Source organism: Leptinotarsa decemlineata, unplaced genomic scaffold (assembly GCF_025532065.1).
Source record: "Leptinotarsa decemlineata unplaced genomic scaffold, Ldec_3_MD MMD2_tig00004307_RagTag_RagTag, whole genome shotgun sequence".
Taxonomy (NCBI): domain Eukaryota; kingdom Metazoa; phylum Arthropoda; class Insecta; order Coleoptera; family Chrysomelidae; genus Leptinotarsa; species Leptinotarsa decemlineata.
This window is the reverse complement of record NW_027412606.1, coordinates 19,989,741-20,061,829: the sequence shown is the minus strand read 5'-3', so window position 1 is coordinate 20,061,829 and position 72,089 is coordinate 19,989,741. Positions and strand designations below refer to the sequence as shown.

The window sequence follows — 72,089 nt, the reverse complement described above, 5'->3', positions numbered from 1 at the left end:
CAGCCAAGCCCATCTCCCAATTTGATGCGATAACAGTTGCCGGCACGAGCAAGCAGTGATCGTTGCGCTCTCGGAGAGGGCAGACGTTTGCACAGTCCTCGCCCGCCTGCGTGTCACCATCAATAGCGAGGGTAGGGTGATGCGTTACGTCACATCATTCACTGCTTCGAGAGCGATAGCCGAACAAGCAATTGTCGTTGCGCTCTCGGAGAAGACAGACGTTAGCACAGTCCTCGCCCGCCTGCGTGTCACCATTGATGGCGAGTCTGGGGCGTTACGTCACATCCTTCACTACATCGAGGGAGGTGAGAGCAGACCGATGAATACGCATTACTCTGCCACACGTCGTGGAGTGAACATGTCGCTCTCTAGCCGTTGAACGGTTATTGCTGTGACGTCACTCCACTACTAACTTGGTGCCCTCACACCGATGGAGCATTCATTACTTGGAGGATCTTCGAAGTATGCAGACGTATGTTTGTACATAGACAAACAAGCACATGATGAAACCCTGTACCGTGCATTCTCTAACACACACACACACATACACACACAAAATCTCATATGGAAAAAAAAATCTGAACGATCCATGTACCAGACACTTCAAGGTCACAACGCCTTGACTTCACTGCACAACAAAAAAAAGCAAATAACACGTCATATTGGTGGGGGGAGGATTAGAACCGGGAAAAAATTTCTGAACGATCCATACACCACACCCTTCAAGGTCACATCACAGTGACTTCACCAAACAACAACCAATAAAAAAGCAATTAATACGTCATAGTGGTGGGGGGAGGCTTAGAACCGGCTCAAATCTCCTACTGCTATGTAACACAAATGGTGAATAAATATTATCATTATCATTATATATACATATATATTGTTATGATAAGTTTTTTATAAGATTATTCTGTTTGCAAAGTTGAAGATTTTCATATTTTATTTAGTTAAAAGTTTACATTTATTTTAGTAGTTAAAAGTTAAAAGTTTGTATTTATTTTGATAGTTCGATGTTAAAAGTTCACATATTTTGTTAGTTCAGTGTTGAAAGTTTGTGAAAATCAAAGTTATTCTTAGATGTTTAATTTTATTAGAAAGCCAGATACTTTACCTTTATTCAAATTCTTATCTGTATAATTTGGAGTAATGTTCATGCCCAGATCAGGCAAAGTTGTGACTTATCAGTATTAGAGTATTTCAGATCATTTCCAAACAGCACAACTAACCAGAAACCATCAATCATCGGGATAAATACACTGAAAACAGTAAAGACATTAATACAACATAATAACATACAATAAAACAGATTTACACTACAAATTAATAACAAAAATTCAATTAACACTGACATTAGGAATTTTATCTGAAAAATGGTAAGAACACTCAGTACATGATTTGGATGCAACTAAAGAGTAGCCAATCAGATTGATAAATTGAAAAGGAGGTGTTAACTTCTGAAAAATGATGAATTTTGGATTCAAAATTAGAAAAATTCAAAACAAAATGTGATGAAATGTAATCAAAATTAATCATTATTAGTATTAGTGAAAATTGGGTAACAGAAATCGTGAATATAATATGTGTGAACAGTGAAAAGTGTCAAAATTGAAGAAATTTCAAAATTATTGTGAGGAAGAGTAGCAGGCAGGAAAATTTTGTCTGGTTGCCAGGGGTGAATCAATAATCAAGAAGAGAGAAGCTTTTGAATTGTCCAGACGCGAATTTTTTTGAAGAGCTGTTAGAAATAAAAAGGGAAAAGAAAGAGAAAAGGCCGTTTTGCATGTTCTCATCAATATAAAACCATCAATAGGAGCCAGAGTATAAATAACAATAACGAGAAAGGATACTTAATGGAGATTTTAGAGTGTCTGGAAGAATTCAAAATTCCAATCAGGGGAAAACCAATCCAGGGAAGCTGTACCAGTTTTGAGGTATTACAATATCATTTATAATTCCCAATCCATGAGAAGAATACATTTTTTGAAAATCTTGAACAATTCATAACCTCCAAATCGAATCAAAAGTTTTCCAGTCACACGGAACTTCCAGTGTGAAAATCACAACTTCTGAACTTTTATTTATCAACGAACTTCATCATTTTATTTACAAGAACTATTATTGGATTTAATATTAGGAAAATTTGAAAAATTCACTGACATTTAGCACAGATATTTTTAGAATCGTTTCCCACGCACGAATCACAGACATCTTAAGTTTTCAAGTGACTAATTTGCCGTTACACGTAAATTTAACTGTACGGAACACAATTCTAAAAATATTTTTGTTTCAAATTTAACATTTACTGGAACATTTCTTAGCATAAGGTATTTTGGCGCAGTTTTAGGGTAATTTAAGTTTGGTTTGACAAAACATTTACAAAATTTTACATTCATTATATTTTTTTTTAACTTTGACACAAAGTTTTATTTTCAAAAACACAGACATACAAAATTTTATTTATAACACATTTCCAAGAACTCTACTCTGAGAAAAAGAGCTGCATGAGCTTCGATTGAGCTGAGCGATATATATATATATATATATATATATATATATATATATATATATATATATATATATGGATCCACCTATTGGTGTGACACTGTGGTTTGACCAATCAACCGACAACTGCGGTAGCAGGAATTTGGGAAGCTAACCTGAAATGCCATCGGAAAACGAATCCACATGTTTCTAGAAATGATATGAAATTTAGAAAGGTTAATGCAGTCAAGCTGCTGGAAAAAAAATCCATGAAAATAAAAAAATAAATAGATAAGTACTCTTTAATCATTTCCATATTGATTTCAATTTAAGAGCCACCGGTATACAGCTGTTTCAGCCTATTGGGCATCGTCAGTACCGGGCAGGCGGTCCTCGATTGAAGACAAAATGAGAAAAAATTAAGAAAGTACTTGATTGAAATAGCTGCGTAAACGCAAGCGAAACATAAGTGGAACCACCTATTGGTGTGACACCCAAGTCAACTTGCTAAGTTTTTTTTCAAGTCGTCTTTCATATATACACATATATACATACACATGCGATAAACATATAACTATATCACTTCAAACATATCCTCCATACAAACAAGCGAATAACAAATAAAAAAAAACTAGAAATCGGCGAAATATTTACTAATGTCACAAAAGCTAGACTCCACTAAATATATCTTCAAACTTGTTTTGGATTTATTAATATTTTTTTCGTTTCTGATATCACTTGGGAGATGGTTGAAAAATCGTAGTCCATTATATTCAGGACTGCTTTCGTAAAGTGATGTACGGTGCTTTATACTTCTAAATAAGTCACCATACCTCGTAGCATGGTCATGAGAGTCAGAATATTTTTGAGAAGCTCTTGATGTTGAGTTTAACATATGTTACAGTTTTATAAATGTAGATCGATGGTACTGTCAGTAATTTAAACTTTTTAAAATGATTCCTACGAGTCATTCGGTAATCTAAGCCAAAGATTAGACGAATTAGTCTTTTTTGACTGATGAAAACTCTGCGAGCATTGGCCGTACTTCCCCATAGGACAATATTATAAGAAATATGTGAATATGAGAGAACATAGTACACATTCAATAATTGCTCCAGTGTGAATATATTTTTCAGCTGAAACTTGCATAATAACTACTATTGAGCCTCTCACACACCTGATCAACGTGTGATTTCCACTTTAAATTTACATCTAAATATGTGCCCAGAAATTTTATTGAATCCGAAAAATATATATTTTTGTTGTTTACGCGAACAAAATATTCATTTGAAATTTTTGTACGAGAATAAAACTGTAGACACACTGTTTTGTCAGGATTGACAATTAAGGAATTGTCACTACACCAATCAGTAAATTCTCTCGACAAATTATTCATTTTCTGCACAAGTTCTTCTGGGGTTTCAGCATCAGTGGCGATTGTTGTATCATCTACGTACAAAAAAATGTGTTCAGTGCTCAAATAATTTGGTAAATCATTGACGTAGAAAAATCAAGGGACCCAAAACTGATCCTTGAGAAACTCCTAAATCAACATCAAAAAGTTGAGATCTACAATCATCCACTTTTACGCAAACTCTCCGATACTCAAGATAAGATGCGAGCCACCACAAAAAAAAAACGCGAAATCCCAGTCCAGATAATTTGCCCAGAGCAACATTAATATTGATAGAATCAAATGCCTTAGAAAAGTTGAAGGAGAGTACCCCCAGAAACCTTCCCCGGTCCAATGCAGTATGGACGTAATCGAGAAAAGCCACCGAGGCACTCTCCGTCGATCTTCCATGGCGAAATCCATGTTGATGTCTGCTCATAACATTATGTTTATCAAGAAAACCAAGCATCCTGGAATGTATGCATCTCTCAGAAGTCTTACATATGACAGTTGGTACGGTAATCGACCTAAAGTTTTCTAACAATGTTCGTCTGCCTTTTTTATATAATGGAGTGATAATACCAGTCTTTAATTCCCTAGGAAATTTACCATATTCGATACTCATGTTAATCAAATCTGAAAGACGACTTGCAATAATGAGTCCTATAGTTTCTATAATTTTTGTTGAGAGACAGTCAATGCCTACAGATGTAATGTTCTTTGAAAAACGAATCACATCTGACACTTTATGCTCATCCACAGGGGCAAAGTAAAATGTATTATCAATGTTCATAGAAGTGAAGTTATTGAAATAAGTGCTGTTAAAATGCGAGATTACGGCATTTTTTGCTGCTGATGAAAAAAATTCACCAAATGCGTCAGTTATATTCTGCTTATTGTAAGTAATATTTCCTTGAACTTCAATCTTATTTATCGAGCTGATTCTCGTTTTACCTGTTTTTTCTCTGACTTTTCTCCAAATATATTTTTGTTTTTGTCGGAAGTTTTTATTCTCAAGATTATTTTGATAATAAGTTCTTTTCGCTTCAGCTATTCTACCTATATACTTTTTCTTTAAACTTTTATACTTCACGAAAAGTTCATCATGCGATGAATTGTTCATTAACCAGAACAGATTTTTTAGCTCAGCTCCCATCTTGATAATGTCATTACTGATCCATCCAGGGGTGGATACATTATTCAGTTTTTTTTTGTTAGAGGACAAGTCAAGTCTACATAATATATTATCAGATCCTCATCAAGATATGCAACAACATCCTGCTGCCGGTGAAATGGAATGACGAAACAAGTGTGCTGTCGTCAGCAAAGCTTTATATTGGATTCTTGGTTTTTTCCAATCAGTCGTTGATATACAATAAGAAGAGGGTTGGAGACAATATAGATCCCTGGAGAACATCAGTTTTGATGTTGAAAGTATTCGAGAGATATCCATTGAAGGCCACTTGCAGGGAACGTTCTTTGAGGAAACTGAAGAGTCGTACACAAGAACGATTCGACAAGCCATATCATCGAAGTTTGGCCAGCAAACCTCCATGCCGTACATGGTTAAGATGTTGAAGCCTTCCAAATATTTGGGATATGGTGGTTTACGACTCCATACGACTCCATGATTTTTTATATCACTGATAACAAAGCGACTGGTCTGTAGTTACTTGGAAGATTTTTCTTGCCCTTTTTGGGAATAGGCTCTTCGCGAGCAATATCTAAAAAAAAAACTTCCTTTCTCATAAGACAGGTTCAAAAGTCTGCAAAATACTAGTGCGTGTTCATTTGCGCACTTTTTAGGTACGGCGTATTTCAAGTATTAGACTCTCAAATTATTTGGTTATCAAAATTTTGAAACTCATACGTTCACACACATTTCAATCATCTGAACTTGATGTACTGGGGGCATAACAATTGGTTATCTCCGTCAATGCTCACAAAGTATAAATGAGGTGAAGGTTGGGCCACTGTTACAGTTTTATAGAAAATATGTATCCTGTATTCCTTCAACAGATTGAAATTGTGATAAATCGAAACTATTGGAGAAACTTCGTCATCATCAATTTCTGACCCGGTGATAAATGTGTTTGGTACTGAATCATTTTGAAAAATTCCACATTGATCGTAAAATCATCGCTTCAGATTTCAATTCGATTCATACTATCTGAGGAACATGATGTCACTCTTCAATAAACCAAAGGACCCAAAATTTCAACACTATCATTCTACATTTGTATCCATTTTTGAGATACTTAACTCAAACTTCATGTATTCATCCAATGATTGTATCATTCCATACTCATTTTATTATTATTTCCATCATGAAGACAGTTTCATTCGAAATGTTGTGAGATTATACTAGTTATTTGATTGTGTTCCGAAGTTTTCTTGTCAAATATATCTATAAATCATTTCGTCATAATATATGCTTCATTCAAAACTCGATATCAATTAGAATTTTCAATCATAGCCCAAGAGATGGCGTCATAATTTTGTAAGCGATTTCAATAAATCATTGATTCGTAAAAAATTATAATTTTGTTATGATTATCAAGCAAAACGTCATTCGCTAGAATCTTGATGTATCTGGATGTGACAAATTTACATTGTTTCCATACAGAATATAACAATTCCCGAACTGATTCAGAACAATTCTATTGTTCATTCATCAATATTCAACGACTGAAACTTTTAAAAATTAATTATGATGAATTTCAAAAATTAGAGTTGAATTTTTCTTCAGACTTCCTGAAATACCTACTGAATTTCTAATATCATGTCACTGTGAAGGGCCCTATTGTGTGAGAAAAATTGTCTATCCTTATGTAATTCTCAATGCAATGAGTTGATATTTTGTGTTTGTTTGAGCATTTATTCTTTTTGCTTAACTAAAAATAAATTTAAGTTTCGGCAACACCGCTGGGGGTTTTGAATATGTAAATCAACGTAATTGAAATTAGTACCCAGAACATTATAGTTCGGAACGGAATCGTAAAAAAAACACATAGAGATGGTATAGTATCGAATGAATAGTGAATTGTTATTTGAATTCGGAGACTTTTCTTTATCAGAACTGCTTCTTCTAATCCTCCTGGGACGCATCCTGGTTTTTCACCATCATTTTTTCCGGAAGCAGTTTGGATCAAAACAGCCAAAACGAGTAACGGTTAAGTCTCAATCATGGGTTTATTTAACCATCACTGAGGTTCTTATATCCATTACAACACCTTTATCGGTGTTGTCAGATTGAGATTTTTTTTGTAAGAAATCAAAAACCTTTATTTGTGAAATTATAAAACGACAATAAAAATTAATTGGCGCTCTGGGGCGACTTTATTGATTCCAGTGGCGCATTTGCTTTTCCAGCTGCAGGAAAACCCGGAAAAACCTGCAGCACCACATCATCTGAAGATCTTGATCTGCCAACGTCCCCTCTATCATAAAACAAAATGTAGGGTGTCTCCAGAGGCTCCAATGAATTCAATACATCAACAGAACACTTCGTGACATGACTATCGTCAAACTTAAACCAGTCTGTTTTGTCTTTGACCAAGCGTAATAATGACGAAATTCAACGCCAGAACCACAGTGAACAATGACTGCATGAATATTATTATAGTGGTATGCTAGATTTAAGTGTTCATCTATTTCAAACCTTCGAAAGAGTTTGGTGCTTCCGTCAGAGGTTGAGTCTTGTTTGAAGATCATCAGTACTATCATTAGATTGATTGGTGGCTCAGCTATACTGGTTTCCATCAAACAGTCAGTTAGTTTGGCGCATGTTTGGCAATACAGTCGATCATCACCTATTGAAAATTCTATTTTCAGATGATTCAACAATAAGCTTTGCACGGACTGGTTATTAGTCATATTAGGAAACGCTAGATGAAGTTCCAGGAATTCACATACGTTTTTGCTACCTCTTGAACATTTACTACAAAGTAAACAAGTGAGGATTTTTTCATCAAAAGATTTACAAACACAAGACGAGATTGACTGTATGGAATCATTCAATCCAGAGAGGTCAGGAGTATTGATTCTGCTATTGTTTTGCCCACGAAGAGTATTCAACGAGAACAATGAAAATTAATTGGCGCTTAGGACAACTTCATTGAATCCAGTAGCGCATTTGCTTCCCAGCTGCAGGAAAACCCGGAAAAACCTGCAGCACCACATCATCTGAAGATCTTGATCTGCCAATGCCCTCTCTCTCTCATGAAACAAAATGTAGGGTGTCTCCAGAGGCTCCGAGATAGACTGTATGGATTCATTCAATCCAGAGAGGTCAGGAGTATTGATTCTGCTATTGGCAGATTGTTCATTTCATCGGGTAGATTTGAATCTCGGTCAAACGAAAATATTGGAAAAGTTTGTACTGCTTCAATTTCAGAAGGTGAAATTTTCAATTAGACATCGTGCTTTCAGTGGAAATGGGTACGGTAACAGATAGGAAATTTAAAATGTTACCAACAAAAAAAGAGTTCCTTTTCTAGATTTCGCAGAAATTGTATGATGCATCGGAGTCCCAAAAAATTGAAGCTTTCAAAAGATTATTTGACTATAGATACTACAAGAGAACCTTTTTATTTGGTTATAGATCAGATTAATGAAGTGCAATTTGAAATAGATGATGAATTTGAACCATATCAAAAGCTTCTTTCGACTATTAATAAACTTTGTGTTTACATTCATATGGCTGCAAAAGGAAATACATTTCTCCTAACGGTCTAGTCAACCTGGTGATAAAAGCGGCAATATTATAGTAAATGTTAGATTTCCTCCTCTGCCAAAAATTGAAGTACCAGAATTTTTGGGAGAAATACGGCGGTGGGCAACGTTTCATTCGCTTTTCAAGAGTATGATTGACGATAATGCCTCATTGATGAATTTAGATAAAATTCATTATTTGGTGGAAAGTTTACGAGGACTTGTGAAGACAACCAAATCGTTTGTGGTGAATCAACAGAAAAGGGTTGGAATGACATGAGTTTTCTGTCAGAAAACAGATCATTACTTGAATTCAAATTCTTGTCACCGGGACAAAGATATGAAGCTGTTAGAGACAAAGGCTGGACTACATATGAGGTTGTGTTGCTGTTAAGACGTGTACAAGTAGTGCTCTCTAATTTCAAATAAAAAAAATGAGTGGAGGATCGAAGATGAAAACTCGTAGTACCCAAGTAGAAGGTCATGTGGTGGTTAAGTTTTTATTGAGTTTGTTACATTGATCAAACAAATAGTGAAAGAGAAAACAAGTGAGTTCATAGAAAAAGTGAATAGTCTTGAAACGGAAATGAAAACTCTACATGGATTCCATTTATTTTGTGAAACTAGTGGATGAATTACATAGATCTTCAAATACCTATAATAATTTTGAACTAACAGAAAATGACTTCTTGAATAATTCCATTGATAGTACTTTGTTAACTGAAACAATCGTAGAAAAAACAAACAAGAATCAAACAACTGCAAAAAAGTGGAATTATAAACAATCTATTGCTGGAACATCTACACTAGTCGACAAAAATGATGTAGCACTTTTTGAAGGAGAGGAAAGGAAAATATGGATACATGTAGATAGATGAAAAGCAGGCGTGAGGGCTGAAAATGTGAAGAGATATTCAGAACAAAAATTTCCAGGAAAAAATATAATGGTCGAATCACTGAGAAAGTATGGTATCCTGTCGTTTGAAGTGGGAGCACCGCCAGAACTAGAAGATGATCTATATAGAGACTCTTTATGGCCAAAGGTAAACATTTGAATTTTTTCGCTCATTCAAAAGGAGACCAACAAATAACCGGAATTTCGGAGGGCAATTCAGCAATAACCGATTCTTCAATAGGTACTAGGATCATGATTGTTAATTGTCAATCGATAACCAATAAGACGAACCGTATTGAATTGATACTCAAATATAAAAATCCGGACATTTTGTGCTTATCGGAAACTTAGTGTAACGAATACAGTATTGGTGTTCTTTGTTTTGATGGCTATAAAATCACTCCCTGTTTTAATAGATCTTTCAAGATTCATGGAGAAGTGATGTTTCTTGTTAAGAATACCATGGATTTTAAGATTCCATCCTTCGCGAATGAATTGAATGAAGAACTACATTTTGAGTGCTGTTGTATCTCGTTTGTATCACAACAAAATAAATATTGTCTTTTCAATATGTATAGATCACCTGATGGCGATTAGAAGTTATTTAAGAAAGAATTGTTTTCAATAATGAACTATTGCACACATCGCTTTGACTACGTTATTCTTAGTAGCGATTGTTACGGTTTTATTTTCCCTTTCTAGGTATTGAGAATTTTAGACTGAACAGGAAGGAAAGAAGGAGAAAATAAATAGAGGAATCGGATTGTCAACAAATCTATATTACATGTGGTCATGCCCTTACAGATAATCATTATTATTAAATATTATTTTTTTTGTATTGTATGCATCATACAATTTCTGCAAAATCTAGAAAAGAGATTTTTTTTGCTGATAACATTTTAAATTTCCTATCTGTTACCGTACCCATTTCCACTTAATACTTCCCACTGATTGAAAATTTCAACTTCTGAAATTGAAGCAATACAAACCTTTCCAGAATTTTCGTTTGACCGAGATTCAAATCTACCCGATAAGATGAACAATCTGCCAATAGCAGAATCAATACTCGTGACCTCTCTGGATTGAAACATTCCATACAGTCTATCTCGGAGCCTCTGGAGACACCCTACATTTTGTTTCATGAGAGAGAGAGCATTGGCAGATCAAGATCTTCAGATGATGTGGTGCTGCAGGTTTTTCCGGGTTTTCCTGCAGCTGGGAAGCAAATGCGCCACTGGATTCAATGAAGTAGTCCTAAGCGCCAATTAATTTTCATTGTTCTCGTTGAATACTCTTCGTGGGCAAAACAATAGCAGAATCAATACTCCTGACCTCTCTGGATTGAATGATTCCGTACAGTCAATCTCGTCTTGTGTTTGTAAATCTTTTGCTGGAAAAATCCTCACTTGTTTACTTTGTAGTAAATGTTCAAGAGGTAGCAAAAACGTATGTGAATTCCTGGAACTTCATCTAGCGTTTCCTAATATGACTAATAACCAGTCCGTGCAAAGCTTATTGTTAAATCATCTGGAAATAGAATTTTCAATAGGTGATGATCGACTGTATTGCCAAACATGCGCCAAACTAACTGACTGTTTGATGGAAACCAGTATAGCTGAGCCACCAGTCAATCTAATGATAACACTGATGATCTTCAAACAAAACTCGACCTCTGACGGAAGCATCAAACTCTTTCGAAGGTTCGAAATAGATGAACACTTCAATCTAGCATACCACTATTATAATATTCATGCAGTCATTGTTCACTGTGATTCTGGAGTTGAATTTCGTCATTATTACGCCTTGGTCAAAGATGAAACAGACTGGTTTAAGTTTGACAATAGTCATGTCACGAAGTGTTCTGTTGATGTATTGAATTCATTGGAGCCTCTGGAGACACCCTACATTTTGTTTTATGATAGAGGGGACATTGGCAGATCAAGATCTTCAGATAATGTGGTGCTGCAGGTTTTTCCGGGATTTTCTGCAGCTGGAAAAGCAAATGCGCCACTGGAATCAATAAAGTCGCCCCAGAGCGCCATATAATTTTTATTGTTGTTTTATAATTTCACAAATAAAGGTTTTTGATTTCTTACAAAAAAAAAATGTATCTGACAACACCGATAAAGGCCTGACTACTCCAGAGAAAAACAATCCAAGTTTCTCTAACCACCAATCCCGCTCGAAAGACCATAAACTATGTCTCGTAATGGATATAAGAACCTCAGTGATGGTTAAATAAACCCATGATTGAGACCTAACCGTTTCTCGTTTTGGCTGTTTTGATCCAAACTGCTTCCGGAAAAAATGATGTTGAAAAACCAGTTTGCGATCCAGGAGGATTAGAAGAAGCAGTTCTGATAAAGAAAAGTCTCCGAATTTAAATAACAATTCACTATTTATTCGATACTATACCATCTCTATGTGTTTTTTTTTTACGATTCCGTTCCGAACTATAATGTTTCACGTACTACTTTCGATTACGTCGATTTACATATTCAAAACCCCCAGCGGTGTTGCCGAAACTTAAATTAATTTTCACTTAAGCAAAAAGAATGAATGTTCAAACAAACACAAAATATCAACTCATTGCATTGAGAATTACATAAGGATAGACAATTTTTTTCACACAATAGGACAAAGTTTCTCTAATAGTTTCGATTTATCACAATCTTAATCTGTTGAACGAATACAGGATACCTATTTTCTATAAAACTGTAACAGTGGCCCAACCTTCAACTTATTCATACTTTGAGAGCATTGTGATAACCATTTGTTATGCCCTCAGTACAGCAAATTTTGCTAACCAAATAATTTGAGTGTCTAATACTTGAAATACGCCGTACTTAAAAAGTGCGCAAATTAACACGCACTAGTATTTTGCAGACTTTTCAACCTGTCTTGACCGTGTATGGCATGAAGGTTTGCTGGCCAAACTTCGATGATATGGCTTGTCGAATCGTTCTTGTGTACGGCTCTCCAGTTTCCTCAAAGAATGTTCCCTGCAAGTGGCCTACAATGGATATGTCTCGAATATTTCCACCATTAATGGTAATCTCCAGGGATCTATATTGTCTCCAACCCTCTTCTTATTGTATATCAACGACTAATTGGAAAAAGCTAAGAATCCAATATAAAGCTTTGCTGACGACAGCACACTTGTTTCGTCATTCCATTTCACCGGCAGCAGGATGCTGCATGTCTTGATGAGGATCTAGAAGTAATTTCTAATTGGGGTAAAAGTAACTAGGTTCATTTCAATTCCACAAAAACTCTGGCATCAGTTATCTCCACAAAGATACCTCCAAACCGTATATAGTAATGTCAGGTCAGACAATTCCGCTTCCTGCTTCGATAACTTTATTGGGGGTTGAAATGGACAATTAGACAATCATGTCGCTGGAATTGCAACGGCTTCTTCTCAAAAGCTTGGAACACTGTTCCAAATCAGAAAACTGTACACACACCATCAACTTTTGATGCTTTTCAAAGCTCGATCAGACCTTGTTTGGAGTATTGTTCTCATGTATGGAGCTCTGCCCCCAAACATATCTTGAAGTTGCTGGATTCCATCCAGAAAAGAGTCAACCGCCTGCTTTGGGACGCAAACATCACGGGCAACCTTGATAGTCTGATCATCGAAGAAACGTTAGAGATTCGTCTCTCTTTTATAAATATTTTCACGAGAAGTGTTCAAATGACTTGACACATTTGATTACACCCAAAGAGGTACATGTCAGAAAAACACGACAGATTGTGGCTGCTCATCGTTTTGAGCTTCTACTCAGTGCACCTCGAACTTCACTGTTTGAGAACTCTTTCATCTGGAGAACTGCGTTTATGTGGAATAAACTTTCTGAGAACGTTTTTTCAAATGGATATAATCTCCAGCGGTTCGAATCCAATATGAATTGCTACTTTCTCACAGGCACCGCTCTGAGAGGAGCAACTGGAAGATTTTGTTGTAGCACAGCTAATTTAATAATGAAGCAACTTATTGTAATAGTTTTAATAAGAAAAATGTAAAGAGGTTAGTCAACATGAACGACCATCTTTTAGAATACATACACACAGACAGGGAGCGACTACTACTACGCTACTTATACATTTATGACATCTATAAGACAGAACATCTGTAACACAGAGAAGATCTAGAGTTTGTGCAGAATTGTATTCAATTCAACATTCCCCCTCAATTCTGCATTAATACATCAACCTTATATTAAATATACAAACTTACATTTCAATAACATTAAGTCTCTTCCTAAAATATTCAAATTGTTTTAGTGGTAGAGCCTTGGTCATTATATCAGCTAATTGATCATGAGTAGGTATATAATTAATAACAAAGCTTCCGGCATTCACAAGATCTTTAACAAAATGATGCTTAACATCAATATGTTTTGTTCTTCTAGTCTCATAAGTGTGAGCCATTTTAATACATCCCTGATTGTCTTCATAGACATTGACTGGGTATACAGGTTCAAACATTTCTTCTAGTAATTTACTTAAAAAGAGACATTCAGACATACAAGCTGATAGTGCTAAAAATTCAGCTTCACTACTTGACAGTGCTACTACAGATTGTTTTTTGGAACACCAGCCTACTACATTATTATTAATTAAAATAATGAAACCACTGACACTTTTCCTGTCATTAACATCACTTGCGTAATCAGAGTCTACATAAGACAACAACTCTATTTTTGATATATCATACAAATTATTATAGTAAAGACCAAAGTTTTCAGTGTGTCTCAAATAACGTATTACATTTTTCAGGTGTTTCCAATGAATTTCTGAAAAGCAATTTTGAAATCTTCCGAAATACGATACCACAAAACATAAATCAGGTCTTGACCCTAACATAATGTACATCAAGCTCCCTATCAACTCTTTATATGGTACTTTAAAATTATCATTTTCTGAACCTTTTGTAAGATTCAATTTAGGCTGCATTGGGATTTTCGAAATTTTACAATCATCCATTCCAAAATGATTGATAACCTTTTTTATTAAGTGTTTCTGACATATATAAATTTTGTTATTCTGCCTCAAAATTTCAAGACCCAAAAAGGTTATCTTATCACTTGTCAAATCCCTCATATCCATAATTTTCATTAATTCTTGTTTTACCTTGGTAACATCAGAGATACTATTAGAAAATAATATAAAATCATCTACCCATATCAAGATATATGTAACATCATTAAAGTAAAGACATGGATCAACATTAGATCTTTTAAATTTCAAATCAATCAAGTGACTGTTGATATAATCATTCCAACACTTTGGACTTTGGCGTAGGCCATACAACGATTTCACTAATTTACAAACAAGACCTGGAGAACTCACTTTTAAACCGTCAGGTGCCTTCAAGTAAACTGGTGTCTTGAGTTCACTCTTCAGAAATGCAGATTTCACGTCCAGCTGATGGATATGCAAATTTTTTTCAGTGGCAACTGCTAACAAGGTCCTCAATGTCAACATTCTGGCTACTGGTGCATAGACATCTTCCAAAGTCGGTTGCTGATAACCTCTCGCAACCAAACGTGCTTTCTTCTGGATTTCTCCATTCACCTCCTTCTCAGTGAAAACCCATCTGGAATCAATTATGTTGATGTCTGGTGAGGGTATTACCATTTCCCATGTATGATTTTCCTCTAGCGAATGAAGTTCTTTATCTATAGCTTCTTTCCAACCATTATTATTTTCAACGGCTTGTTTATAACTTTTTGGTATTTCTGAAGGTAAATGTCCAGTAGATAAAGCCATCATAAGATCGACATCATATTCATCTAGATATTTAGGCCTTTGCCTATTACGGGAACTTCTACGAATATCATCACTTTCTTTTTTCAGCTTATCATTCTGGTTTTCATGTATAGAGTCATTTTCTTGAATGATACTTTCTGACTTGGAATCATTTTCAGGTGTCAACTGTGTTCGATTACCAATTTCTACAGCAATTCTGTTTTCATTGAGTGTATTGATCATTTCATCAAATACTACAGATCGAGAACTCACTACAATGTTTCGACTTGAATCATATAGTCGATAACCATTTTCACAGTACCCTACCATCACTAATTTCTTAGTATGAGAATCAAGTTTACCAGTACGATCTTCTTTTGCCACATGTGCATACGCTTGACATCCAAATATTCGTATCTTGTTCAGATCAGGCTTGTAACCATACCATAGCTCTGCTGGAGTTATATTGCCAGGCAATACAGAATTTGGAGTTCTGTTATAAAGGTAAACAGCTGTTAGTGCAGCTTCACCCCAAAACTTCTTGTCAAGTTTCGAATCAAAAATCATACATCTAGATTTATCAAGGATAGTACGGCCAAACCTTTCGCTCACTCCATTTTGTTCCGGATTCCGAGCGACAGTGTGAGTAATACGAATTCCTTTGGCAGCACAAAAGTTTTTGAAGGTTGTTGAAGTATATTCTCCCCCATTGTCACATCTTAAGTTTTCAATTTTATGCCCAAACTTAGTTTCAACCATTGATACATATTTGGCAAAAACATCTTTCACTTCTCCTTTCTTTTCGAGAAGGTATATGACTGCAAAATGGCTATAGTGTCAATAAATGACACAAAATAATGTTTTCCATCATGAGTTGGAGGGTTTATTTTGCCACATACATCACTTGATATACACTGAAGAACTCTCTTAGCTTTCCGCTCTTCAGCTACACTTTTCAAAAAGGGTGTACGTGTTTGTTTCCCTTGAAGACAGATCTCACACAAAGAGTTTGTTGGAAATCTTGCAGAGTGTCCCATACGACGGTGCCATAAGTTGGACGATTCTTCATTTGTAACAAGAGCTGCTTTGGTATCCAATTTGAATTTTATTTCATTTTTATTTACAACTCCACAGAAATCTTCTTCGTTTTGTTGAACTACTTGAGATGAAGCCTCGGCTTTGACAGCCTCAGTGACAAACACAATTTCATCTTCTTGTTTTGTGACATTGGCATTATTTCTCTTAGGACACTGGGACTTCATATGACCTCGAGCTTGACAGAAATAACATTTCCCGCGAAAAGGTCCACGCATGTATTTTTCTGGATCCTGTTGACGGACACGGGTACCATAATGGCTGCCTTTGCTATTACTCTGGTTCTTGTTCCTCTGCCTGTAACTACTAAAAGCTACACCTGGTTCAGAATTACCAGAATTTTTCACAATCCGTTCCTCTTCTGATAACAGTTTGTTTTTCACAAAATCAAGCTTGACATTGGATGGATCAGCACTAAATAAGACATCCATTGAGGTCACAACTGCTTGAAATTCTTCAGGCATCGCTGACAGAAGATGAACTATAACTTCTTGATCGTCCATTTTACCTCCAGCATTTTTCAAATCACGATACGTTCTCTCGAACTCGATCAAGAAATCACCAAGAGAGGTTTTTCCATCAAAATGCATGTTCCTCAACTTTTTCTGCAACTGAACTTGACTTGATATCCCTGACTTGACAAATGTAGATTTGAGGGAATTCATCATCGCCATAGCAGTGTCTCTGTCCATGATGGTTTCCAATATATTATCAGCAACACACTGAACTATAATATCACGAGCAATGGCGTCCTTTTTGCAGAAATCTTCATAGTCTGGATCAATTTCTTCCGGAAATTTCTTCTCAATAGCATCTAGCACTAAATTCCGCTGCAATGCTCGAGTAACCCGAAATTCCCAATTTGCAAAATTGCCGGTGCCATCAAATGGTTTCACGTTCACGCTTACTTGTTGAGCCGCCGCCATTATTCACGCCTTCTTTCAGAAATGAATACTTTAAGTCTTCTTGATTCTAACACTTTTCCACTATTATTCTCCAATAAGTTACTGGGCCCATAACCTGTTGTAGCACAGCTAATTTAATAATGAAGCAACTTATTGTAATAGTTTTAATAAGAAAAATGTAAAGAGGTTAGTCAACATGAACGACCATCTTTTAGAATACATACACACAGACAGGGAGCGACTACTACTACGCTACTTATACATTTATGACATCTATAACACAGAACATCTGTAACACAGAGAAGATCTAGAGTTTGTGCAGAATTGTATTCAATTCAACAGATTTTTCTGTAGTGCTTGTGTTTTTCCAAATAAAAAATATTTAATGACATTTTGAGACTCCCTCTTGAAGAATTTTGTCTCAAATTTATTATATAAAAAATAATTTCATCAAAAACAAGATTCTTTCAATCACGAAATTATACGCATTTCGATTGATTGAGTTTGATGTATGGATGGATTTATGTTGGCCTCATTTTCAAAAAAAAATTATGATATGGACTCAAAAAACTCAGTTTCAAAATCCAAATATTAGGATATATATATGGATACTCATCTTTATTTAAATCAAATCATCTAAAGGAACACTTCGTTCAGGCCAGTTTCAACTTTCTACACTATAGGTTAATGGATTGATACCTATCAGAAAACAACTACTCCCCTGGCTAATATCCAAAGGGTGTTGGATTATATCCGACAGGTGTCAGTGCGAGATTCTTCACTGAAGTTATTCATGAACATGCTGTTGGCAATACAAATGCCGCGATGACAAATATGTTGTTTGTTGTCCGCTACAGCCTAGTTTGAGGAATGATACTCAGGAGGAATTCGATTTTCAATTATCGGAAATCATCCACATTATGTTGATGATAGACACTAATGTGCACTGAAGAGTGGCCAATTAGCTTGAAACCGGTCTGCAATAATTGAAAATCTATTGCGGCATTTGTATCGCCAACAGCATTATGCAGGAATAACTCCAGCGAAAAATCCTGCACTGACCCTTTTGGATATAAAACAACGCTCTTCGTTTCATTAGCCAGGGGAGTAGTTGTTTTGTGATAGGTATCAGTCCATTAACCTACAGTGTAGGGAGTTGAGACTGGCCTGAACGGATTGTTTCTTTAGGTGATTTGATTTATAGCCAGTTTTCAAGTATGCCCACTGAATATATGTGAAAAATTCATTTGAATCGGTTAAATAGTTCTTGTGCATTTACTCGCTGTAAAACTCTATAAATACAGCGTAGTCTCCAATTGTTTCATCGTTTTCAAGCATCGGATGATTTATTCAAAAAATTATTTTCATCCTTCATTGATGATAAATGAAAATGAATCAATTTTCGTTCTTCACATTTATCAGTTTTTGTTTCAAACCAATTCACTAATTTTAACATTTCATAGCAGAATCGCAACGCTATTAGACATCTTAAAAAATATTGCCTTGACATGAATTCTTCGTTTCATCTTTTGATAATCGTGGAAAGACCAGAAAGTTTCCTTCAAGTAAAGAGAGCTATACGAACCGAATAACTATTGTTTGTCTGTGTCTTCGATGGAATCGAAATGTCTGAAGGGCATTTTTGTTCTACAGCTCGATTACTACAGGCTAGCGCACAGTTACTTCTTCAACAATTATTTCCGACACATTGTTATAAAATATCGTGACGAAGACAGCGTAGTTGTATTGGTTCGCTTGGCTTATTATTCTACTGGTCGAACAAAAGAGACGAGTCTGACTTCAAGCATGTAATTGATAATTTTGATAAATCTCACTCACTTTTATTGTTTTCGAAAAAGTTTTGAATTATAATATTATTACCTCTCGATTATTACTTATGATATTTGGTTATAATTATCGACTATTATGATAATCCCAAGAATCTACAATACCGATTCAAAATTGTGTTGTAGACGTTTCCACTATATATGAAAAATATTTTCTGTATATTCATATATTATATATATATATATATATATATATATATAACAGATATATAACAGATATATATAACAGATGATAACAGTACTACCAACTGTCGAAAGCGCTCGCAGATAATTAATAGAAGATATAAAGTTTCAAATCCTTTCTGTAGAATTTATTATTGAAATATATATATATATATATATATATATATATATATATATATATATATATATATATATATATATATATATATATATATATATATATATATATATATATATATATATATATATATATATATATAATATATATATATATTTATATATATATATATATATATATATATATATATATATATATATAAATATATATATATATATATATATATATATATATATATATTTTATATATATATATATATATATATATATATATATATATATATATATATATATATATATATATATATATATATATATATATATATATATATATATATATATATATATATAAATATATATATATATATATATATATATATATATATATATTTATATATATATATATATATATATATATATATATATATATATATACGTTTATTTTTATCATAATAAACTTTATTTTGATTATGAATTTTTTCTGCATTCCAAAATGCTATCTTTCTGTTTTTTCCCAGATTTTCTATGTTATTTTCGTTGAGTTCCGAAGGGAAAAAGGATTTATCGATTCCGTTCAAAAGATAATTCGGTGTAAATTTGGTTGTGCTATGTATTGTGTTATTGTAGTTTTCTACACATTGTTCAGCTATGACTGACCACGGCTTGTCTTTATTTTAAAAATTTTTACACCTAATCGAATTAACTAGTGTTTGATTTGTCCGTTCATTTTGTCCGTTTGAAAAGGGGCAATCTACCGCGGTGAAAATGTTTGTTATGTTTTCTACTTTTAGAAAATGTTTAAATTCTTTTGAGTTTATACCAGCATATTGATCAGTCAGAAGTAATTTTATTTTTCCCTTTTTTTGAACTTTTTTTATCAGGTTTATGAAATCTTTTCCAGTCTGTGTTTTTGAAGTCACTACACAGGCGTACTCCGTGAAATGGTCTACAACTAAATGTGAGTATTTTTTTGGTGACTTATTTCCGCTGAATACAATATCAGTGGATACAATAGGAGGGCTATTGTCTATGTCGCATGCTCGACAAATAAGCTTTATATGCTTGTGCATGTTTTTAAAATAGTATTTGGGAGTTAAAGTTAGAGTTAGCTGCTTTACTCCAATATGACTTTCATTGTGAACCTTTTTTATCATTTGAATACCTAAGTTTTCCGAAACCCATATTTTTTCTTTATTATTAAGGATTTTATAACAAATGTTATTTTTTTAACTATTTTATCTTCTTTATTAATGTTCAATTGTTTTTGATCATTTATCAATTCTTCCATTGATAGAAAATTTACTATTTTTATAGCTGTGTCACTGCTTGTATTTTCATCTAGTACTGGGTTTCGAGAAAAGCTATCTGCTTCTGTATTATTTTCGCCTGGGTTATACTTGATTTCAAAATCAAAATTTGAAATGTAGTTTAATAAAGCTAATAGTTCAGTATCTTTACTCTTTTTTACATTGAAATGTTCAAGCGGTTTGTGGTCTGTAAAAATCGTGAATTTATGTCCTATAAGTTTATATTGCCAATATAGAATACACTCTTTTATCGCCAAAACTTCCAAGAAAATAGCGCGTTTACTTTCTTGTGATTTTGTTAATTTTTTAGAGAAGAAAAAAACGGGTTTTATAGAGTTGTCTTTTTGAGGTTGTTCTAAAATTGCCGCTACTCCTTTTTTTGATGCATCTGTGAAAATGTATATAAAAAGTTTTGGGTCAAAGATTGCCAATATCGGATCAGAACTGAGATAGTTTTTTATTTATTTAAAGCTATCTTCACATTCTTCCATTCAAATTTTACATTTTTCTTTTTCTATAAGACTTTCTAACTGATTCATGAGTGACATTAAATTATCAATTGTATTTAAATCTTTTCTATTTATATGCAATTGAATGTTCACTGGTAAACTCTATTTACAATTTGAAATGTGACATAACAATGAGGCACTACCTAAATGCGATGATGCTCGTAACCTGAGAGTAGAGATTTTTTCAAATGATTTTCAGATTGTTGTGCTGGGTATTGAAGCGGTTTGGATAAAAAATAAAAAAAAACATTGAGTTATTGCATAAGTATTTATTGATTACATTATTGCGAAATAGTCATTATTGATAAATAGATGTAATTTTCTTCAGGAGTTCTTTTAGCTAGTGCAAAAGTCCTTCTGCAGGGCATGGAACACCGAATAAATTCCAATTGAATTGTCCAGCTTCACTTATTTTTCGAGTGAATTCATTGTATTTATAATAGGTGTACTTTCTAAAAAAATACATGTTTCCATCAATATATCGAAAAGCACCTGTGATATCTCCTGGAATTCCCGGAAATATATCGGAAATCCGTCCTCTGGTTGTTATTACACCAGGTGTTTCAAAAAATTCAACGTATGATTTATTGTCATACAGTATGTAACTTTTTCCGCTATTAGTTTGAAATATCACATTTATATCGGATGTAACTCGAATTGGATGATTTTCTTCGATTTTCAGGCTAGGAAATACTGCCACATAATATTCACGTCTATTTTTATCGAGTGCAATTATATCGCCTGCTGAATTTTGAAAAATTTGTTCAACAGAAACGTTTTCACTCATATAATCAGCAATTTCATCTGATTTCGCAGGTATCGACATCTCATTCAAATCCAGCTTCCATTAATATTTGTTGTAACCTAGATATAGTCTGTGATTTGGAAATTCTGGAGCTTTTGTCAAAAACATAAAATCGGGGACTTTCACATTGCAAAGGTTTTTTATTTCAGACTCAGGGGTGTTGGATGTTTTCTCCGTTATTTGGGGAGTACTTGTCGTTGATGTTTTCTACGTTATTTGGGGAGTATTTGTCGCTGATGTTTTCTTCGTTATTTAGGGAGTATTCGTCGTTGAAGTTTTTTTACTTGAAGTAGAACGCTGAGTTGTTTTTACTGTAGTGGTATTACGTTGACAATATAAAGATGTAATGGCATATTCGTCATCTCTTCCTAATTGAATTGTTTTTTGTTGGTACCAAGGTAACATAATGGAAGTTTCTTGACTGCTATGCCCCAATCCAAGTACATGCCCAATTTCGTGAGTTAGGGTCATGAGAAAATTCGTACCTCCGTTTCCATCAACATCCCACGATTCGTCCTTGTCTGAATAAATTTCTGAACATGCATCATTTGAAGGTGGGTAGGCATGAGCTAAAATTCTCCCGGGACCATCAAATTCAGATTGACACATTCCATTACCCATGCAGTCTCAGCGGAATGAATGTCTTCTTTTTACCACTGATATAGTTATATCAGGTTTTTCCGTATTCGTCAAACGAATATACTTGAATTTTAAATTAGAAATATCCTCCCATAAACTGAAGGCTTTTTCAGCATCAAGCAACATTTTGGCAGATGCTCGAGGAAAAGACCATTTGATATATGTTTTGTTCCATTTACCTTGAATCGTGAAAGCGTTTTCAGCGATTACACACCTCGGTCTTTGAATCAAACTCAGAGTATCTGAATTCAATGTACCATCTATGGAAAGATTATATTTCTCTTGAAAAGTAATCATAGTCGATTCAAAATCTGTGAGAGAATTATTGTTTTCGACACAACCATATCGAAATAAATACTGCAACATTTCTTCTTTATTTGTCACATTTTCACAAGTAGTGAGGTACGGAAAAAAATGAGTGCCCACCACAACATTTTGAAACAATACTGAATTCCCAAGATTTTTCATTTTTATGTATGGTAGTTGTGAGTATATGTGGGTGAGATGGTAATGACGTCGGCATGTGGTTACAGAAAAAACATGAAGCACTTAGTCGCAACTTAGTTGAAACGTTTCGATATCTTTTGCTTTCGAAATTGTTGGAATCGAATCATAAAAAGGTCAATTCGGCTTTCTCAAACGCATTATCTGTAAAAGATTCAAGTTTTGATTTGAACGATTTCTTGAATGTATTGAGATCACCAAAATATGATATTTTGAGTAAATCGTCAATTTCAGCCTGACAACGTCTCCATACAATACGATTTTTATAAATCAACTATTTTCATGGTTCAAAATGAAAAAATTAGCTGTTTTCACGCACACACACACACACACATACACACAGATTTCTAACGAATTGATTGTATATTTCGAATACATCTACAATCATCTATTCTTATGAAAAAAAGCTCAGTTGACAAAGTGAAAAAGTGTTTCCATTAGTTTGGAAGGCGATCTTTGTGTTGTCTAACGAAAATGAGTCATCCCACAAATCTATACAATTTCATGTAGTTAAGACAACCCTTAACAGGTAAACTTTTCACTAAAAAAAAAGTAACATGTGATAACCTTAGCTTTTATATACCTTCTATCCTTCGAATTTTCATTTTTAAAATCTTGATAAAAATTTTCATTTAATAATGCTACTTTTTCACTAATATTATACGTATATTAACATTGTATTCTTTTTTATTGCAGATTATGGAAAACACAAATAATTCTTCGTAAGTGATTATTTTTTCATTAACTTTCAAATATTGATCAATCATTGCTTTTCAGAAATGACAAGGTGTATTATTCGATGGGGGAAGAAGAAAAATATTATTCAGCTTCGGATGAGGAGGTAGATTTTTCGTGAGTTTTTTTGAAATTCAATTGTAATATCAATTTATAAATGTCAGAATGTTTGCAGATTGAACATCGATAATGCAAGATGCAGTTTTTGCCCCGAGTGGTGGGGATTCTGCACTTGTACGAGGCAAGAAGAATACGTTCCACCGGAGTCTACCTCTTCCCTCAAACTCAAGCCCACCTCTGACGGGAAACAAGAAACAGCTGAGCCGCTACCTCCTGCTGCCTCCTCAAACTTGAGCCAACCTCCAACAACTACCAACACCCACGGTGAAGACAAAAATTAATAAAATATTATAAATTCATTGTGTTATTTGTTTGAGACGTATTTTGAAGCACTGAGCCACTCTGTATACGCGTATTATGAATTGTTTTGGTCACTAATAGGTATTGCCACAAAAGTATTTTCAACGTAATGAACTTCACATAAATTTCTTGCTCTATATGATAAGAACCTTTTTCTCTTAATAGCACGTCCAAAGAAATTCAAGTTCTGTTTCTACTACAAACAGTTTACTACCTTTCTGTTAGACGATATTCCTATTTTTTGAAAATATGTAGCGTTTTTTGAAAGCAATTGATGTGCATTAAATTTTCATTAGCGAAACATCCTAAATAATGCTATGAAAGAAATGATTTCGATATTTCGAATACTAAATTTGCATAGTAATTTTGAAGTGAATTTTATTGGCTGATAGTCTATATTTTCAAACGAAAATTGATTGGAACCGAAAAATCGGTTCTAGTTCATACCATACACGATTTTGATCTTTCTGTCATGCGTTATCTGTTTGGAAAATGTGTGGCAAAAAAAACGTTTTTTTCGAAACGATTGGAGTTCCTGAATTGACTGTTTCAACGCATTGAGATTTTGCGAAATATTTTATACGATAATTGCGACATAAATGTACGTTTTATCGCGCTAAATTTTTGACATTTTTTTGAAGCGATTCTCATCTCATTTCTGCATCATTTTCCGAGACGCATCACAATGCAAATCATATGGGTTTTTAGGAGAAATGAGGCTTTACAAAATGCATTTTTTTCGATGTGATTCAAATGACAAAACTGTCTCATTTAACGCATCGAAATTTTGCAAAATTTTCAATGCGTTTTTCGAGACAAAAATGAATGTTTTATCGCATTATATCCTCCTAGGTCCTCGTTACCACATTTCTTTCTCAAACGACCCCCCTATAAGAATTTTTCTGTTATGTTTACCTTCATCTGGTTAACTCCTGCTGATGATGCTAACTTGGTTAACGAAAATGTGGCTTAGTGCCCTTCTGACCGCAATCTTTGTTTTTTCTCTCTCGATAAATTCTAAATATCTTCTCCTTTCATTTAGCGTGCTGTGCGTGATGATCCGAATATATATATATATATATATATATATATATATTTGTTCATTGCATATTGGTCAGCCCGGTATATGAACGGGGCGTTGGTCCACCCAGCACTTCCCGAATATATTTAGGTATATACTTTTCGGAATACTCTTCAGTGGTATGATTTTATTAATAGGCCCATCAGAGGGGTAGATTTTTTCTGAAAATAAAAATTTTACATATCCTTTAAACCTTTGTCAGCCCCATGCTGTTGGTCAGCCCATAGTTATACAAATCGCTATATGAAGAGCATCTTGGTCAGCCCTACAATGCTGCCACATCGAAGGGCTGACCAGGAACGCGATCCATTTCAGTGTATCATTGGATTTCATCGTGAGGGTATCAAGTGTTTTTAAAATCCTGGCAAATCCAGTTTTTCAGAGGTAAACTATGTGTTAGTTTACGGGAAAAAATATATTAGGAAAAGAAAAAGATGCCGTTACTATTGACTATTTAGGTTTCATATAGTTTCTGTATTATGTATGATTGATTACTTGTTCATTTTGTGGTAATTCATGATCACTTTAATGAAATGAATAAAAACACTTTTGTCTAAGTACCACTAGTTGATTTTATGTATACGACCAGTTTCGGGTTTGACCCCGCATTATTTAGTATTTTTTCAATACTTCAAATCAAATCAAAAATCTTTATTTCCGTACACCTAGGGACGGCATGGAAAAAGTCATAACTCAGTACAATTACAATGAGGTCACAATCATAAAACAACATAATTATATGATATATTACATAACATTCAGACCATAAAAGGGGTACAAAAATTAAAATTTAAAATTCCAAATCAGACTGAAAAAATTCATCAAGCGAATAAAATTCCTTTTCACATAATACTTTCCGAACTTTTTGTTTAGAGAGCTTTACACTAGTCATTTTTTAATGGATATTGGGAGCTTGTTGTACAGTTCTTTTGACATGATATGAGGTCCATTAGTCACCTTGGCTAATTTATGACTAGGAATTGAAATGTTATAGTTTTTTCTCAGGGTGAAGCCCGAAAGAAGACAAGTATCATCTCTGTTCTAAAACTTGGAGCAATTTGATTTAACGTAGATTACGCAATTAAAAATATACATGCAAGTAACAGTTAATATATTCAACTTTGCAAATAGTGGTTTACAGGAATCGAGTTTTTTTTTTTTAAACAAATTGTTCTAATATTTTTTTTCTGGAAAATCAATAATACACTGATTCTATTGCAGTTGCCAAAACAAATAATACAGTAATTGAGGGCAAAGTAAATATATGCATAATAGTAACTTTTAAGAATTTCTATAGACACAAAATTACGCAGATTCCATATAACGAAACAATGTGTCGCTAATTTCTTCAGTATGAAATCAACATGATGATTCCAATTGAGTTGGCAATTAATAAAAACTCCTAAAAATTTTTTATAGTTTACCTGTTCAATATTTTTAATCTCAGACCTAACCAATACACTACAATCAGTTTCCTGAGTTGTAAAGAAAATGGTGTTGGTTTTAAGATTATTTAGAATCAAGCCATTCTTAGAACAATAATTTTGCATGTTGAATACAGTATCATTTGCTCTTACTGACAATGTTTCACATTCCGAACCACTGACAGTAAAAGATGTGTCATCAGCAAATTGTATAGAGCACTGTGGATGATTAATTTTTGAAAGGTCATTAACAAATAAAATAAATAGTGTAGGCCCCAAAACACTACCTTGGGGCACACCTGTAACAACGTTTCGAAATTCAGAGAAAAATGACCCAGTCTGAAGCCTAACTTTAACAACCTGTGTACGACCAGTTGAATAGGTTTCAATCCATTTCAGACTTGGACCACGAACGCCCATGCCAAACAGTTCATCAAGAAGAAGACCATGATGACTGTACATTGGTTTGGCTCTTGTTCAAATTATAAATATCTCTGAGTAATATACCTTCTTCGACGATATCCTTAGTAATCCATGGTTTGTGTCTACTTGAATTTTGATTTTGTTTAATTTTTTGAAACTGTTTAGGAAAGGATATATCAAAAGCTTGAAGAAAAACATCATGAAAACGGGAAAATTTAGTATCGAAGTCAAGTTCAGTGAAGTATAGAAAATTGCACTTTTCATCCGATAATAAATTTATGAAATGGGGGATATTATGATCATCAAAATTTCTCTTCAAAAAATAATGGTATATATCAGCGGCGACGAAATTTATAGGTAAGGTAATACTTGGTAATGGGGTCAAACCCGAAAACGGTCATATAAATAAAATCAAATATAGGTAATTAGACAAAAGTGTTTTTACTCATTTCATTAAAGTTTCAGTATTCCTACGAAATCTGCAATTGTTTGACACGCGTTAACTATTTTGGCGCGAAACTCTTTGAGAACCGTTACGATCTTTGCAATGGTCCTAATGCTATTTTGTTAATTGGCTTGCCAATATTTTGGTATACTTAGAGAATAATTAGAGAATATATAGGTATATGACGATTACAAATAAATATCATAGAATCTACTTAATTTTAAGTAATTCACTGTTTTCCAATTCCTAATTCAAATGAAATATTATTTTCCTGTGTTTTCATTTTTAGTTCGAATGGATGTTCCAAATTTGGTATATCGATTTGATGTGAATGTGTGTAGAAAGTAGCAAGTATTAGAATAAATATGATACTTCACGGAAGCTCATCAATTTTTTTTTATCAAATAGACGTTACAGTTTGTTCAGGACTGTTGTATTAAATATTCATTATGCATGTATTTCTTCAAGCATTACGATATCCATTTATCACTAGTGAATAATGAAATCATTACAGAAAAGCAAGTAGGCAAGTTCGTTGAATATGTCAATTCCATCCACCCGTCAATAAAATTTACCACTGAGAGGAAGGTAAATAATTCATTAAATTACCTTGACTCAACCATTACAAAAAATAACAATGAACATGAATTTGCAATTTTCCACAAACCATCTTACACGGACATTATCATACATAATTCCTCTATGCACTCTTACCAGCATAAAGTTGCTGCATTCAATAATATTCTTCATAGACTATTGAATAATTTCCATAGAGAGCTGAGTTTGATCAAACAAATCAAACAAAAACTACAAAAGCAAGCCATGGACCATATCTACCCAAATTCAAGATGCGATAACGTCAGTTATGAGACATTGTCATTTTTGGCTGAACCAACCAATAATATTTTTTTGAAGAAAGACTGCGTAAACTTAGCTCACAGAAATAGTAATAGTCCGAATAATAGTATAAGTGCATTTATTAAAAACAATAAAGACAAAACTTCGGTATCGGATAGATCAGGAGTATATCAGCTGAGTTGTGGCTCTTGCCCAAAACTGTATAATGGCCAAACAGGGAGATTATATTCCAAAGAATTAAAAGCTTAGATGTAATTTTGTGAATAGAAAGACCAATTTCTCATTTGCAAACCACCTTTTAGCAGAAGTACATGAGTTCAGTCATGAATATGACATGCTATATTTAGAAGAGAAGAGTTTGAAATTCAATCTTCTAAAATGTCAAGCAATCAATAGATTCAAGAATTCGGGTAACTAACTAAATGATCAATTAGAATTGAATAACCGTTACTGAATATTTTTCAAATGTGGGGACTGGGACATAAGCTCAGGTCATTTAATCCATTACAAACTCAAGTAATTGAAATGTAGGTACTTTAAATTTTAAAATTAGGTATACCAAGCATTAAATTTGTAAATTATAGTAGATAAAGATACGCCCGAAGAAGCCATTGTATGGCGAAACACGTGTCGCGTTTTTATAAAACTGTTTAGTGGAACATTTTTGGCTGTGAGTTTTAGAAAGTATTTTGAAGTGTTTTGTGTGAGACACTTTGCCAAAAATCCGACAGATATAATTCAACGCGACAAAAGTTGTTTTCTGTTAGGAACTTGACAATAGAAATAATTGTTGTATACGTTTTTGTGAGAGATTGTATCAATTAATCTAAAAAGTCGTTCACTTATACTTCAAGGTCCTTCTTCACAGTTAATTAGAAATCAACCCTGAAAAATCATCGTTGAATTCCTGATAAAATCACTTATCCAATAGATGGCATATATGGGGTTATTTTGTTTGATATTTTGAATAGGAGTGTGTACGCATCTTAGCGATACCTTATATTATTTCACAAAAATTAGGTGTTTCGGGAAATTTACGTTACTGTCTTATCTATGGAGATATTGAACGTGGCTCCTTTTGAAAAAAATTCCCTATATGCAATCAATTATTTATATTTTGAGCTGTTTTGGAATCATCCGTATCTCTGAGTATAGGTTGGAAATGAGTCAAATCACTTTTCAGTATCGTCCTTCCATTTTTTATTTTTATCATTCATTTTTGGATCCATTTTCAACCCGTTTGATATCTTGATAGAGTTTTTCAACACACTGATCTCATTTCAGATCATCAGACACGCACAGTTTTGAAAACAATAAAACCTTCTCAAAAACAAACTTGGTCTAAGGAGCAAAACGAAATATAGTCAAAAAGTTTTTCGCTCCGAAAAAAAAAAGAAGTGCTAGAATTGGATTAGTTCTTGTTTGTATCTAAAATATAAGGAAAAGAAATATTCATCATTATTAAAAAATAGAAACTGGGCTGCAATAAAAGAATACGTTTACTGTTGTTATAGAAAGAAGAAATAATATTAATAATTTTCATTTGATATTTTTTTACCCAAGTTGTAGTTTCATTTCATTAGAAATTATGTTATTTTTTCATACTACGTGTTTATTAGTTTACCGAACAATTTTTGTCAGCAGTTCTCAAATTGAAGAATAATACTCCACTCAAATAAATGTTCATTCAACCTGATCAAATTTTTTCTGTGCTGAAATATTCCAAGTGTTTTTTATTTTGATTGAAATGTCTGCTGCAGGTTATAATCGATGATATGACGTATTCGTCGTCATGAACAGTCAACATAAAAAAATCTGTTCAAAATCTGTTTTTCCGTTAATCAGCTGTCGCTCCCATACGAACGACAACTCTCAAAAGTTGAGAACTTGTGCGAGCTAAGGACTAACAAGGTCTTACCTTTTAACGTGTGATTCCTAAAACGGTTGCAGAATCATTCCAGCTTCAACCAGATAAATTCTCTCGAGAAAAATATCTGGTCGAGGCGGGAATCGAACCCACGATCTTCCGATCGTGAGTCGGGCGTACTACCAACGCGGGCAATTCCACAACAAAATAAAAAAACATTGGTTTGATCTCCACTTCATTATGTTCAACCTGAACAACATCATACCTCCAAAAACTGAAAGGGAGTTTTCGAAAAAAACTATTGCTAAGAAAAAGAGAATTGAAACTTATTACTAATATCTGTTTCACAAATTATATCTTACCTTATGCTAGTCACTCAGAATTTCGTTTCGTCATAGAAAACATTCTTAGTGCGATTTTTACCTAATTTTTGAACTGAATTATATATCGGAAATCCGTAGTGCTGCTGCGGATTTTTATATAGAATTTATTGAAACTGTAGACATTCTGGATATTCACTATTCATTTCTCAATAAATTCATTACCAGATCATTCATCACATTTTAGATTTTTCGTTTGTGAAAAAAATGTCATTTTTCATCTACTCATTTCTACTCAGCCACACTTCGATTATTTTTGTGCAGTCAGGTTTTCAAATCTACAATTTCAAAGTCAAATCCGAAGTTTCCTGCTCAATGTCTAAAATTGATTTACACAACGCGATTTCTGTTGAGGCATCCATGCCAAATAATTAGAATTTGAAAATCTACATTTGAAAATACAAACAGGAAACGGTTCAAAATATGTCTGTCGCACCCCTACGAACGACAACCCTCAGAAGTATAAACTTGTACTAGCTATAGATTAACGAGGTCTTACATTTTAACGTGTGATTCCGAACACTATATTGATATTTTCACTATAATGGAATAACGCACTGTTAGTAATTATATTATTATTATCCTAACTAGAACGGAAACAGTACATTTCCGTACTCGACACCGTTATCCGAAAAAGCTGATTTCGGGTAAGTAGTCGAATGTGGGAAAGTATGAGTTCAGATCAAGCATTTTTCTACAAGTGAATATGTTACGAAGCTCTGATAAAACTTTTATATGCGAAACAATTCCTGATCTAAATTACTTGTATAGATATAGGGTGATGCACGCACACGAATGCTTGTACAAAAAACATACAAAACAAGAACTTTTTCATAAAATTCTACATCTCTCAAAAAATTTTCCATTTCTATTATCGAATTTCTGCACCACGACAATCTAGTTAGAATCATGAAATGCAAGTGCAGCGTTGCCCGATTGTGGGCTGACCAACATGCTATCCATTGAAAGTGTTCGTATAAACCTGGGCTCACAAAGACACTATTCACATCAGGTGTATACAATTACACAGCCACGCCTCCTGGCGAAGTTTTGTGAAAGTAGGTGGTGTATCAGCTATGTGTATATGGTGTAATGGTCGGCCCAACCGAAAATTTGCTAAACGTCATTTCACATGATAACATGTCCAAAAAACACTATATACAGTGGGAAACGTTGGTGAGCCCGAAACCGGGACGACCGACGTTTCCGAGGGCTGACCAGAGTTCACATCGTATATTCTACGGGCTGACAAATGACCGTTTACATATATATATATATATATATATATATATATATATATATATATATATATATATATATATATATATATATATATTGCATCATATATAATTCTTACACACGTCACATCTACCTTGAGTTGGGTATTCCACAAGATTCCGCTACGAGGTCTTAAAATGACTAAACTTAAGCTCCATGAGAAGAAGCATTGGATTTTGAGCCAGAAACTACGTTTTTTTATTAAATGGCGTATTTTGAGACATCCTGTACACATTAAAGAATCGCATGCTAAAACGATAGAGCCCCGTTAAACTGTAATGTTTTTTCTTGAATGAGACATCCCGTACATATTGAAGAATCGCACGTCAAAACGATAGAGCCCCGTTTAAACTTTCCTGTTCTATAAATGACGTATTTTGGGGACATTCTGTAAAAATTGAAGAATCGCATGCTAAAACGATAGAGCCTCGTTAAACTGTCATGCTTTTTCTTGAATGAGACATCCTGTACATATTGAAGAATCGCACGTCAAAACGATAGAATCCCGTTGAACCGTCATGTTCCTCAAATAATGTATTTTGAGATACTCTGTACACTTTTAAGAATCACACTTTAAAGCGATAGAGCCCCGTTAAACTGTCATGTTTTTCAATGACGCATTTTGGGACATCCTGTACACATTACCATCATGGTTTTTTTTAAACGATGAGACACCCCGTATATCTCGAGGGCAACTATGTTTTTTTCTTTGACGCTGGTAACCATGTTTTTTCTTTAATGCGTTTTTTCATTTATTATTTTTATAATTGAACAACGCCGACGTATTTTGAGACACCCTGTATACATTGACGCCACTAACACAAAAACGAAAAACGCATGTGACGTATTTTGAAATGTATTTGAAAAATACCCTCATTGCGCCCTATTTTCAAACATTTCCATTAGGATCGCACGCTAAAACGATAGAGTCTCATTAATTCGACATGTTTTTTTCTCAATTGAGATACCCCGTACACATTGAAGAATCACACGTCAAAACGATAGAGCCTCGTTATTCTGTCATGTTTTTCTTGAATGAGACCCCCTGTACACATTGCTCTCATGTTTTTTCCTTCAACGCTGCACTGAAAGCCCCGCTGCCATGTTTTTTCTTCAATCCGATTTTTCATTCAATATTATTATTTTACCATTATTTTCCACGCCGACGTATTTTGAGACACCCTGTACATGTTTTTTCCTAAATGATGAGTCGCCCTGTATGGCAGCCATGCTGTTTTCCCCAATCCGATTTTTCGTTCATTATTATTATTATATCATTATTTTCCACGCTGACGTATTTGAGACACAGTGTACATGTTTTTTCTCATACGACGAGACACCCTGTATGACAGCAATGTTTTTTTCTTTAACGCCCGTGGAAATGTTTTTTTTTCTTTAATCCAATTTCTCCATCATTTTTATTATTATATCATTATTTTCCACGCAGACGTATTTGAGACACCCCATACATGTTTTTTTCCTAAACGATGAGACACCCTGTATACCTATTTGTTCTCATTCTAAGCGCGTTCGAATCGTTATCTTTCAAACCGCGATAACGCTGCTCGATTCTCTACCGTACGCGTGACCTTGAAATTGACAATCATGTTTCTTTCTGTAACGCCCGTGGCCATGTTTTTTTCTTTAATCCTAGTTTTCAATCATTATTATTATTATATCATCATTTTCCACGCTGACGTATTTGAGACACCCACATTCATGTTTTTTTCCTGAACGATGAGACACCCTGAATACCTATTTGTTCCTTTCCAAGCGCGCTCGAATCATTATATTTCAAACTGCGATAACGCTGCTCGATTCTCTGGCGTACGCGTGACCTTTGAATTGACAACCTTGTTTTTTTCTTTAACGCCCGTGGTCATGTTATTTTCTTCAATCCAATATTTCAATCAATATTATTATCATATCATCATTTTCCACGCTGACGTATTTGAGACACCTTGTACATGTTTTTTCTTCAATACCCTGTGTACCTATTTGTTTTCATTCCAAGCACGATCGAATCGTTATCTTTCAAACCGAGATAACGCTGCTCGATTCTCTGCCGTACGCGTGACCTTGAAAGGAACCAAAAACGCCAGAATGAATCTTAGCCGTTTTCCCATGTAAATCTCCATAAGAAAAGTTTTAGAACTCCTACAGTTTATTTTCGATGAGCCACCCTGTATGACAGTCATGTTTTTTTCTATTACGTTGACAGTAATGTTTTTTTCTACAATACCCGTGGCCATGTTTTTTTTTCTTTAATCCAATTTTCCGTTCATTATTATAATTATACCATTATTTTCCACGCTGACGTATTTGGGACACCCTGTAAATGTTTTTCCCCAAACGATGAGACACTCTGTATGGCAGCTATGTTTTTTTTTTCTTTAACGCCCGTGGCCATGTTTTTGCTTCAATCCAATTTTTCGTTCATTATTATTATTGTATCATAATTTTCCGCGCTGACGTATTTGAGACGTACATTTTTTTTTCTTGAACGACGAGACACCTTGTATGACAGTCATTTTTTTTTCTTAAACCCCCACTCCTCCCATTTCCCAACTAACACGAGAAGACGCATCTGACGTATTTTGAAATGTCATTGCTGAATACCTCCATTGTCCCCATTTTCAAACGTTTCCCATTGGGATCGCACGCTGAAACGTTAGGCCCCCACCTGGCATGTTTTTTTCCTAAATGAGACACCCTGTACATATTGAAGAATCACACACCAAAACCATAGAACCTAGTTAAACTTTTTTAAAATGACGTATTCTGAGACACCCTGTACATAGTGACGTCATGTTTTTTCTTCAATCCGATTTTTCATTCATTATTATTATTATTATATCATTATTTTTCGCGCAGACGTGAACCCCGTACATGTTTTTTCCTAAACGATGAGACACCCTGTATTGCAGCAGCCATGTTTTTTCTATAACGCCTGTGGCCATGTTTTTTCTTTAATCCAATTTTTCGTTCATTATTATTATTATACTACTATTTTCCACGCTGACATATTTGGGACACCCTGTACATGTTTTCTCTCAAACGATGAGACACCCTGTATGACAGACATGTTTTTTTCTTTAATGTCTGTGGCCATGTTTTATCTTGAATCCGATTTTTCGTTCATTATTATTATTATATCATTTTTTTACGCGCTGACGTATTTGAAACACACCGTACATGTTTTTTCTTAAACGATGAGACACCCTGTATGACACACATGTTATTTTTGTAATTCCACCGCGCTCTTATCTATCAAATGAATTTACTCGATGCTCATTCCATCCTTCTATGCGTCGATCACGTCGCACACGTCTCTTTCCTACTCACTACCGTAAGTACGTCCCCTAGGGAATACGTAATAGAACTCTTGTTGTCACCCAAAATGTCACCTCACAAACCACAAGAGGGGACTAAATCATCTGTCGGTAACAAATAAGACAGATGGGTATCCGCGGCTAAGCTAAACAGTGGAGACGGGAGTGGGTTAAACAACTTAGCAAATTTCAAATAGATCTTAATGGGCGCCAGGTAAATTTAATCCTCCAGATACCCTAAGTAACTCACAATATCAATAACTTACCAATTAATATTGGAAATAAAAGATAAAAATCCCCAATATGATTTATTCAGTAATCCTAACTTACATGGATTAACCAACAACGCTTCTAAGACAACAATGCAATATTCACACTACTACGCGATGTTCAAATGTCCATACAAGAGCGCGGTGTATCTAACCACGAATTCAATCAGCCATAAATTACGGTAGTAACGACGCTAAAAAAAAAAAAACTACAATACGTCGAGTGAAACTACCACGAAAATTGAGTAGGTGAAATCGTAAATACTAGTATCGGATGGTAAGACAAACTCGTTTGCGTCGCGTGAGCTCAGGCGTAGGCGCATCGGTGTCAATCAGCAATCGTGAAAGGAAGAATATACCTCAATTTCCGTTTCACAAATATCTATGTCAATCAGGTATCAATCACAAACTCTTAATCAATAAACGATAAACAAACACTATATCAACAGGTATCAATAAACATAAGGGCAACAATTATTCAAATATCTCAGTATATCACAAATATTCAATTAAATCAATTATAACTTGCGTGCTCCTTTTGGGCCACCCGGTATATGGTGTTAGGCTACCCTGTAGTATGGCGGAGATGGATCACCCTGTAGCACCGGAGATGGATCACCCTGTAGCACCACCAAGATAGATCACCCTGTAGCACCGGTGGATCACCCTGTAGTACGGCAGAGATGGATCACCCTGTAGCACCACCAAGATAGATCACCCTGTAGGGCACGACAAGCTGGACCAGTAATGGATCACCAAATAAGATCCAGAAAGAAAATAAAGGAAAACAGGAACCCTTGACGAAGACAAAAAAAAGCAGGAAGAAAAGCAGGAAGAAAAAGCAGGAAGAAAAAGCAGGAAGAAAAACAGGAAGAAAAACAGGAAGAAAAACAGGAAGAAAAACAGGAAGAAAAACAGGAAGAAAAACAGGAAGAAAAACCCTACGGAAGGAAATTCTCAATCAGAATCAGATGAAACAAGGTGAGATTCAACCCCCATTCAATAGGACTATTTGACTAATCAATACCCCTGGTATATTTTCATCAAGCAAAGTAGCAAGATAACAAGAGTATATTTTTGGGTGCCCTGTATAACCATATGATCCGTAAAAATCAAGAAAATTGAATGAGTGTTGAAACCTCTCTTCAATACTAATATTCAGTTGAGATATAACGATGGAACCAGAAATTACTAAAATCATTTAAAACACATTTAATGGTAAAATTCTTACCCTGGCCAAGGGGTTTTCTATACGATTCTTCGTGTGCGGTGTTCTGCACGGAAGTCCTGCTGGGACTTGATGAGTGACTGAGGGCCTTCTGTTTCTTATGAATCTAGAGACGAGAAACGAAGGTTGTAGAATTGAAGAAGTGATATCATAGCTAAGATCACATGAGAGATGCGACAGTGATTCAGACATACCTAATTTCGGAAATCCTTCCACCTGGCACGAGTTCGGTATCCACCACAAATCCTCAAAAGAGCTTAAGTTTCCGACTGCAAATATCCACACCAAAATGACCAATCAGTCTTCCACTATACAATCCTGACTTGTAGAAATAATCCCCGTGAAGGATGGCACAAATACAACCAAATATATCCTACAATCAGTCTGATGATACCCTTTGAACTCCGAACCAAGCTCACCGAAGGCTAACTTCCAAATACTAAGAGAATGCCACATCTGACAGCTAACCAGTTGTTGCCACAGTGCATCCAATCTACACTACAAGCACCAAGGGGGCGCTGTGCACAACATCATCCATCTATCAATTCCTCCACAGCCACTTGAGACAATATCAACAAGTCCATGACCCATCAAAACTCCTTCTCAAAGCAATGCAACCCTAAAACAACCCTTGACAACTTGAGTAACCGATAAATCCTCCACCCGTGAACAACTGTAGAACTAGTTCGGTGTAAGTCGACGGAACGACACTACGAAAGTTCGGCAGATGTCAACCAACAGCTGTCTCTTAACCTTGTTTACGAATATTTACAAAATATATTGTTCCAACCTATTTTCAACTATTTACCAATCCTTATTCATGCGATGGAATAGAAACATACAAGGTAAGTCGCCACATCCTTCCCTTTCAGTACAAATATTAGAGCATTCGTATTATGCAGAATATTTACCGAAAATATCAAACAGTATTCAGAAACCAGAGCTAACTAATATTGTTTTTCAGGCGATATGGCTCTAATATGTAGTAATCCTTCTGGAAGTGATGAATAACAATCTATGCAAGAAATATTCTCGGAAAGGTATAGGGAATAAGGCAGACAACGGCTGAAAAATGATAGGCGAAGTAAACTGAGAAACAAACAATAACAACTATTTCAACCTAGCGAGGAATTTCGGATCTCCAACGTCGATTGGCAATAGGAGAATGCGTAAGTACTGGTCAAAGCAGTTAGTCAGGGAGCATACATTTATTCTTATACATTTCAGGTATGGTTTTCTATGGAACGGAAGATTCCCATTACTATGATGTTAAATGAATAAAATGAACTTGTAACTGAATTACATTGTTAATATCCTCTGAATAAAGATCTTAAAAGGTAAGGTAGTGGTTTTGAAAGGTCACATAAGAGCAGTTTGATCTAGTGCTAAATTGAAACGTAACAACTTCTTTGAAAATGTAGGTCGGGCACACTGACAAACCAGATGTGTCCCTAGCTGTGACGAAAAGTTCGTCATCAATAAATGACAATTCTGTCGATTCCATAGTAAATAAACGAACAATATCTACAATATTTACAAGTAAATTTAGACCGTTACATTGTATCCCCTCTACTGAGCTATAATAGGAGAAATAGTAGCTCCCATTGGTGTACCAAGGATTTGTTTATAGTATTCACCTTCGAACGAGAAATAACTTGAGTTGAAGATGAAATCAATTATTTCAATAAACTTTCTTTGGGTTATTGATCATTTTTTATTTATATCATTCCATCTTTTGATAATACTTTTCTCCACTAGATGCATCGGTATATTGCTAAAAAGTGAAATCACATCAAGGCTGATCAGAATATAACCTGGAGGTAATGATTTTTCGTTTATAAAATTGGGAAAATCGAAAGAATCCTCAATATAGAATTCATTTTCATTATTATAGGCATCAGTGAGAATTTAAGTGACCATTTGGGCAATTTTGCTATTTGGAGCCTCAACGGGAGAAATAATGGGTCTCAATTCTATATCAGGTTTATGTACTTTAGGAAGTCCATGATATTTGGTTGATACAGAATTATAATTCATATACATTTTTGCTTCATCTTCTGATATCATTTTAGATTTTTTCAAATCTGTAATGATTTTATTTGCTTTTTGTTGTATTGTTGAAACAGGATCTCTATTAAGTTTAACATGAGAATCACTTTCATTAATAATCTCAAGAGATTTCTCAATATAATCCGATTTTTTATATAATATTTTATGAATATTTATATAAAACTTTTTCATGATGAACAAAATATCAAAATATGCCAAAAAAAATATATAATAACTATAAAGAATTTGAATACCAAATTGAAAGATAAAACGGATGCTACCAAAAAGTCAAATCCTTGTAACAATTGTAATTTGGATTATATTGGAACAACATCTAGAATTCTTAGAGATAGAATAACTTCACATAAAAGTGATATAAAGCTTAATAAGAAATCATGTGCATTAACGCAACATTCTATAGAAACAGGACATAAACCAAATTACTCTAATATCACAGTTTCACATACAGAAAAAAAAATTTCCAAACGCCTTTTTCTTGAAATGGTTGAAATTAATAAGTCTTCTAATTGTATGAATAAGTGAACTGATATTGATAATCTCAGCAGTATATACAGTAACTTGCTGGAACTACACCAAAACTCATATGAATAATAATGAAAATTGTATCAATCAACTTTCCCTTTAGAGTCAAAAATTATCAAATCATCATGCCCATTGAAAATTGACATTTATGTGAAGGTATGACATTTGTCAAATCAAAAACTCCATTAATGTTTAACTTTTTTCGTCGATTTATATGTTCAATCAATTGTATTTTACTCATTTTTACTGTTAGTATGATTTGTAATTTTATTCATTGGCAAAAAACCCACAACTCAATAGATTATAGGCCCTGAAGAAGCTTTCCACTAGAAGCGAAAGCTTGGCAAAGTAAAGCAGAGTTTTTGATTTTTGATTTTTTGACTGAGAGACCCCGTTATTCCATTTTACTGTACATTTCTCCAGTCGCTAAATTTTCTCAACTTCAAATAACAATGGGGTTCTTCGAAGAGATCGAACTCAACTACGGATTCCAGGTCAGCAGAGCAATGAAGGAATGGAGTAAAACAAACAAGAAACTAGCATCGTACCGCAACAGAAGAATTTTTCTCCTTCAATGCAGAAAGAACAATGTGGTACCTTCACATATAGAAAATAATACGAAAAATGTAAATATCCTTTTCAATTCTACAAATGGTAAAAATTCTTATGACATTCATAATTTCAATGACAACTTGAAGAAAAAAGTATTGAATCTTGAAATTTAAGTCACACATAATGATTTGAAAAATTTAGAGGAACTTTCGGATAAACAAACAAAATTTGTGACAGAATCAATTCCTTTTAACATTTGGTTAGAATTTGAAAAAAGACAAACTGTCAAATACAATAAAATTTTCAATGACATAAAAAAGAGAAATATCGATAAACTCAGTATACTAAAAAGTAATTCAAAATCAGATATTACAACTAAAGAGATTGGATACAAATTTCATCAGATATCATTATACCTGATGATATAAAACATTTTCTCGCATTAGGTTTCAATTTCAGCTTACCACCAACTACCAAAGAGGTGAATTTACCAAATTTACTTTCAGATATTGAAAACCTTATAACTGGGTTTTGTGATAGCAGAAAGAATATTTTTAGAGCAGAAATTACAAATATTGTCACTTACTCTTTCCAGAAACCACATGATAATAAAAATGATCTTAATTCCCTATTTGAAAAAACAAAAAAATTTTGAAAAATCATCCAGAATTGATACTTACAAGATCTGATAAAGGCAACGTGACAGTGATTATGAAAAAATCTGATTATATTGATCTTGAGATTATTAATGATAATGATTCTCATGTTAAACTTAATAGAGATCCTGTTTCAACAATACAACAAAAAGCAAATAAAATCATTACAGATTTGAAAAAATCTAAGATGATATCAGAAGATGAAGCAAAAATGTATATGATTTGTAATTCTGTATCACCCATATATTATGGACTTCCTAAAGTACATAAACCTGATATGAAATTGAGACCCATTATTTCTTCCATTGATGCTCCAAATAGCAAAATTGCCCAAATGGTCATCAAAATTCTCACTGATGTCTATAATTATGAAAATGAATTCTATTTTGAGGATTCTTTCGATTTTTCCAATTTTATAAACGAAAAATCATTACTTCCAGGTTATATTCTGAACAGCCTTGATGTGATTTCACTTTTCAGCAATATATCTATGCATCTAGTGGAGAAAAGTATCATCAAAAGATGGAATGATATAAATAAAAAATGTTCAATAACCCAAAAAAAGTTTATTGAAATAATTGATTTCATCTTCAACTCAAGTTATTTCTCTTTCGAAGGTGAATACTATAAACAAATTCTTGGTACACCAATGGGAGCTACTATTTCTCCTATTATAGCTCAATACGTGATGGATGATCTTTTTAAAAACATACTTCCTAAACTGAGTTTTGAAATTCCTTTTTTAAAGAAATACGTTGATGATATCATATGTGCAATACCTTATGACAAATATGAAATTCTTGATGTTGTCAATAGATATGATAAAAAATTACAATTCACTATCGAATTAGAAAATAATCAGACCCTTCCTTTTCTTGATACAAAAGTTATCCGTAAAACTGATAATTCTTTGATCACTGATTGTTATGTGAAACCTACTAATTCAGGAAGATATATCAATCACTACTCTTTTCATAAGAAATCAAATGAAATCAAGTTAATACTCTGTTTGAGAGAAAGAATAGAAAAATTAGTACACCCTTCCCTCAAGCAAAAAAATCTCAAACGTCTTAGAGACATATTGATCGAAAATTCCTATCCCAGAAAACTTCTCAATAAAATAATTTTCAATACTGGCAGTAATACAAATTCCAATGTGATAAGCAGAAAAGTATGTAATAATAATAGTTCACCTATCAATTTTTCTTACTAATCTATACCTAATCTTGGAAATTTATCTTCAAATATAATAAAACTTTTTCATAATGAACAAAATATCAAAATATGCCAAAAAAATATTAAAACTATAAAGAATTTGAATACCAAATTAAAAGATAAAACGGATGCTACCAAAAAGTCAAATGTGATTTATAACATTCCTTGTAACAATTGTAATTTGGATTATATTGGAACAACATCTAGAATTCTTAGAGATAGAATAACTTCACATGAAAGTGATATAAAGCTCAATGAGAAATCATGTGCATTAGCGCAACATTCTATAGAAACAGGACATAAACCAAATTACTCTAATATCACAGTTTTACATACAGAAAAAAATATTTCCAAACGCCTTTTTCTTGAAATGGTTGAAATTAATAAGTCTTCTAATTGTATGAATGAGAGAACTGACATTGATAATCTCAGCAGTATATACAGTAACTTGCTGGAACTACACCAAAACTCATATTAATAATAATGAAAATTATATCAATCAACTTTCCCTTTAGAGTCAAAAATTATCAAATCATCATGCCCATTGAAAATTGACATTTATGTGAAGGTATGACATTTATGTGAAGGTATGACATTTGTCAAACCAAAAAACTCTATTGATGTTCAACTTTCTTCGTCGATTTATATGTTCAATTAATTGTTTTTTACTCATTTTTACTGTAAGTATGATTTGTAATTTTATTCATTGGCAAAAAAAACCACAACTCAATGAATTATAGGCCCTGAAGAAGCTTCCCACTAGAAGCGAAAGCTTGGCAAAGTAAAGCAGAGTTTTTGATTTTTGATTTTTTGACTGAGAAACCCCGTTATTCCATTCTACTGTACATTGCTCCAGTCGCTGAATTTTCTCAACTTCAGATAACAATGGGGTTCTTTGAAGAGATCGAACTCAACTACGGATTCCAGGTCAGCAGAGCAATGAAGGAATACAGTAATACAAACAAGAAACTAGCATCGTACCGCAACAGAAGAATTTTCCTCCTTCAATGCAGAAAAAACAATAGAAAGATGTAAATATCCTTTTCAATTCTACAAATGGTAAAAATTCTTATGACATTCATAATTTCAATGACAACTTGAAGAAAAAAATATTAAATTTTGAAATTAAAGTCACACATAATGATTTGAAAAATTTAGAGGAACTTTCGGATAAACAAACAAAATTTGTGACAGAATCAATTCCTTTTAACATTTGGTTAGAATTTGAAAAAAGACAAACTGTCAAATACAATAAAATTTTCAATGACATAAAAAAGAGAAATTACTCAAAAGTAATTCAAAATCAGATATTAAAACAAAAGAAAATTGGATAAAAAATGTATCAGATATCATTACACCTGATAATATAAAACATTTTCTCGCATTAGGTTTCAATTTCAGCTTACCTACCACCAACTACCAAAGAGGTGAATATACCAAATTTTCTTTCAGATATTGAAAACCTTATAACTGGGTTTTGTGATAGCAAAAAGAATCTTTTCAGAGCAAAAATTACAAATATTGTCACTAACTTTTTCCAGAAACCACATGATAATAAAAATTATCTTAATTCCCTATTTGAAAAAACAAAAATTTTTTTGAAAAATCATCCAGAATTGATACTTACAAGATCTGATAAAGGCAACGTAACAGTGATTATGAAAAAATCTGATTATATTGAGAAATCTCTTGAGATTATTAATGATAGTGATTCTTATGTTGAACTTAATAGAGATCCTGTTTCAACAATACAACAAAAAGCAAATGAAATCATTAGATTTGAAAAAATCTGTAATGATTTTATCCAGTCGCTTAATTTTCTCAGTTTAATATATATATATATATATATATATATTATATATTATATATATATATATATATATATATATATATATATATATATATATATATATATATATATATATATATATATATAAATCGGTTCAATTCGTGAGGTTGCAGTCAATAGCTGGGCTGTTTCAAAGAAAACTCTTTGTTATATGTCAAGCTTTCGGTATATTTCACACCTTCGTCAGGACAACTGCAATAATAAGATTATATATATAAATATATAAAAAAATATATAAATATGGAGAACTTACTAACGTGAGAATAAAATATAAAAAGGTTCAAAAAGAGATAGAAAAACATTAAATAATGACAGTTGATGAAAATTTTTTGCTGACAATGTCACGTGGGAAAATTCTGAATGATAGTCGAATCACTAGATCTCTTATTTCCTTTATCATATTTCAGTAGGTACGTGTAAATTTTGCTGAGACTGTTTATTCATTGAATGTTCTTCGTTATTAATATGTATCATTTTCAAAAATAGTCTTTTAGTTGTATTGGTTTCTCTATCTGGAATAGTTGGATTTTCAAAATTCATTTTATGATCCTCCGAATAAACATGTTCTGTTAATGCACAAGAATCAACATTTCGTCTACAGTCGCTCTAATGGGAAGTGATGCGAATACTTAGAGGTCTAGATGTTTGTCCTAAATATGTTTTAGAACAATCCATAGAAGAAATTTTTTATACTAAATTGGATTTTTGTTTATTTGAAATTGGAGCTTTTAGTTTACTGTATAATTCAGATATAGTAGTGACATTTGTTTCAGATATTTTGAGGTTATTATTGAGGTGTCAATTCTTGAATATATGGAAGCGATTTATATATGAATGAAGATATAACGTTGTTATTTTCAACTTCTTCATTATCATTTTGAAAGTTTGTTTAGTGAAATTAGACAAACTTTGGTTTCGTGAATTGGAATGGGTAATTTTGATGATTCTGTTTTTTAATGATTTTATTAAATGAATTTTCATTTCATTTGAATGATAGGAATGGTAATTAATGAATATATCATTTGATGTTAGTTTTCTGTACCATTCAGTGATGATAATATTTTGTTCTGATCTCAATAACTCCATATCGAGGAAAGGAATAGAGTTGTTCATTTCCTCTTCAATAGTGAATTGGATATTGAGATCATATGAATTAAATACGTTCAAAATTTCTCCTTTTCCATCTGCAGGTTTGGTCAGAATCAAATCATCTTCAAAACGTTTGATGAATGGAATACGGAAAGATAATTTTGTGATGTACTGTTTGGAACCTTTGGTGTAGTAATGAATATTACTGGAGTTTTTCCCCAACACCAAATCGTTATTTTTACACCTCGACACGTGGTTCAATCACCAAGTGATCATCTTCAAGAGGAAGATAAAACTAAAAACTACTCAAAACAAGAGCTATTTATACTAATCAGGTACATCATACAGGTGGGTAATCAGTAATACCGCCCATACAAGTGTACCACCCTAAATTAATTTTACAATTGGCCTTTCTTTTATTTTACAATATGTCCTCATGTATGTTCAAATGTTACAGCTATATATAGAACAATTTTCAGCTATATGAAATTAGTTTCACAATATTGCCTATCTAAATATATTTACAATGTGTCTTTTTGTAGTAATCAGTAAACCCAACAATATTATTTCAACAAGCTATATAGTATGCTAATTGGTATTGGTCCGTTATCGTTATTCATGATATTATTATGTTTACTCATTTCTACACTCTCATAGGCATCTAGTTGCCTGTTGTTGTTAACTTGTCTAACTAATCTTGAAGAACTGAAGTCTATGCCTGTACGTGCTTGTTTCTTTTCTGAATATATCGTATTCTAACCCTCCATCTTTGCTCCTCTTTACCAAAACGTCAAGAAATGCTAGTTGTCCCTTGTTTTCTAATTCATACGTGAATTTTATTGATGGACATCTATTATTCAAAAAGGAAACAAAGTCCTCGATATTCGATTTTTTGGTATCGAATACCGCAAAAATATCATCCACATACCTTAGCCAAATCCTAGGAAAATACTTTGACTTTTCTTTAGTTTCCATTTCGAATTTGCTCATGAACAGGTCTGCCAGGTAGGGGGACAAGGGATTTCCCATGCCCGTTTCTTCCTGTTGTTCATAAAAGCAACCTTCTACCTGGAAACGATTTTGTTTCATACACAAATTGGTAAGAGAAACGAATTCATCGATTTCGTTGTTGTTGAAATTATTTTCCTCTAGTAGTTCCCTGAGGTATTGCAAGGTCTGTGGAATTGGGACGCTAGGAAATAATGATCTAACATCAAAAGAAACCAAAATCTCACCTTCTTGCAGAACCATGTTTTTTGTATGTCGTTTGAACTCTAAAGAGTTTTTTATACTAAAACCTGGTTCCGCAATAGACAAGGTTTCAAATTCCTTAGTGAGCCACTTCGCTATTTGGTAGGTAGGAGCTCCAATCGGAGAAACACTGAATTTAGGGCCAAGGGATAGAAAATTCTGTATATCATTAGGAAAATTGATATCGGTTAAGTTTTTAAACCAATCTTTTTGAAATAATATTTCAGATAGAAAGTTATTTTTCAATGAATTGATTTTTTGAATGTTTTCATTTTTGATTTGATGAAAGTGGCGGTTATAATTGACACCTGACCTACGTTTGAATTCGACAAAAATATGATTTGGTATTATTGTTAATACTTTCCTCCCTAGATCTGCTTGCTTTCTGTTCAGTTTGGATATATCACAAATAGTAATTTGAATTTCTAAATTCAGAATTTTCTGTCTCAACTTCAAATTAAAATTATTAATTTGACGTCCTGTTCGTCCTTCTTGATGATTCATTAAGTTGATGATGTTATGGATTCCATTGGAAATATGGTTGGGAAATAAACTCATTTGTCTGCACTTCAAAAGGAAATGTTTTTTATTCTGTAATGTTGTCAATTTGATGTTATCATTTGCCATGTCTTCAAGAATCTCAAACTCGTTGCTCCATAGCGTTGATGGATTTCTTGGTAAAACCCCATCCTTGTATAACAAAATGATTAGTGACTGGATTAACTATAAATCGGTTCAATTCAACTCAATTCAACTCAAAAAAGGGGGGCAAACCGCGGACACGTGTTTCTGGCTATTGGCCATATATATATATATATATATATATATATATATATATATATATATATATATATATATATATATATATATATATATATATATATATATGGCCAATAGATTCGTGATCAGGACTACCAACTTACTACGATTACCTTTTTTCCTGAAAAAATTTCAGTCCTGAAAAATCCGAATTTGTTTATTTGTTTCACTTCTCATGGAAACACCCCCGTATCTTCCGTAATATTTGAAGTAGATTCTTCCGTAATATTTGAAGTAGATTTTTTTTTGATTTTGACATCGAAACATGAACGAAATTGTTTAAGAGAAACTCGACTTTCGTTTTCATATAGGTAAATAATTTATTTTTTATTTTGTTGTCAGGAAAGTTATTCCTTCTCAATGAGAGAGAAAATGGTAATTTTGTAAGAGGAACGGAAACATGTAATCAGTGAGGTATTAGGATGGTTAATGTTAGTTCATATTCTCATTTTCATATTATTTATAAAAAACAAGGATATTTTGTGGCGAAAAATGTTATGTAGTTCGAAATTCTTTCGAAGTACTACTTTCAAAATCACATTTTCAATTAAAAAACAAAACAATTTCAAATGATTTAACTGTTGACAATTTTATATTTTCGTGCCTTCTATGAAATTTTCCTCCAATCGAATACATTTTTCAATGCGCCTTCTATTATTTCCTCCAACTCTTCTCAGTTCTCTTGGTGTGATTTCTCTACACGCTTGTATAATTCTTGCACGGAGATTTTCCTTATTTGTTGGCCTATCCTTATGAACTTTATTTTTCAAGTTTTTCCAAGAATAAAAATCCAGTGGAGTTAAATCTGGGGATCGTGGTGGCCATACTACGAGAGGGCTATTGGGTCCTATCCATTTCATAGTGTCAAATATAGAAAATAATCATGAAATAATTCAGATTCATTCAAGTGAATATATTAATTGGAAGATGTTCCAACCTCACTTCAATATTTCAACACAAAAACACTCAGTATTCAGAATTCCATCTTTTAATATTTCAAGTTCATAGACATCGAAATTGATCCGATCACAGGATATAGAACATACAAATGTAGTTCTTTCAACACATCGGAAAATGCATTTTCGAGAAACTCAACGAATAGTCCGTTTAAATTTTGATCGAAAAAAAAGGACCCGATAATATTTTCGTTCAGGACACCACACCACACAATAACTTTCTGATATATCTGGTCTCTACAATTCACCACCCAATTTGGATTTTGTTCAGCCCAAAACCTCATGTTCTGGGAAGATACAACACCATTCGTGGTGAAAGTAGCCTCATCACTGTATAAGATATACTTTAAAAAATTCCTGTCATTGAGATAATTTTCCTGCATCCATAACCAATACTCCATATGACGGATTTCATCTCCTTCGTGCAAAGTATGTAAAAATTTGGGTTTGAACGCATGCATTTTATGCCTCTTCAAACACCTCCATATTTCACTGCGGCTCATATTGAGTTGAATCGATAAGTTTCTCAAACTAATTCTAGGATCAGCTTGATGAGCCGCCTATATCGTATCATCATCAATATGATGTGTTACAATTTTTCTGTCCTTTGTTACTTGGCCGGTGCTCACGAATAGATCATACAGGATACAGCACATACGCACGTATATCACACATACTCCGTGCGTATGTGCTGTATCCTGCTTTCGGCAAACAAGTATTGCCCATCTTTATACTTGGCTGCACCGCGCTGATGAGTCCAATAGCCAGAAACACGTGTTCGCGGTTTGCCGCCCTTTTTGGAGTGTTATGTCCACTATTTGTTACATTTTTGATTTGTGTCATACACACTCGATATAATATCTCTCTGTATTTATATCCTTTCACAAATCTTCGCCAGGAGGCGTGGCTGTGTAATTGTATACACCTGATGTGAATAGTGTCTTTGTGAGCCCAGGTTTATACGAACACTTTCAATGGATAGCATGTTAGTCATCCCACAATCGGGCAACGCTGGACTTGCATTTCATGATTCTAACTAGATTCTCGTGGTGCAGAAATTCGATAATAGAGATGGAGAATTTTTTGAGCTATGTAGAATTTTATGAAAAAGTTCCTGTTTTGTATGTTTTTTTGTACAAGCGTGCGTGTGCGTGCATCACCCTATATCTACAAGCAATTCAGATCAGGAACATTTTCACTTTTAGAAAAATGCTTGATCTGAACTCATACTTTCCCACATTCGACTACTTACCCAAAATCAGCTTTTTCGGATAACGGTGTCGAGTACGGAAATGTACTGTTTCCGTTCTAGTTAGGATAATAATAATATAATTACTAATAGTGCGTTATTCCATTTAGCTTGTCGAAGCAATTTTAACTTCTGCGCTATCTCAGATACAAAAATTTGAATATGTTATAAGTTGAAAGTATCAATATAGTGTTCGGAATCACACGTTGAAATATAAGACCTCATTAATCTATAGCTAGTACAAGTTTCTACTTCTGAGGGTTGTCGTTCGTAGGGGTGCGACAGACATATTTTAAACCGTTTCCTGTTTGTATTTTCAAATGTAGATTTTCAAATTCTAATTATTGGGCATGGACGCCTCAACAGAAATCGCGTTGTGTAAATCAATTTAAGACATTAAGCAGGAAACTTCGGATTTGAGTTTGAAATTGTAGATTTGAAAACCTGAATGCACAAAAATAATCGAAGTGTGACTGAGTAGAAATGAGTAAATGAAAAATAACATTTTTTTCACGAACGATGAATCTAAAATGTGATGAATGATCTGGTAATGAATTTATTGAAAAATGAATAGTGACTATCCAGAATGTCTACAATTTCAATAAAATCTATATAAAAATCCGCAGCAGCACTACGGCTTTCCGATATATAATTTAGTTCAAAAATTAGGTAAAAATCGCACGAAACGAAATTCTGAGTGACTAACATAAGGTAAGGTATAATTTGTGAAACAGATATTAGTAATAAGTTTCAATTCTCTTTTACTTAGAAATAGTTTTTTCGAAAACTCCCTTCCAGTTTTTGGAGGTATGATGTTGTTCACGTTGAACATAATGAAGTGGAGATTAAACCAATGTTTTTTTATTATGATGACTGTTCATGACGATGGATACGTCATATCATCATCGATTATAACCTGCAGCAGATATTTCAATCAAAATAAAAAAGACTTGGAATATTTCAGCACAGAAAAAAATTGATCAGGTTGAATAAACATTTATTTGAATGGAGTATTATTCTTCAATTTGAGAACTGCTGACAAAAATTGTTCGATAAACTAATGAACACGTAGTATGAAAAAATAACATAATTTCTAATGAAATGAAACTACAACATGGGTAAAAAAATATCAAATGAAAAATATTATTATTATTTCTTCTTTCTATAACAATTGTGTAAACGTATTCTTTGATTGCAGTCCAGTTTCTATTTTTTAATAATGATGAATATTTCTTTTCCTTATATTTTAGATACAAACAAGAACTCAATTCAATTCTAGCACTTCTTTTTTTTTTCGGAACGAAAAACTTTTTGACTATATTTCGTTTTGTTCCTTAGACCAAGTTTGTTTTTGAGAAGGTTTTATTGTTTTCAAAACTGTGCGTGTCTGATGATCTGAAATGAGATCAGTGTAATTGTGATGTACTGTTTGGAACCTTTGGTGTAGTAATGAATATTACTGGAGTTTTTTCCCAGCAACAAATCGTTATTTTCACACCTCAACACGTGTTTCGATCACCAAGTGATCATCTTCAAGAGGAAGATGAAACTAAAACTACTCAAAACTAAAGCTACTTATACTACCTGTATGATGTACCTGATTAGTATAAGTAGCTTTAGTTTTGAGTAGTTTTAGTTTTATCTTACTCTTGAAGATGATCACTTGGTGATCGAAACATGTGTCGAGGTGTAAAAATAACGCTTTGGTGTTGGGAAAAAACTCCAGTAATATTGAGATCAGTGTGTTGAAACACTCTATCAAGATATCAAACGGGTTGAAAAAGGATCCAAAAATGAATGATAAAAATAAAAAATGGAAGGACGATACTGAAAAGTGATTTGACTCATTTCCAACCATTACTCAGAGATACAGATGATTCCAAAACAGCTCAAAATATAAATAATTGATTGCATATAGGGAAATTTTCTCGAAAGGAGCCACGTTCAATATCTCCATAAATAAGACAGTAATGTAAATTTCCCGAAACACCTAATTTTTGTGAAATAATATAAGGTATCGCTAAGATGCGTACACACTCCCCTTCAAAATATCAAACAAAATAACCCCATATATGCCATCTACTGTATAAGTGATTTTATCAGGAATTCAATCAATGATTTTTCAGGGTTGTTTTCTAATTTACTGTGAAGAAGGACCTTGAAGTATAAGTGAACGACTTTTTAGATTAATTGATACAATCTCTCACAAAAACGTATACAACAATTATTTCTATTGTCAAGTTTTCAACAGACAAAAACTTTTGTCGCGTTGAATTATATCTGTCGGATTTTTGGCAAAGTTTCTCACACAAAACACTTCAAAATACTTTCTAAAACTCACAGCCAAAAATGTTTCACTAAACAGTTTTATAAAAACGCCATACAATGGCTTCTTCGGCCGTATCTTTATCTACTATATTTTACAAATTTAATGCTTGGTATACCTAATTTTAAAGTTTAAAGTACCTACATTTCAAGTATCTGAGTTTGTAATGGATTAAATGACCTGAGCTTATGTCCCAGTCCCCTTATTTGAAAAATATTTAGTAACGGTTATTCAATTCTAATTGATCATTTAGTAAGTTACCCGAATTCTTGAATCTATTGATTGCTTGACATTCTAGAAGATTGAATTTCAAACTCTTCTCTTCTAAATGTAACATGTCATATTCATGACTGAACTCATGTACTTCTACTAAAAGGTGGTTTGCAAATGTGAAATTGGTCTTTCTATTCACAAAATTACATCTAAGCTTTTAATTCTTTGGAAAATAATCTTCCTGTTCGGTCATTATACAGTTTTTGGGCAAGAGCCAAGAGTCAGCTGATATACTCCTGATCTATCCGATAACGAAGTTTTGTCTTTATTGTTTTTAATGAATGCACTTACACTATTATTCGGACTATAACTATTTCTGTGAGCTAAGTTTACGCAGTCTTTCTTCAAAAAAATATTATTGGTTGTTTCAGCCAAAAATGACAATGTCTTATAACTGACGTTATTGCATCTTGAATTTGTGTAGATGTGGTCCATGGTTTGCTTTTGTAGTTTTTGTTTGATTTGTTTGATCAAACTCAGCTCTCTCTGGAAATTATTCAATAGTCTATGAAGAATATTATCGAATGCAGCAACTTTATGCTGGTAAGAGTGTGTAGAGGAATTATGTATGATAATGTCCGTGTAAGATGGTTTGTGGAAAATTGCAAATTCATGTTTATTGTTATTTTTTGTAATGGTTAAATCAAGGTAATTTAATGAATTATTCACCTTCCTCTCAGTGGTAAATTTTATTGACGGGTGGATGGAATTGACATATTCAACGAACTTGCCTACTTGCTTTTCTGTAATGATTTCATTATTCACTAGTGATTAATGGGTATCGTAATGCTTGAAGAAATACATGCATAATGAATATTTAATACAACAGTCCTGAACAAACTGTAACGTCTATTTGAATTAAAAAAATTTGATGAGCTTCCGTGAAATATCATATTTATTCTAATACTTGCTACTTTCTACACACATTCACATCAAATCGATATACCAAATTTGAAACATCCATTCGAAATAAAAATGAAAACACACGAAAATAATATTTCATTATAGTTAGGAATTGGAAAACAGTGAATTACTTAAAATTAAGTAGATTTTATGATATTTATTTGTAATCGTCATATACCCATATATTCTCTAATTATTCTCTGAGTATACCAAAATATTGGCAAGCCAATTAACAAAATAGCATTATGACCATTGCAAAGATCGTAACGGTTCTCAAAGAGTTTCGCGCCAAAATAGTTAACGCGTGTAAAACAATTGCAGATTTCGTAGGAATACTGAAACTTTAATGAAATTGATAGAAACACTTTTGTCTAATTACCTATATTTGATTTTATGATCATCTGATGATCGTAACATCCTCCATTTCATAAATTTATTATCAGATGAAAATTGGAATTTTCTATACTTCACTGAATTTGACTTCGATACTAAATTTTCCCATTTTCATGATGTTTTTCTTCAAGCTTTTGATATATCCTTTCCTGAACAGTTTCGAAAAATTAAACAAAATCAAAATTCAAGTAGACACAAACCATGGATTACTAAGGATATCGTTGAAGAAGGTATATTACTCAGAGATATTTATAATTTGAGCAAGAGCCAAACCAATGTACATTTATTGGGTCAATATAAGCAACTCTTAAAAAATCATAGACAAAAAAATGTGCTCTCAAAAAGTCAATACTTTAATAATCAATTCCTCAAGGCTCAACATAAATCTGAAGCTCCCTGGTCTATCATCAGGAAAAATACTATTATAAACGATTCATCTAAATGTTTACCCAGCTATTTTGACATTGGCGATGGTGTACTTGTTGACGATGGTCCCGGTATATCTCAAGCATTTAGTAGTTATTTTGTCGATTCAGTGGAGTCATTAGTAAAAAATACTGCAACTGGTGGCATTGAAAATCGTTGTGTAAAAACTGAGAGACTTTTCCTCTATCCAATAGATGAAACTGAACTCGTGGAAATAATTAAATTCGCATGTTCAAAAAATTCCAGTGGGGTTGATGAATTGCCAGGCAATGTTTTATTGAAGGCTGCTTCGAAAATAATGGAACCTCTGATTTAACTAATCAATTTATCTTTCTCTGAAGGTATTTTTCCTTCCCGGCTTAAGCAAGCAATGGTCGTCCCAGTCTATAAAAAAAGCGATAAGTATGTAATGTCGAACTACAGAGGTATTGCTTTACTATCTCCATTTTCGAAAATATTTGAAGAATCATATCAAAACAGACTTGTGTCCTTTTTAAATGAATACAATATCGTATCTGACAACCAATATGGGTTTCAAGTGGGATTGTCAACCCAGGATGCCATCCTTTCTCTACATAATCATGTATTATCAAACTTCGACAACGACGAAAAATCACTTAGTGTTCTTTTCGACTTGACACGAGCGTTTGATACCAGTCATCATGGTCTTCTTCTTGATAAACTGTTTGACATGGGCGTTCGTGGTCCAAGTCTGAAATGGACTGAAACCTATTCAACTGGTCGTACACAGGTTGTTAAAGTTAGGCTTCAGACTGGGTCATTTTTCTCTGAATCTCGAAACGTTGTTACAGGTGTGCCCCAATGTAGGGTTTTGGGGCCTACGCTATTTATTTTATTTGTTAATGACCTTTCAGAAATTAATCATCCACAGTGCTCTATACAATTTGCTGATGACACATCTTTTACTGTCAGTGGTTCGGGATGTGAAACATTGTCAGTAAGAGAGCAAATGATGCTGTATCCAACATGCAAAACTATTGTTCTAAGAATGGCTTGATTCTAAATAATCTCAAAACCAACACCATTTTCTTTACTATTCAGGAAACTGATTGTAGTGTATTGGTTAGGTCTGAGATTGAAAGTATTGAACAGGTAAACTACAAAACATTTTTAGGAGTTTTTATTGATTCCCAACTCAATTGGAATCATCATGTTGATTTCATACTGAAGAAATTAGCGACACATTGTTTCGTTATATGGAATCTGCGTAATTTTGTGTCTATTGAAATTCATAAAAGTTACTATAATGCATGTTTACTCTGCCCTCAATTACTGTATTATTTGTTTTGGCAACTGCAATAGAATCAGTGACTTATTAATTTTCCAGGAAGAAATTATCAGAACAATTTGTTAAAAAAAAAACACTCGATTCCTGTAAATCACTATTTGCAAAGTTGGATATATTAACTGTTACTTGCATGTATATTTTTAATTGCGTAATCTACGTTAAATCAAATTGCTCCAAGTTTCAGAACAGAAATGATACATGTCTTCTTTCGGGCTTCACCCTGAGAAAAAACTATAACATTTTAATTCCTAGTCATAAGTTAGCCAAGGTGACTAATGGACCTCATATCATGTCAATAAAACTGTACAACAAGCTCCCAATATTCATTAAAAAAAATAACTAGTGTAAAGCTCTTTGAACAAAAAGTTTGGAAAGTATTATGTGAAAAGGTATTTTATTCGCTTGATGAATTTTTTCAGTCTATTTTGGAATTTGAAATTTTAATTTTTGTACCCCTTTTATGGTCTGAATGTTATGTAATATGTCATATAATTATGTTGTTTTATGATTGTGACCTCATTGAAGTATTGAAAAAATACTTAATAATGCGGGGTCAAACCCGAAACTGGTCGTATGAATAAAATCAACTAGTGGTACTTAGACAAAAGTTTTTTTATTCATTTCATTAAAGTGATCATGAATTACCACAAAATAAACAAGTAATCAATCATACATAATACAGAAACTATATGAAACATAAATAGTCAATAGTAACGACATCTTTTTCTTTTCCTAATATATTTTTTCGGTAAACTAACACATAGATTACCTCTGAAAAACTGGATTTGCTAGGATTTTAAAAACACTTGATACCCTCACGATGAAATCCAATGATACACTGAAATGGATCGCGTTCCTGGTCAGCCCTTCGATGTGGCAGCATTGTCGGGCTGACCAAGATGCTCTTCATCTTCTGAGATTTCTATCTAACCTGACGTTATTCACGATTCACATTATTCCTAGTTAAAAGTCGGAATTCTCGAGTTAACGTTGTTCAACAGGTACAATAGTTGAAAAAATATCAACAGAAAATGGTGTAAAATAGAGTGACTTTTTTGACTTTTGTCGGGACCTTTGATCACAGTAGAAAGCTAAAGACTCTTTCTTATTTCTATCTCACAGTTTTTTTAGAACTACTGCGCATGGCCTAATGCACCTCAACGGTAGCAAAAGCCAATATCATATAGAGAGAGAACTACTGCGCATCCATAAATTCCTGCAACGTTTGGCTTTATTAGCGTTTGACATTTCATACACTGCCCAACAAATGAATAATAGATATAAACTGCTCGGCAGTAAAACAAATTTCATGCGAAATTAAATGGGTATTTTGTAGTAATGTTAAATATGAAACGCTTTGAATTTTTTATTCATATTGTTACACGTTTTTACTCGCTCCTTGTCTGTTTGGTTCAGAGTTTGCAATCGATTTGAAAAAAGTTACCGATGAACTGAAGGGATTTGCAACTTCAAACATAGATCAGAACTGGATAAAAATGCAATATTTTTGCCAACTGTATAAATAATATAAAACGTATAAAATCGATCAGAAGTCAAAAAGCTTGTCGGAGAGTTTCAAGTGAATTAAAAGAATTGGTTTATTTGTCCAACGCAGCCGGTTCTAAAAAGATGCAACAACATTGGAACTTACATGTACGCAGCTGGATTTTCTCAAATAATTTAAAAATGGTGTTTTTCACAAGTACAACTGCAGAATTGGTCGAAACGTCGTCAGTCTGGTAGGCCAAGAGCGGTAAATTATATGAAAAATTTTAGACATGAGAACGTTACCGATTATCGAGACTATTCACGACGCATCCAAAAACTATTTGATACGATTCGAACAAGCGCTGAGACTTATTATTAAAAAGTGAGATACTTGGACTTCTAGCATCTAGCTTCTTTTAGCATTATACTTGTGGTACAGTAATGAAAAGTTTCCATTCCATAACACGGGAGCTATGGTGCAACTGAAGCGAGATGCTCCAATTCATCTCCAATTAGAACATACTCAAGATGTGTTCTCGATTGCCGTTGACCTGAAAATGTCATCAACTTGTAAACCAATTGCGTTTCTGAAAAATTGGAGATACATTCTTTTTTTCTCTAATCATATTCAAGATACTAGCTGTACTCAACAATAATTATAATTATAGCTTACGTCTACTAAAACGCGTTTCAAATATGATGGATGGACAGATCGTTCACAGCTGCCGGACTGAATCATGGCCGGTGAGAAGCCCCTTCCTCAAGATGTGCAGTAGATGTGTAGATATTGTTTATTAGTTTGTTAGATAATTCCAGCCGTAAACATCCAAATTTTGGACCGTATTCAATTAGTGATGAATTTAATACTTTCTTTGTCATACACCGACCCAAACTTTACGCAGATACGATTTCTCCCACCGGCCATGACTCAGTCCAATAGCTGTAATCGCTGAAACACTGTAAATGATTCATTCATACTGCTAAATATTGACGAATAATTTTAATTAGCTTTTTTGTTGAAGTATTGATGAAAGTTTTATGCGTATGATTTGTCCGAAATAAAGACACACCCACTTTGAAAATACCTGGCAATTTCATGCCAACCGCTGACAAATGACAGCCTGTCATTCCCATATTCTTGCAAATTCAACTTTCCTATATCGGAAAAGCTCGAGTGCGAAGATACCAATGTCACAGAAGAGAAAACAATCAGAAGTGTCACTGCTGAGCGCTAGAAAACTGAAATATTTTTCTTAATCAGAAAGTCAATTTTTCTCAGGACAAATTTCTCATTGGTTGAAGCAGACAAACGACCCAGAATAATGCGTTTTGTAAATTTTGTTCACAGATTAGGTACTAGTTAAGGTATATAATAGTTAAATCAACTATATGTTCACTCAAAGTAGTTCAGTTCAACTGAAGAAGAAATTTCATCATGTAAGGGGTCAGTGAATTCAAAATATTGAACTATTCATACTGCGAGCAAATACCTTCTGGCAGTTGTGGAACCACAATGAATCGACATGACAGTACCCCTCCTACATCTCAAACCCATTGCCCATATCGGAAAATCCGATAAGTATATGGGCATACAAACAAAAAACTATTTAAAAGCCCGTTTGCTCAAACACAAGAATAGTGTAAAAAATAAGAATCCTGATGCTTCTGCTTCAGCCAAACATTCGCTTGAAAATGCCCATCACTTTGATTTTCGAAATATTAAGATTATCAGAAAAAAATGTCTTATATAAAAAAAGATCGTCAATCTGTTAACAATCGATGTGACACGAGAAGTTTACCTGATATTTACAATAACTTGATAAACGTAGCCTTACCTTTCTCCAACTTTGTATAATTCACGGTTCATATAAAAGTATTTGTTTCGAAAGAAATTTTCTTTCGTATAATTCAATGTTTATATGAAAGTAGCTATTTAGGGAGGGCTTTTTCTTCCAGTTTGTGTCTGAAAGGTACTTCTTTGCATGATCTACACATCTATGTATAGGGTTACTTCTTTTAAAATTCATAACTTCCTCCCTTTCTTTGGAAGATTCACACATAGGGTAGTAAAAAACTAAACACTTTCTTTCCCAAGAAACCTAATTTTTTTCTCAAACTACAATAAATTTTATCGCTTGACTGCAGCAGCTGTGAAATTACGCCACTGATCAACCACTGGGTAACCAGTGTTGAAGTGATAAAATACTATTATTGTCGAAAGAAAACATTTTGTTACTGGTTATATGTGTGCAAAATTTTCCATATTTGAACTATTCACACCACTATAATTATGAATGCATTATCATTTCATTATCTCTTTCATTCACACTGGCAACAGTGGACAGAAACTTATAAGATTCGTGTTTACTTATGGTTAGGTTACCATGAATCATGGAACTGAATATTCTCAGAATTAATTGTTCCGATACAAATGCCAAACCGAGGTGTTTTCCGTCGTTTATTCTTATTCGAGCATATATTCAAAAACGATTTATAGAGACATCATTAATAATGTGACTTGCCAATATGGAATGATCTCAGAGTAACAAAAGACAATAGAGAGGCATTTTCCATCCTTACATTGAAGGCAGCATAACTTCGTTTGTTTACGGGAAATGAGTTGAACCATAAAACAGTGGCGGTTGGTTTAGTTGATTAAAGGAGGGATATTATATATTTATAAAATAAATCATTTCAGGTGAAAATGTATTCTGTTCAAATCGTTTCTACAGGAAATCTGATTTATTAATAATGATTATGGAAATGGGGCCAGTTTTTCTACCACCTAGTAGAATTTTATTCATTTTTGAAATTAACGAACTTTGCTTCATATAATCAGATGAAGAAATTTGTGATTCATTCTCAGATTTGATAAACAAGTGGTACGGTTTGTGAGGTTCGATATGAAGAATTTTTGATTAGAAATCATGAACATTTATAATTACGATTGAGATTTAATATTGGGGGTCTTTGTGGACCGACATTATGAACAATGATATTTTTTATATTTATAATGATCATTTTTTTGATTTTATTTATTCTTATAAATAAATTTTTCAAACTAAGTTTATATTATTTCATTATTTGACATATCCAAACCAAAAAAAGGTAAAAAAAATGACAACCGTCAATTCTTATTGAACATTGTCTGTATGCAACTCGAGAGCCTCGTGCAAAGAAAGAAAAACCAAAACGGAAATCATATTCTTTGTGTGACGTAAGATTAAACACCGGTTGCACAAGAATAACTATTTAGTATACAAACTGAACATTAAGCAGAAAGCTTTTTAATCTGTTGATCACAAAATGACCCCCAGATACCAATTTTGAATGAAATCACATAAAACTCAATCGTAATTATAAATATTCATGATTTCTAATCGAAAATTCTTCATATCGAACCTCAAAAACCGTACCGTTTGTTCATCAAATCTGAGAAAAAATCACAAATGTCTCCATCTGATAAATATGGAGCAAAGGACATTACTTTTGAAATTAACATTTATCATTGTTATCAATTAGTTAATTTGAAATTTAATTTTAACCCAGTAAACCACGCGCTTTATTATAAAGCAATACATAAATGAAAATCTGGTAGGTGGTAGAAAAACTGGCCTAATTTCCATAATCATTAATAATAAATCAGATTTCCTATTTGAACAGAATACATTTTCACCTGAAATGATTTATTTCATAAATATTTAATATCCCACCGATTGTCAACTGAATCAACCGCCACTGTTTTATGGTCCAACTCACTTCAAATGTAAACAAACTCTCCATAACTTCTTATTACCCGTCCCCTCGCCCAGAAGTTGTACACAAAAGGATAGTACGAAAAATACATGTATTGTATTGGTATAGACATGGCAACTCTATGCCTTATTATTCTGAGGGAATGATCCAATTTGTGTCAGATGTCAGATTCATTGATAAAAACAAACTTTTTAATTTTCAACTTCAATTAGAATCCAATTCGTGCATACAATTTTTTGCATGAATATTACAAATGTAGCTGCATTTTTGAAACCAAATGTGTTTTCTGTCGTTCAATCTTATTCGAGCGTGTATTCAAAAACGATGCGTAGTTACGTCATTAATGATAAGAATAGACAGAATGGAATTATTCAATTTGTGTCAGATGTCAAATTTAATAATAAAAACAAGCTTTTTAGTTTTCTCTAACGTCAATAAGAATCGGATTTGTGCAATTAATAATTTTCCAGCGCTAGTTGTACATCTTTACACCGTATTTGACAAAAAGAAAACGCCTCAGTGTAGCAGAATGCATTTTTCTATTCGAAATATGGGCCGACAAGTAGCTATCCATCTAGTCAACCAACAATATGAAGAAACCAATGGAATTATCGGAGTGTTATATGGTATAATAAATGATAATACTATTATAGACAATATTACCATAATTCTGACTAGACAATTTTCATTGTAAACTCTGGAAAGTGTTAAAATCGACAAACAAGTAATAATTTCATTTTATACATCTTCACAACGTATCTGATAAAATGTTTTCAGCACTTCATAAACTACAATAACTTCACAAACTACACCTCAACGATTTGATCTCCACAAAGTTTGTGGAGATCAAATCGTTGAGGTGTACTTTGTGAAATTACTATGGATCTTCATCAAGTAACGGCCGAATCAATCAGAAAACTACAATAACGATCAAAATAAAACAAAAACTGACAACTGACGTAACGTCAAATTCCTTTTCAAAATCAACCTCACGCTAGTTTTGAGTCATCATGAATACGTTTCAAATAATTGTTGATGTGACATCATCGTTTCAACAACAGAATGAATGTATTCGAATGACAGACGAATACATTTTGAATACATGAGCGCTAGAAAACACATCTGAGTTTCTATAAGCTCTCAGAGCGGTGCCTGTGCGAAAGTAGCGATTCACATTAAATTTGAACCGCTGGAGATTAAATCCATTTGGAAAAACGGGCTAGAGTTTCACTCTTGACATTTGACGTCGACCTTGGATTTTGAATCCACTATCTAACATAATACGTCTTCAACGTATGGGACGTTTCGTGCGCAATAAACTTTCAATAGCTTATTTCGAAAATTATCGATTGACAATTTACATAATAATTTACAGTCTATATTTATGAATAATCCACAAACTTTCATTATATTTCAATAGATTTTCACATAATCCTGTTTTTCACTTTCATATAGGTTATGTCATGATATCAAACAAACTTATTAAGGTGATTAGATACTGTTTTTGGTTTTTGTAAATAAATTTAAAGCCTGTATACCTAATTATTTACTAATATTTGAAGTATATGTTTTAACAGATGTGCAATAATTTTTTACCTATTTACACATCTTTTCAATGAAAAGAAAATGTTAGAATACCTACCATGTTTGATCAAAATTGAAATACCTACCATTAATAATTTATTTATTTTTTATAGTGGCCTCCAAGCATGTTATATAATTTTCTGTGATAGCAGAATTTTTCAAAAATGATTCATCACAGCTGCAAAGAGGTGAAAATTCTTACGAAAGTGGGAATGTTGTAAGAATGAGTTTTGATAGTGACATTGTACCAGCTTTATTGAAAGGCGAAGTTAAAGCAAGTAGGAGAAACAAAAACTATACAGTGGAGGTATGTCCTTGATATTAAATAAATGGTAAAACTTTGAATGATTATCAAAAATTTGTATTTCAGATCTCAATTGATTTTGATGATGGCATAGTAGACAGTAAATGCTCTTGTCCAAGAGGTCTAGCTGCATGTCCCCATAAGGCAGCCCTTTGCATATATGCTCATCATAACATCAGTGTAACTGATAAGGCATGTGTGTAGAACAAACCAAACATACAAGATGAAGTTGATGTCATTACGAAGACAAAAGACATCTATCAGCCTAAAAGAACAAATTACACAGCTGTTCAAAGACCAGCAAATGAGAACGAACTTGATCTATTCAAGAAAGAATTGGGAGATTCAAATCCTACTGGATTTTCTTGGTGGCTAATGTCTACTCTTTCAGAAAAGATTCTCTTCGATCCAAGCATTGAAGATGTTATCTTTTCGGAAGAATATGCAAATGCCTCGAATAAAGAAGAATTTTTTATCGAGAAATGTGGTGTAACCAAGGCCATAGTACTGTTGGTATACCAACCAACAATAGGACAGGGGAACAATGAAAACTGGTTGATTGCACGTAAGCACAGGATAACAAGCAGTAAATTTGGTGTTGTTTTGTCTGCTTGTAGAAGAAATAAATATCCAAAATCATTGTTTAAAAGTTTACTGGAGGGATATGATTTAAGAGGTGTGCTGGCAATTCAGTGGAGAAGAGATAATGAAAAATGTGGTATAGATAAATTACAATAAATTACTGGACTTACTTACTTACTTATGATGCACTGTTTGGAACCTTTGGGGTAGTATTGAATATTACTGGAGTTTTTTCCCAACACCCAATCATCTTCAAAGAGGAAGATTAAAATGGTGATCGAAACACTTGTTGAGGTGTTAAAAATAACAATTTGATGTCGGGAAAAAACTCCAGTAATATTCTTTACTGGACTTATTGTTGAATCTGCAGGATTCCATCTAGATGAATGTGGTTTTTTGGGAACAAGTCCTGATGAATATGTAAGTGAGAAGTGCCTGATTGAAGTGAAGTGCCCTTTCAAATATCGCATAGAGAATGATTTGAAAAAAGCATTATCAAATGACAAATCATATATTATCTATTATGACGAGGGGATCATCAAGGTGAATGGAAATCATATTTATTATGACCAAAATCAGGGTGGGCTGCATATAACAAACAGGGATATGTGCTATCTTGTTATATGGATCCCAAACGATTGTATAATTGAGAGGATTTCGAGAAATGATGAATGGGAAGAAAATCTGGGAATATAGAAAACTTTTTATTTAAGACAATTTCTACCACACATTTCTAATCAATTTGGAATAAAATGTTTATATTTTGTAACCAGTTTGTTTTTTTTCATATATTTTGTATATATATATATATATACATCATTTTCTATAAGTAAAATAATTGTACATTATACGAAAGCATACTAATAATTCAGTATATTGCATTATTTTATGTTGACTTTAGAACAAGATTGAAAAAAATCTAAATATTATTCATAATTGATAGATACTTATAATTAGGTAATAATACATGAAACTAAGATTTTGTCTCACTCTCAGTAAAATACTATTCTACCTCCTTGATTAAAGGATATTGTAAATTGGTTAAAGCACTTATAACCTGAAAAACAGCATCAGCATGCGGTAATAGTGAATTGGGAATAAAGTTTAAAATATTATATATTTTCATTCTTTGAATAGCTCTTTTCCACATGAATTCTCGCTCTTGCAATACATTGTTTGTCTCATTTGTTCTGGGGTAAACTGGGATGTCGTTAAAAATGGAGGAATATTAATATGAACTCCTGCAGGCATAATGTCTTTGATCAAAAAACCTTTGTCTGCCAACACTAAATCGCCTTCTTCGAATTGATCTAAGATTCCACAATCTTTCACTATCTTCTTATCTGATGTTGATCCTGGATATAAACATGACACATAAGTAACTACTCCATTTGGAGCTACACCTATCAAACCCTTGCATGTGTTTCTATGCTTGTATGAACTAAATGTTAGTTTTTGAACCTTCATGCTAGATCGAGAAACACATGTACACACTTCGGTACAATCTAAAATGATTCTACAGTTCGTGAAACTGCTAAAACAATTGGGCAAACAAAGTTTATTTTTTCTTCTCGGTGGAATTTTTGACATTATTTGTTTGAAAATAATTTCATGTCACACATGAAGCCATGTTGTTACCACATTCGATACTGATGACCGTGACACATTAAATCGAACGGCTAAAATCCTCATGGGGAAAATTTTGTCTTACTTTCATCAAAGTCATCAATAACTGATCCACTTTGTTCAATTTTTGTACTTTTCAACTATAATACCAATTTATATCTATGTTTTTTAATAAATTGAAGAGGGACATAAATATATTTTCTGTAGGTATGCCTGTATACAATAGTATCAATTTGTTGTTGCCCCTCATGTTTTCAAAAGAAAAATGTTCTGATAAATGGGTCAGTTTATCTGATGCTTGCTGCAGATCTTGCTTGAGAAAATAATTTTCAGCAACAATTTCTGCAGACGTAGGGCCTGGGGGTATGGTTTCTTTTGAGGTGGATGGTTGCGGATCAGTCAGTTCCGTTTCATATCCAAAATAACAACATTCTAAGAAAACATTTTAAATTCATTGTTGACAATACTTACGTAGGATTTTCAGAAGTTTCTTCCATGTCCAACACTTTCCTTTTTCTTGTTCTCTTTTCTGGAGAAGAAAACTTAAATTGTTTTCCAGTATTGTGTAAAAACAATGCGGGTCCATTATTTTCGTTTCCATCAACAAAGTGGCAACTGCACAAAAATGCACCAGGGCCTGGTTGTATAGTTCGTCTATGGCAAATTTTAGATTGTTAGCCAACTTAAAAAAATAATATATAATCATCTCAAGCCTAACTACTAACCTTGTTAACTTAATCCAGCGGTTTCCAGTTTTTGAATCCTTGGGAAAGCTAAAAAATTTACATGTTTTTCGAACATTATAATGCTTGCAGTGGGGTGCCCAACACTACCATTGTCTGTAAAAAAATATTTAAAATCAATTATTATTGATTTCGTAGCACAATACATTCAAAATATAAACAAATTCAAATCAAAAAAGTTTAGATTTGAAATGCTCTTGGTTTAGATTTATCATTAAGATAAAATTTGAGGTTATCAATAATGATTATTAATCAATTATTTGAAATGGTATGGTTCAGTTTAGTCAAAATTTGTACAAAATGATTGTGTACTCTATATTACAGATTATTACATACCTTAAAAACACTAAAAACTCTATAAGACTAACAAACTCAGATGACAGAATGCTTTGTTTAGATAAAGGACCATAACCTTCCCTAACATATGATGTCAACACCAACGTGGCGTTTTTAACAGAAGATGTTCCTGGAACAAATCTGAAATTTGCAACTGTAAAGGAAAACAATGTTGTAACATTGAAACGTTGGCTTGCATACCGTAATTTAAAAGTAACTGGAAAAAAAGTGAATTAATAGACAGGTTAGTATACAGACTCTTGTAAAAGAGTAGCGGTAGATTCAAACTGTAATAAAAGAAATTTAAAATAATTATGAATTTCAGATTTATTTCCGAGTGAAATATGAATCAAATATAGATGGTAATGAAATACATTTAATTAAATATAATAAATGAATATAATTTAATAAACGATTGAGGTTATATCTCATTCTAATCAATGGTAATCAACTATGAAAAATTTACTATTCATTTCATGTTTAGAGCATACCTACATATAAATATTTATTTTGGGAAAATTTTACTTTATGGGATACTCACGGATTTTCGCGATTTTTTCTGTGATGATACTCCGTGGTGGTAGGAATCCAGAACCCTTTCTATTTTTTGTCGGACCCAATTAGTTTTCGAGATATAGACTGACAAAGTTTGTATGATGTCATATTTTACCTTTTTTTATTAAGCAATGAACGATTGCAATTCACATATTTTTAATTAAACACATATTTTTTCATATCATCGCACTTTTTTCTATCCCTTTCATTTACTTATTGCCAAGTATCTTGAAATTAGATTGAAATTCCATAATTTGTCACATCCTAACTCAACCTAACGTAACCCGACCTTACCTAACTCAGTCTAGCCTCACTTTAGAATTTAAAAAACTATGTATCCTCAACATCTAACCTGACCTCCAAATTCTAAATGGAACGTATTTTTGAATATTTACTTTTGAAAAAATTATGTTTTCTCGACATCTAACCTGACCTCCGAATTCTAAAAGGAACGTATTTTCGAATAGTGGAACTTAATGCAATTTATAAAAAGTGATTTGTATGCAGTATGCACCCACGGACATAACCTATAAACTTATGTCGATGTGGGCACCTGACAAATTATGGAATTTTTTTCTAATTTCAAGAAACTCGGTAATAAGTGATTGAAAAGGTATAGAAAAAGGATGATATGGAAAAAGTTGTGTTAAATGAAAAATATGTGAATTGCAATCATTTATTGCTTTAAAAAAAGTGAAATATGACGTCATACAAACTTTGACAGGCTATATCTCGAAAACCAATTGAGTCCGATAAAAAATGAAAAGTGTTCTGAATTTCTACCAACATGTAGTATCATCCCACAAAAAATCGCGAAAATCCGTGAGTATCCCATAAAGTACAATTTAGCCTTTATTTTTTGCACTGTTAAATCCACTCTCCTCAAAGCATGTATCCATTTCTTACAGCTAACCTCATTATTATGAGGTTTTATAAATGGTATAAAAAACACGTTTTCTTCCGGAAATCGATTATATTGCAATTCACATATTTTTCATTTAACACAACTTTTTGCATATCATCCTTTTTCTATACCTTTTCAATCACTTATTACCGAGTTTCTTGAAATTAGAAAAAAATTCCATAATTTGTCAGGTGCACACATCGTCATAAGTTTATAGGTTATGTCCGTGGGTGCATACTGCATACAAATCACTTTTTATAAATTGCATTAAGTTCCACTATTCGAAAATACGTTCCTTTTAGAATTCGGAGGTCAGGTTAGATGTTGAGAAAACATAATTTTTTCAAAAGTAAATATTCAAAAATACGTTCCATTTAGAATTTGGAGGTCAGGTTAGATGTTGAGGATACATAGTTTTCTAAAGTGAGGCTAGACTGAGTTAGGTAAGGTCGGGTTACGTTAGGTTGAGTTAGGATGTGACAAATTATGGAATTTCAATCTAATTTCAAGATACTTGGCAATAAGTAAATGGAAGGGATAGAAAAAAGTGCGATGATATGAAAAAATATGTGTTTAATTAAAAATATGTGAATTGCAATCGTTTATTGCTTAATAAAAAAAGGTAAAATATGACATCATACAAACTTTGTCAGTCTATATCTCAAAAACTAATTGGGTCCGACAAAAAATAGAAAGGGTTCTGGATTCCTACCACCACGGAGTATCATCACAGAAAAAATCGCGAAAATCCGTGAGTATCCCATAAAGTACAATTTAGCCTTTATTTTTTGCACTGTTAAATCCACTCTCCTCAAAGCATGTATCCATTTCTTACAGCTAACCTCATTATTATGAGGTTTTATAAATGGTATAAAAAACACGTTTTCTTCCGGAAATCGATTATCGACGTACAATTCCCAAAACAGCAATGCTTTGTTGGCATTGTACTAGCACAAAATAATTTTTTATATCAGATTTATATTTTTAAATAATAAATTAATATTACGTATATAACACTGTTTTACATGTGAATAGTTTATTGTTTGTCCCTACTACTAGTGCTGCCTCTCGTGACACGTTTGCTGTAGTATTCTCAGGAAAAAGGCTCATTGGAAAAATAAAAATTCATTAAATTTCAAATATTAACTCAGAGAAACCATATAGATATACTTCAAATATACCATGATGTTATACGATATTCACGTTAAGAAGAGAATGAGACGTCATTTTTGGTAATTTTGTATATCCAATATAACAATCGTATTCTAAAACACTTTATTGTGAGATTTTCACTAGATTGTTTTACAAAAACGCAACACGTGTTTCGCCATACAATGGCTTCCTCTGGCGTGTCTTAGCGTGTTATTAGAAAGGTGTCTTAGCGTGTTATAAGAAGACACGCCAGAGGAAGCCATTGTATGGCGAAACACGTGTTGCGTTTTTGTAAAACAATCTAGTGAAAATCTTCCAATAAAGTGTTTTAGAATACGATAGTTATGGATTTTCATCAAGTATCGGCCAATTCCATCATATACCAATATAACAACTTTAAAATTCCCAATGAAATGCGTTCAATAGCACTGGAACTAGTGAAATTTCATTTTGTAAGTTGCTCAACTGATAGTAAAATTTCAGACGTTGCCGAATCGAAAATACTCGAAAACTGTCAGTCTTTCTTTTCTTTTTAGAACTGACCATTTCTATTGATAAGACCTGCGTATATTCAATATGCTTATAGCATTGTCGAAAAACTCACAACAAAGTTGAGACTTTTTTTCACTGAATAAATTAATAGTAAGTAAGGTGTAAGGTTAATAGCAACAAAACAAAAAAATTGAAAGTTCAAAATAGTGCACATTTTCGCAACGCCGTAACTTGTCATCTTGTGACGTCATTCTGTTCTAAAGGTGAATATCCTTATACAGAGCATATAATTTGACGGATTCATCAAATGATAAGAAACCAAGCAACGTTGTTAAGTATCAGACTTTTACATCAAAAGGAGCGGACCGAAATACATAGAAACCCCAAATATCAGAACTCTGAGGAATGACGACTTTATATTCAGGAAGTTAAAGATGTCGAAGATCTAGAGATCTGTTGTTGAAAGACGCGAACTGAAACCTAAGGGTTCAGCGTGAATTGGGCAAGGAGTGTTTCGAAGACGTAGGAAAGATTGACGCCACATACATGATGATTCGCTTATGGTGAGTTTTCGGCTGATACTGGTTCTTGAGGGGGACGGCCGTGTGGTTGCAAGTTTTTTTGTTAGTTCGTTTTGTGAACATAGAGGGCTAGCGTAACCTTCTGATACTGGATTTTGCCTGATGGACAAATGGACTCCAGCTGACGGGCGAGACAGCACGGACGAATGGAAAATATAAGGGTTCTATGAGACTAAAATCTGAGTATACAAACTACAAGGAGAAGTATGAGCATTCTTCTACCTCTGTCTTCGGGAGAGGATGTATTTTTGTCTATCATTGATTTTGTTATGTCAAGTACCCTAACTAGGTACTTAGGTAAATACCCATTCAGAAAATAAACTTGTTTGCATGAAATAACTTTGGAAACGGTAGTTATATCACCACTCTCTCCACGTTGAAAATGATTTGACCCGTTTGTCTCTCTGACGAACACCAGTCAAAAGGGTAAGGAAGCCAGGCTCCAACCTGTTAAAGCCAAGATGACACGAACAAACAGTCGTTGAAAATGATTTCTTTATTTTTTGTTATTTATATTCAGAAATCAGTAGGGTTAATAAAACACGGCGGACTGGTAATTTTCTGTCCTAACGTTATATTTGAAAAGTTGAGAGTATACCTCTCCTTTGCTTTAAATGGTTGTATATGTATGTGGTATTCACTCAGCAATATCGGTGAAATACCTTGATGTCACGAAAAATACATTAAAAAATTAAGGGGTTTCCTACCGAAATTTAGACTTTATGGACATCACACAATTAAAAATAATTTATTTCTCGCTAATACAGTCACAGCTTATATATGGAATTTTGGGGTGGGGGTGTTAGAGATTGTATTGCAAATAGTATTGATGTACGTAGTTCAAAAATGTATCATGAAACTAATGTTTGGCAAAACACGTGATTATCGTAACAATCTCTTATATAAAAAAGCCGAAATCATGGTTATTCGGTATTACAATATTATTATTAATTAAAAATGGAGAAATTATATTACAAGTTCACGGACATGTTCAGAACACACGTAAAAATGTTTCTGTATTCCTACCCCGATGTGAGAAAACGATCGGACAGCGAAATGCTAATTACCTGGCACCTAAAATATACAGGGCTTTTCATGATGAGCGTTAATTAGCCGTTTCTGGCAAACTATTCAACCGATCAACCTGAAAATTCCACAGTATGCATAAGTGAATATGACATACACGCCTAAAATATTTTAGACGAAGCGGCGTTGTCGCTTCTACTATAAAGTAGCGGCTTCTTTGATTTTTCAAATGGAACACCCCGTATATAATATCATATTATGTCACTTTGTCAACAAATTCATATGCTATTTCCCTATACCTATCTATTACCGTTCAGAAGATATAAGTTAATTTCAATATTTTTTTTACCAAACATGAACTTTTATAAATGCTGATAATCTTGAACTCTCTTGAACTAAAAATGGAGTGGAGTGATACTATGAGGATCTTCACTCCGAGTCATATTTTCATTTGCCTCATACAGGGTCTTCAAAAAATGCAGATACTTTGATCTCATGAAAAAATTAGTGGAACTCAATTTTTTTAAATGGAACATCCTGTATATTTCAACATTTTTGAGCTCTACATTCAATTTCAGATTAACTTTGTTCAGATAATACTATTTCTATTTTGAACCGTTTTCGAGATAAACTGTTTCAAACAGAAATTGACATGGTTTCCTTGTTCATCACTCATTTTTGTAAACCAGATTTCGTTTGATGTTTCTCAATTAGTCACAGATAATACAATGAAAAGATAATTATTGAAATACTCCTCAACCATCAAATGAAACTTATCTTCAAACAATAGTTTTATTAACGCCGAAACACGAACTAAAACTAATAAACCCATAAATTAATGAGTTAATTTAATCGTCAGTGTATTTTAGAATATGTTCAATCACATCTCCACCTCTACTTAAAAAACATGTAATCTCTTCAAAAGATTGTCATGTGTAGCGCTTCTGATCAAGTCTGGAGTCAAACTATTGAAAGCAGTTGTAACTCTCGATTTCATATCTTCCATTGTTGTAATTGGAGTAGAGTAAACCATATTTTTAATGAAACCCCACACGAAATAATGTAATTGATTGCCATCTGGTGTTCTAGGAGGCCAACGAAAAGGTCCATTACTACCAATCCATCTGTTTTCGAAGATTTCGGTTAAAGCTTCGTTGACTGAATGAGAATTATGGGGTGGAACACCATCCATTTGCTACCATACACGTTCTCTTCCTGGTCTATTATTTAAAATCATTTGAATTCCATTCCTCAGTAAATCTTCATATTATGATGCATTCAAATTATCATCATGAAACTCGATATAAAAAATTGACTCATTCTTTATGGCACAAAATACATTGAATTGCCATCTTTCTTGAAAACCCCTTTGGCGGACAACATGGGGATTTCTGGCGCTCGATAATGACTGTTGTGTCTATTGAAAACTCAATTTTTTGTGAACTTAGCCTCATCTGTCCATATGATATTGTCAAGGAAATATTCATCCTCTTGAGTCTTGACAAGTAACCATTCAAAGAATTCCACTCTACGAGGTAAATCAGTCTCTTTCAAATGTTGAACACAGTATAACTTATAGGGATGCCATTTATGCTTATTAAGAATTCGACAAATTGTCACGTAGGATATACCTATCTCCCTTTCAGACTCGTGCAGAGAAGCATTTGGAATTGCATGAAAGTATCCCAAAACTGTTATACCATTGTCATCATCATCCAGTTTAGTCTTCTTACGAATGATTCTTGGACGGAAGGTTCCATTCAATCTACAGTTTTCTCTAGTAGTCGATTCATCACATTATTATTCGGCTTCGGAAGTTGTGAATATCTTTCATGAAATACTCGGCATGTTCTACTTGCAATTCTATTGCACTTTCCTAACCTAATCTTGACATTATTCTATTATAATTGGTAGCTATCACAATCAGTCAAAACCACCAACGAAAGTCTGACGTTAAATAATTGGTTTATTTATTTTTCCAAAGCACACTATTAAAAAATAATAATGTGTACTGTTGTACGTTAGAGACCAATACTTTTTCTAAGGTAGGTACATACCAATTTCGAATTGACTGATCTGAGACAGTTAAAAAACTGGATCAAAAAGAAATATTACTGAGTATAAAAAAATGTTGAATATCCAAAATAAGTGATCAGTTCAAAAAAACGAGCAAGAAAACCACGTCAGTTTCCGTTTGAAACAGTTTATCTCG

General features: G+C 33.2%; 1 protein-coding gene and 2 long non-coding RNA genes across 3 annotated transcripts; 2 read left to right on the top strand and 1 right to left on the bottom strand.

The window, feature by feature from the left end:
* The first annotated feature begins 23,737 nt into the window (after positions 1 to 23,737).
* LOC141484013 (uncharacterized) lies at positions 23,738 to 24,286 on the top strand. The gene is made up of 3 exons (XM_074179153.1): positions 23,738 to 23,872; positions 23,928 to 24,002; positions 24,061 to 24,286. The coding sequence occupies exons 1-3, from the start codon at positions 23,850 to 23,852 to the stop codon at positions 24,284 to 24,286; spliced, it is 324 nt and encodes a 107-aa protein (XP_074035254.1). The 5' UTR covers positions 23,738 to 23,849.
* Positions 24,287 to 35,461: 11,175 nt separating this feature from the next.
* On the bottom strand, positions 35,462 to 38,124 carry LOC141483985 (uncharacterized). The gene is made up of 3 exons (XR_012466399.1): positions 37,085 to 38,124; positions 36,894 to 36,996; positions 35,462 to 36,603 (listed from the first exon to the last, which is right to left on the bottom strand). It is a non-coding gene; the product is annotated as an uncharacterized lncRNA (long non-coding RNA).
* Positions 37,924 to 38,231, top strand: LOC141483986 (uncharacterized). The gene is made up of 2 exons (XR_012466400.1): positions 37,924 to 38,059; positions 38,118 to 38,231. It is a non-coding gene; the product is annotated as an uncharacterized lncRNA (long non-coding RNA).
* The last annotated feature ends 33,858 nt before the right edge of the window (positions 38,232 to 72,089 follow it).

Coding starts and splice junctions, on each gene's coding strand:
- LOC141484013 (XM_074179153.1), top strand. CDS start 23,850: ATGGAAAACACAAATAATTCTTC. Junction 23,873..23,927: donor GAAAACACAAATAATTCTTC/GTAAGTGATTAT, acceptor ATTGCTTTTCAG/AAATGACAAGGTGTATTATT. Junction 24,003..24,060: donor GATGAGGAGGTAGATTTTTC/GTGAGTTTTTTT, acceptor GAATGTTTGCAG/ATTGAACATCGATAATGCAA.